The 72,089-nt window shown below is 43.5% G+C and overlaps 1 protein-coding gene across 1 annotated transcript; it reads left to right on the plus strand.

The window, feature by feature from the left end:
* Positions 1-10,888: 10,888 nt before the first annotated feature.
* On the plus strand, positions 10,889-55,080 carry MBIP (MAP3K12 binding inhibitory protein 1). Its single transcript, XM_033950689.1, has 9 exons — positions 10,889-10,923; positions 12,300-12,523; positions 20,826-20,922; positions 34,589-34,654; positions 37,452-37,604; positions 39,590-39,687; positions 48,968-49,006; positions 54,456-54,542; positions 54,732-55,080. Exons 2-9 carry the CDS (start codon positions 12,311-12,313, stop codon positions 54,750-54,752), a joined length of 774 nt encoding a protein of 257 aa, XP_033806580.1. The 5' UTR covers positions 10,889-10,923; positions 12,300-12,310; the 3' UTR covers positions 54,753-55,080.
* The last annotated feature ends 17,009 nt before the right edge of the window (positions 55,081-72,089 follow it).

Raw genomic sequence — 72,089 nt, forward strand, 5'->3', positions numbered from 1 at the left:
TTGATCCTGCAGCGTCTGCTGGACGAAATTTCCCATACGTGCGAAATCAGCGCCCCGGAAATTGAGTACCCTCGTTTTAGTTTGTGATTTAGGGAAACCTTTCCTGAGGTTGAACCATACCATGTTATGGTCACTGGTAGCTAGCTTTTCTCCCACTGAGACCTCCGAGACACTCTCGCCGTTTGTAAGTACAAGGTCTAGGATGGCCTCGGCCCTAGTGGGCTCTAGTACCATTTGTTTGAGCTGTACTCCCATCATGGACGTCAAAATCCTCCTGCTACCACAAGTTGTTGCTGAGAGTGTGTTCCAGTCTACATCGGGCATGTTGAAGTCCCCTAGCAGAACAGTGTCCCCCCGTAGAGTAATATTTTCAATGTCTTCAATCAATTCGTTATCCTTGTCTTCTGTTTGTCTTGGAGGTCTGTATACCACACCAAGGTACAGGCACTTTTCTCCACCTCTGGCCAGGTTAACCCAGATGGATTCCCCGGTGTACTTAACATCTGTGATCCTGGTTGTCTTGATGTTCTCTTTGATGTAAAGTGCTACCCCTCCTCCTAGCTTACCCTCCCTGTCTTGTCGAATCAGGTTGTATCCTGGTATAGTTGTATCCCACCCATGGGAGTCCGTGAACCATGTTTCTGATATAGCCACCACGTCTAAATCGGCATTCACAATTTCTGTTTCCAGTTCTAAAATTTTATTCCCTAAACTATGTGCGTTAACATACATAACTCTCCACTCTGTGCATTTGTTAAATCCCTGTAGAGAGATTCTTGTCTGACTCAAAGTGTCTCCTAGTGAACCTTTAGCAGTGAGGGTACTTACCTCGGACTTAGAAGCGCAGTTTTGGATCACCACATCAGGATTGTTTCTTACTGCACTGGTATATAAGTGGGTACCCTCCCCCGACTTACCTAGTTTAAAGCCCTCCGAAGTAGGCGGGCTAAACGGTGTCCGAAGACGTTCTTACCTCTGCTGGTCAGGTGAAGTCCGTCTGGTCCCTGGAGTCCCTGTAGTGCCTCTCCATGATTTAGGAATCCGAAGTTCAATTCTCGGCACCATCGTTGTAGCCATTCGTTTGTCTTCAGGATGCGTTCATCTCTATCCCTTCCCTTGCCCCTAACAGGAAAAATAGAAGAGAATACTACCTGTGCTCCTGTCTGTTTCAGCTTTTCTCCTAGAGCTCCGAAGTCTCTAGCTAAGTGCAGAATACTTAGAGAACTTAGCTTGTGATCAACCTCCTAAAGAACTTCCCGCTGTTCCTCTTTCTCAGCCTCTTCCTCAACTACTCGGACTCGGCTCCAACTGTATTATCCCCGTTGGACACAGATAATCACATCTGGATTCTTAAGGTCATTCGAGAGGGATACTCTCTTCATGAGAACTAAGAAACGCCCTTGCCATTAAGGGGGCTCCCAGAAACTTTGACTTTATCTATCTTTAAAACACTAGTTCTAGACTTGATTTAAAACAAAAAAACACGCAACTCAAAACAAAAAAACACCTCTGCCTCAGTGCTACCAGCGCATGGAAGACGCATTATGGGCAATTTGGGATGCCCCCTGTCTCAGTACTCCATGTTGATAGTCAGAGGGCCATATCGCAATTTCTATATCTCCTGCTATGCAAAATATCTTGTTTGGAAATTGCCGTATTTTGATGGATACCTTCCTTCTCAACATTTATAGAAATTTCATCATATCTCTATCCTTTTTCCATTGCCTAAAGAGGAATCTAACATAGATGTAGAGTCTGTAAAGTTAGAATCTTCCTCAACTTGACATGCATTAAATAACTTGTGACTGCTTCAGGATTCCTCCATGGGGCATAGAGCCTGTTAGGTGGCTCTTTCCTGTTCTTTCCATACAATTCTCCATGAAATGGTGGGATCTAACGGGTGTAGATTCCTGCCATATTTGAACCTTCCACTGTTTTATCCTTGAAGCAGGATCAACCATTTACGTTAAGTCTTTTTCCCTACATCTGTTTTTTTTAATGAACGTTTGCCATACTTTTCTCCATTGCCTTTTTGATTCCAAAAGCCCAGTGGTTTGGGAGTGGCTGTAGGGGAGGAGGAGGCCACTGCATTAAAAAAAATAATGATGATGATGATAATTTGTTTTGAGAATTACTATGTCTTCGTATCTCCAAATGTCTTTTTTTCAAGTCACCTCTTCTTCGGGAGATGATACTTCTTCTTCTCAAAGAAAAGCTTTCACATCTGCAGAGGAACCAATATTTTTATGTCTGGTATGTCTTCATTCCCAAAGGGAACGGAGGTCTAGGGCCAATTTTAGACCTCAGAAGCCTGAATGAATTTTCACTGGAGGGAGAAGTTTCAAATGTTGCCTCTGATAACTTCATATTCCCTCTTAGATCGCAACGAGTTTACTCCCTTGATCTGAAAAGACATTTCTTCTCGTATTCTAGTGCTTCTGAACTTCTACAAATTACTGAGATTTCAGATAGAGTCCTCCTTTTTGGCCTTACATCTTCTTCCAGTCATCAAGGGCCTGGTTGTAGTGGCAGCAGCGTTGCAGACAGCGTCTACGGGGTTTTTCCCTGTCTGGACGATTGACTCATCAGTGATCCAACTTCACAATGGGTCCTCACACTAGGGATTCAAAATCTTTTTTTCCCAAATCCCAACTTCAGTTTTCTTCAAATCTGCGATTTATCAGAGCTCTGCATCACACTTTTTTCTTTCAGACTGTTTCTTCCTTAGATTCAGTTTTGTCAGCAGACTTAGCTTCTCCCATCAATCTTGACCAGACATCTGATGGTTCTCCTGGGTCACATGACTTCCATGGTGTATGTTACTCTGTTAAGAGTCTTCATCTTGAGATGCCTCAATAGACTCTTTCATGTCAGTGATCTCCAACTTGTGACCCATTGTCTCAACACACTACAATTTGACAATGTTTGGAGTGGTAGATGAGCCCTTCCATCCTAGGAGGATTTTTAGGTTCTGACCACGCACTTGTTGTCCTACGTTTGTGAGGTTTATCTGGATGGTCTTTGCATTCGGTCTACTAGATCCAGTTTTTTATATCTATATCTTTTGAAACTCGGAGCAAGCTATGATGCTCTCGAGATATTTCAGCACATTGTGACTGACTGCATCTTCCTAATCTGCACGGACGTTCAGATTGCAATGTACTACATAAACAAGCAAGGGGGCATGGGTTCTCTTTTCTTTGTCAACAGGCCCAGAAGATTTTTAAGGCAAACAGTATTCTCTCGCAGACGGATTTTGTAGGTTTCTTCAGCCGCATGAGTGGACGCTCAGCTCTGCAGTTCTGCATCACATGTCCTCTCTTTGTGTAACCTGTTTTGAGCTCTTCTAGGAAGCCTGGATATAAATCCAAATAAATAAATAAATTGGCATATTTAAAGAAGGGCCAAACCTTATTGAGTAAGGCTTCTCAGATAAGTTCCAAAACAAAAAAATGGAGTGGTATGTTAGAGAACTGAGGGCCTTTTTTAACCAAACTACTCTACTCTAGTATTCAACCTTATCACATTGTAACATGAAACTTTCTCGTACGCTGAAGCCAGGCAAGTGTTTTGAGTATCAACTTTTTACTGGTACCGCAATTTAATGCTATCATTAGCACGTGACCAGTGCCATTCAGGAGGCAGTAAGGGCCAAATACTATTAACGGCATCCCAATTGTAGGCAGCCAACTGCTGCCTAACCAGTCAACAGGATGCACGTTTTCTAAAAAAAAAAAAAAACCTCTCGAAGCAGGCCGCCTACATTGGAGGTGCCTCCGGGAACCTAGGGAGGCGCACAAGCTCACCTTAGGCGGCCATATGTGCAGATGCAGCCGCTGAGCTTATTGCAGCAAGGGCGATAAGTGGCTGCCCGTCCCTCCCCCCTTTTTACATTGCCGGCAGGAGGGATGCCTATTCCTTCCTGCTGGAACACCTCCTATTGGGGGGGTGGGCTAATGCATCTGGTGAATCGGAATCTTAGGCCTTAATCGCCGGGGGGGGTTGAGGGTGGTTTCTGGCAGGAGGGATTGGGCATCACTCCTGCCGGTAGTCTTTGGGGAGGGGGGGGATAGGTTGCCACTAAACTTATCATGGCAGGGAGATCCCTTGCTGCGATAAGCTCAGCGGCAACCTGATTCTTTAACTGGCACTTGTGACATGAACATCGGTTAGAGAATCGGGTTCTTAGGCAGGTTTAAGCACGATTCTCTATAGGACAACTGTGTGCGATTCTCAAAAACCGCTTAGGCAGCTTCTGAGACTGGGCGTCCTATACAGAATCCGGGTCTAAGTGCTCCCGCTTTTACTCCATGTTAGCCAGTTTGTATCCCCTAAAGTGAACTTGCTAGTAGGATCACACTTCCATGCTTATGACACCCCCCCCCAACAACTTTTTAAAATGCATGATTAGCACATGCTGACAGGCAATTTTACTGCAAAACACTTAAAATGTTTTGTGGTAAAACCTTATTTTCCCGTATTAAGAGCACATTAGTGCTTTTAATGTAATTTAATAAAAGGGCTCTTGAGTTTCCAAAGGGAAAATTGCTATTATGGTTTTTGTAGGAAGCTGTTAAGAATATTGAACATAACTTACGGTATTTCTAAGGTGCTTCCCCTCACCAGCACCACTACTGCTGCTGCCTTAGCCACACAGGTAGTTAGAGATGGGGAAAAGTAACTGAAGCAATTAGTGAAAATGGTGCCAAGGATGAAATGTGTAGCTAAATCCTCCATGCTTTGGAAGCCCCACACTAGTGTTGCCCGATTTAGGGGGAAAAAAATTCGATTTCGATTCAGCCTATTGAATCAATTTTTTATTTTTTTATTATTTTTTTTATTTGATTTTCCTGCCCAATTGGGTGGGTTTTGGTTTTGGGAATTTTTTCAAAACATCCTGGTGGGTTTATTTTATAGCCTCTTCACCCCTTTTATAGCCTCTTCACCCCCTTTACCCTCTCCTACCCACACTGGTCCTGTGGTATAAACAAAATAAACAAACAAAAAATACTTTTCCTCTCTCTGTTAAATTCTAGTTTGCGGACTAACATCAGCTCTGGAAGGATACACATTTCAAATCTGACATATTGTAATCGCAAAACAGAAGAAAAAAAATATTTTTCTACCTTTTGTTGTCTGGTCATTTTTCAAATCATGTTGGTCCCAGGCTCTGATTGTCTTCTGATCAGGCTCTCCTTTCTCCGTGCTAACCATCCATCTCTGTCCTTCCATCTCTGTTTCCCTTTCCTCCCCCGGAGGTCTGGCATATTTCCTTTTTTTCATCTCCATCCCCCCGCAGCTGCAGCGATGGACCCCACCATCCACAGATCCACCATCTCTCCTTTTCTCAACTACCCTTTCATCTAGCATCTCTCTTCTGTTTCCCTGTCCCTGTTCTCCTCTCCAGTGGTTCTCCCTCCATGCCCAGCATTTTATCTCTGTTTCATGTCTCTCCCCATATCCAGCTTCTTCTTTCTGTCTTCCTTACCTCCTTTATCCACTTCCCCAGGTACAGGCTTTCTCCTATTATCTCTCCTGCCATCCTGCACCCTGCCCACCTACTTTGGAGTAGAATCTGTCCCTCTTGTACCCTTCCCCTTGTGGTCTTGCATTTTTCTCTCTCCCTCTCTCCATTAGTCCCTGGCTGGGTTCTAAAATGGAACATGGCCACGGATCACACACCAGAGCGGCAGGAATCACGCTTTTTTAAAAGCGCATGCGCCGTTAATGTTTTATTATATAGGATTATTTTCCAACCTTTTTTAAGGTTCAGCACTTGTGCCAGAATATTTTTATTAAATTTAAAAAGTATCCAATTCAGGATCCTGCAATCCTAACAAAAATTTAAAATAACAATTGTTATGACATAAACCAAGCACCACAAGTATTGTCGCTGTCAGGAAGAAAAGTGAAAACAATGAAAAAAAAATATGGGAAACGTAATGAAGAAAAAGAAAAAAATATTCCTCGTCATCAACAGCAGATGAATCCAGAAACTAGTAGGATTACATCCATCAAGTTTCAGCTTTGAAGGTACACCTGGGCCCTCCCAGCGTCCCTACCTTACCCTCTTCAAGTTAACACCTGGAAACCTCCCAGGTCCCTTACTCTACTAGATGTGGTGCCTTCTGGACTACAGGGGTTCCTCACAGCTCCTGGATTCTACGGTGGATTTTCTATAGCGTTCTCAGATGTACGCAGCTCTGCACAGAGTCACAAAGAGGGAAAAGCACAGCCAAGTCTGGCCCTGGTCTCTTTTTTCCCCCTTTCTGTAGGACCTACTGCTATTAAATATTTCTATAATAATAATAATTTTATTTCTTATATAAGAACATAAGAACATAAGCAGTGCCTCTGCTGGGTCAGACCACAGGTCCATCTTGCCCAGCAGTCCGCTCCCGCGGCGGCCCGAACAGGTCACGGCCTGTCTGAGACACCAGTAGGGGCCCCCTTGCCACCTTGGTTTCCCATTGAGTTTTATCTTCCCATCGAAGTCCTAACCCTCTGGTCTTGCACATGCACGACCTGGTTGGTTTTCTATACTTATTACTTGGTTTGCTTTCTATACCTGTGTTACATCCCAGCACCTCTCTCAGTATCCCACGATCCCCCTATCTCTCAGGAATCCGTCCAATCCCTGTTTGAATCCCTGTACCGTACTCTGCCTGATCACTTCCTCCGGTAGCGCATTCCAAGTGTCCACGACCCTTTGGGTGAAGAAAAACTTCCTTGCATTTGTTCTGAACCTATCTCCCTTCAGTTTCTCCGAATGCCCCCTCGTGCCTGTTGACCCCTTCAGCCTGAAGAATCTGTTCCTATCCACCCTGAAGGGGTCAACAGGCACGAGGGGGCATTCGGAGAAACTGAAGGGAGATAGGTTCAGAACAAATGCAAGGAAGTTTTTCTTCACCCAAAGGGTCGTGGACACTTGGAATGCGCTACCGGAGGAAGTGATCAGGCAGAGTACGGTACAGGGATTCAAACAGGGATTGGACGGATTCCTGAGAGATAGGGGGATCGTGGGATACTGAGAGAGGTGCTGGGATGTAACACAGGTATAGAAAGCAAACCAAGCTATACCTTAAGTTCAAAGCGGTTTACAATGAGAGTCGTGCCGAGAGAGAGTGCAGAGTTTACAGCAGGAGACAGGTGTTTACAACAAGGTACATATGTTTAGAACAAGATATAAGATACAAGCTTTGGGACCAGGAATCTGAGATACATTAGCTTTAGAACAGGATATCTAAGATACATTGGATTGAAACAGGGTAAATCTGAATGGGGCAGTTTGCAAGAAGATATGGCTGTAAAAATACAACAGGTTGGAGTAGCTTGCAAGAATATACAGGCAATTAGAATACAGGAGTTAGCAATATGAGGCGAGGAGATTTGGGTCAAGTTACAGAACGAAGGGTTCAGACCAAGGTACAAGAGATCAAAGCTGCTTACAGGAAGATAATTGCAATAAGAATAAGATACAGGATATTACAATGTGAGTAAGAAGTGGAAGATATTTACAATAAGATACAGGGTGTTACAATGTGAACAAGATACAGGAGATCAGCGCTGTTTATAGGCGGATATTTACAATGAGAATATGAGAGGATTACAGCAATATATGTCGAAAGGGAAAGGGGAAAGGTAGCGGATGGGCTTTCGGGGGGTTACAATTGGTAGAAGAAAAACTAGATGGTGTTGAAGAGACGGGTCTTCAGTGATTTTCTGAAGTCTGCGTATGATGCGGCCTCGAGAATTGGTTTTGCTAGCCATGTGTTCAGTTTAGCTGCCTGGAATGATAGCATTCTGTCTAGGTACTTCTTGTAGTGACATGATTTCAGTGATGGTTAGATAAAGAGGTTTGCTCTGCGAGATGACTTATTCTATAGCGTTCTCAGATGTACGCAGCGCTACAGAGTCACAAAGAGGGAAAAGCACAGCCAAGTCTGGCCCTGGACTCTTTTTCCCCCCTTTCTGGAGGACCTACTGCTATTAAATATTTCTATAGGTCTACCAGACAACGCAGGCTGCACAGAGTTAAAAGTAAGAAAATAGTCTCTGCTTGAAATAGCTTACAACTTTTTTTCTCTCCAAAAATACCCTGCTGAAAGCACAGAGGGAAGTTAGAACTAGAGAGTTGCGCGGGGACAGAAATCCCACCCGTCCCCGCCAAAGTCCCACCCGTCCTCGTGAGGAATCCCTCCGTCCCACCCGTCCCCGTGAGGAATCCCCTCTGTCCCCACCCGTCCCCGTGAGAAATCACCTCCGTCCCCGCCCGTCCCTATAAACTTCAGAAATAGTTATTTCATTTAATTATGCTACTGAATTAAAGGCTCTGGTAGAAACCCATTTACAAATAAGCAAAAAGACTTTATTAATTTGGAAATATTAATTGGGAAGAATACATACTTTGTAAACGGGTTTCTACCAGAGCCTCTAATGTTTATAAATTTTTATCGGCAAACAACTAGTAAAGGAACAAGCTACTTTAGATACCTTTTTAAACGAGTAAAGGTGCTCAGAATCCAAGATGGAGTGAAAAAACTTCAATTTGGGGTACAAACCCCTAAAAGGCGTTTTTTATAGAATCAATCATTGCACCATTTTGAGTAAAAAGGTAATAGAGAGTGCTTGTTGAAAAACACTCTGGGAATTAAATGTCCTTTAAATGTCCGATAGAGTGAATATTCTCCAACTTCTATATAAATTCAAAGAGTTTGAGTTCAAAAAAATAATAAGAACTTATCTAAGTGAGTTCATATAGCGTTGACCCGGCGAGGTTCTGACGCGTTTCGCCAATCCTGGCTGCTTCAGAGAACCTGCTGCGCTGTTAGTGAACTGTTGCTTAAATAGTCCAAAGTTAAAGGTGCTTCTTATATCTGGTTCAGAGGAACTTCTTTTGCATTTCCTGTGCATTTGCAGTTCCTCTGAACCAGATATAAGAAGCACCTTTAACTTTGGACTATTTAAGCAACAGTTCACTAACAGCGCAGCAGGTTCTCTGAAGCAGCCAGGATTGGCGAAACGCGTCAGAACCTCGCCGGGTCAACGCTATATGAACTCACTTAGATAAGTTCTTATTATTTTTTTGAACTCAAACTCTTTGAATTTATATAGAAGTTGGAGAATATTCACTTTATCGGACATTTAAAGGACATTTAATTCCCAGAGTGTTTTTCAACAAACACTCTCTATTACCTTTTTACTCAAAATGGTGCAATGATTGATTCTATAAAAAACGCCTTTTAGGGGTTTGTACCCCAAATTGAAGTTTTTTCACTCCATCTTGGATTCTGAGCACCTTTACTCGTTTAAAAAGGTATCTAAAGTAGCTTGTTCCTTTACTAGTTGTTTGCCTATCCAGAGTTTTTGGGAACAACCCTCTTTCTGAAACTCTCCCCAGTTGTGTATATTATAAATTTTTATCAACACAACTAATATACTACTTTATCCTGAAGCAAAAAAAAAATAATAATAATAATTTTTTTCCTACCTTTGTTGCCTGGTTTCTGCTTTCCTCATGTTCTCATTCAATTCCTTCCATCCACTGTCTCTCTTCCCTCTGCGTCTTCCATTTGCTCTGTTACTGTGCCTCTCCCTTTCTCCCCCCTTCCAAATTGGTCTGGCACCCATCTTCTTCCCTCCGCTCCCCCCATAGTCTGGCATCTCTGTCTTCTTCCCTGCCAGCGTCTTCTCCCCACTCTCTCTTCCCCATTTCCTTACAACATCCTTCTCCCCCCCATCTTCCCCATATCCTGTCAGCGTCATTCTCCCCCCTCTGTCTTACCCATGGCCTTTCAGCGTCCTTCACCACCCCCTCCCCCCCCGTCTTCCCCATGTCCTTTCAGCGTCCTTCTCCACCCCTTTGTCTTCCCCATATGCTTTCAGCGTCCTTCTCCACCCTTTTGTCTTCCCCACGTGCTTTCAGCGTCCTTCTCCCCTCCCCTTCCCCATGTCCTGTCAGCGTCCTTCTCCCCCCTCTGTCTTCCCCAAGTCCTTTCAGCGTCCTTCTCCACCCCTTTGTCTTCCCCATGTCCTGTCAGCGTCCTTCTCCCCCCTCTGTCTTCCACATGTGCTTTCAGTGTCCTTCTCCCCCCTCTGTCTTCCCCATGTCCTTTCAGCGTCCTTCTCCCCCCTCTGTCTTCCCCATGTCCTTTCAGCGTCCTTCTCCCCCTCTGTCTTCCCCATGTCCTTTCAGCGTCCTTCTCCACCACTTTGTCTTCCCCATATGCTTTCAGCATCCTTCTCCTCCCCTGTCTTCCCCATGTCCTGTCAGCGTCCTTCTCCCCCCTCTGTCTTCCACATGTGCTTTCAGTGTCCTTCTCCACCCCCGTCTTCCCCATGTCCTTTCAGCGTCCTTCTCCACCCCTTTGTCTTCCCCAGTGCTTTCAGCGTCCTTCTCCCCCCTCAGTTTTACCCATTTCCCTTAAGCGTCTTTTTCTCTCCACTCCACTTTTCCTCCCTTTCTCTCTCCCTGCCCCCTTACCTTCGTGGCGCTTCCCTGCCCGACCGACAACAGAACAGGCCCGGTCCACAAACCTCCCTGCCCTTAACCGCAAATCTAAATTACCTTCTTACAGCTGCTGTAAGAAGGTAATTTAGATTCGCGGCTAGAGGGCAGGGAGGTTTGTCGGACCGGGGCTGTTGTCGATCGGTCGGACGGGGAAGTGCCACAAAAGTAAGGGGACCTGGCCGGCTGTGCTGCACCTGGGGCGGATCTCCCCCCTCCCTTGGTATGCCACTTGAGCCGCGAGGCTACCCTCCTTCTCCTTACCTGCCCTGCCTGCAGCACAGAGCCAAACGGAAGTCTTCCCGACATCAGCACTGACGTCGGAGGGAGGGCTTTGTTTAAGCCCTCCCTCCCCTACGACTTCAGTACTGACGTCGGGAAGACTTCCGTTTGGCTCTGTGCTGCAAGCAGAGCAGGTAGGGAGAAGAGCCTCGCGGCTGAGTACATCCAGCCCCGCAGGAACCCCGCGACCCTCGGAGGAGTCCCCACGGGATTCCCACGACCCTAGGGGGCGTCCCCACGGGATTCCCGCGACCCTCAGAGGCGTCCCCACGGGATTCCCGCGACCCTAGGGGGTGCCCCACGGGATTTCCGCGACCCTAGGGGGCGTCCCCACGGGATCCCCGTGACTCGAAGGGGGAACCCGCGGGATGACCGCGGGTCCCGCGGGATTCCCGTCATCCCCGTTCCCGTGCAGCTCTCTAGTTAGAACCATCAACCTAACCCGCCCAAAACTTTCTGTCTGGTCACTCAGCACAGCAGGAAACAAAAGTTCCTTCGTTAAAGGGGCGGACCTTTTGGAGCTTGGGCGAAAATGTTTTAATAGGTCGATGTTAAAACACTATGCAAATTTACCCTTCCCTGCTCATGGTGAAGGAGTAGGGGCGGGGAAGGGGTAATTTGCATAGCGTGCTAAGGGGTTGGACCAATCGAAATACAACCCCTTGGCGCGCTATGCAAATTACCCCTTCCCCGCCCGTACTCCACCGTGAGCAGTGGCGTGATTCATGGAAAATCCTTTGGTCGCTAATGCTGGTTCTTCTGCTCATGCTCAGTTAGACCTGATCTGAGCATGTGCGGAAGAACAGGCATTATCCGAAGTTTGCGCTGAATTAAATGCTGTTGAAGTTGTGGTTCAGGCAGGTAAGCTCTGTTCACGTTCAAGTACGGGGTGCAGGCAATCCGGAAGAAGCAGGCGCTTGGCAATTCATGCGCGAACCACCGCCGAGTCGCGAGTCCAATGTCAGATTCCGGAACCGGTCCGGCGCGGTCTCTGCAGCTGCAAAATGGCAGCCAAGCGCTCACTTAAAGTAGCTGGGCGATGCGCCCGGCTGGAACACGCTAGGGAGAAAGAACACTGCAGATTGTATTTGGATATTTTTTTAGCTCTTAAAATATGGGACCTAATGAAAACTAGTAGAAAAAGACACTAAGTACAATATCTTAGGTTACTTGATTTTAATTGCTGTTGTGTATGAAAATATTTTATTGTGATTAAAATATTTAGCCTAATTTTTTTAAATAAATAAAACTTAACTTTAAATGTTTTAAAATCATGTTAACCAGATAACAGTAGTTTGAAATACAGTTAAGATTTTTTTTTTTTGCATAGAATTAGACCATTCTGTGAAAATGGCAAAATATTCAGATATTTGTAGATTTTTTATTATTTGTAGTTAGTTGTTTATATCAGGAAATGAATATGATCCTAACTTCTTTTTGCTTATACCTAAGAGACATAGCCTTCACACTTACATTTTTGTGCATTCTTTTTTTGGTCAATTATTTTTAGACAAGTTCCAGATGCTGATTAAGGGAGAAAATGCAGCACCAATTGAAAGTGCAGAAGAGCAAGAAACAGGCGAGAAGGATAATAAAAATGCAAACTTATCCAATGATGTAGGTGGCAAGTCAACATTGGAAGAAGTGTGCACAGGTTCTGACTCTGGGAATTCAAAAGAGACAAATGACCATTTTGATCCTGAAATGGTTCAGATAAAGGCAAAAAAAGCAGAAGTAAGTGACTTTGCAATGATTTGAGCCATAAGCTCTGTCCTTGTTCAGCTCCAACTTCAGACTAGCAAGATTAGCCTTGGTGTCATTTGAAAGCTCCAACTTCCAAGCTCAAACATACAGAGTAATTAAGACTAGTTTTTGGGTTGTTTTTTTTCTTTTTCCTGGCAATTGTCCCACCACCTGAGCAAAGACTAGTTTTAAGTACTTGCTGAAATGACAGCAAGTATATTCCTTAGTCTTTCTCATTCAACAGGGATTCTAAAAGTATGAAAAATAGTAAAAGCCCAGTGTGAGGAGAAAATCTTCCCTTAGATCCAGGTTTGACTTGGCTCTTCTTTCTTTAAAGCTGCTTTAAGCCCACAAATGAAGGGGGGGGGGAAAGGCCTGAGCTCAACATGAGACAAAAAAGACTCAAATGATGGTATAGAAGTTTTGGAAAGGTGTGTGTGTGTGTGTAAGTGATTTGGCTTTTTCAGTGGTAGCTTGGACTCGGCTCCAACTGCATTATCCCTGTTGGACACAGATAACCACATCTGGATTCTATATGTCCTTTTAGGTGTTTCCCTATCCTTGAAAGGCTTATACTTGAATCAATGAAGTTTGTTGCCCAGCATCAATAGAATTTTAACCTTCTCGTCCTGGTTTTCAACCCATTGATCTAAACCAGGGTTTCTCAACCTGCGGTACGCATGTCCTAGGGCAGGGGTCTGCAACCTTTAAGACATAAAGAGCCACTTGGACCCGTTTTCGAAAAGAAAAAAAAAACTTGGAGCCGCAAAACCATTATAAAACAAATCTAACACTGCATATATTGTTTCTTATCTTAATGCTATATACAGGATCACTAAATTGAAAATAAAATCATTTTTCCTACCTTTGCTATTTGGTGATTTCATGAGTCTCTGGTTGCACTTTCTTCTTCTGACTGTGCATCCAATCTTTCTTCCTTTCTTCCAGCCTCCTGTATGTTTCCTCTCCTCCAGACCTCATTCTCTCCCCCAACTTTTTCTTTGTCTCCCTGTTCCCCCTTCTTTCTGTCTCCGTGCCGTCCCCCAAGCCACTCGGTTTGCTGCCACCGCAATCGGGTAACAGCCCCCAAGCCACCACCGTCCCAAGCTTTCCCTGCAGAAGTGTTGCGCTGACCAGCATTCCGCTCCCTGACGTCAATTCTGACGTAGGAGAGGAAGTTCCGGGCCAACAAGGCATTTCTCCTCATTCCATCCAGCCTGAGCCCCATCTCTCCTTGATCCAGCATTTCCCTTCTGTGTCTGTCAGAATTACCATTCCACCTATTTTCCAGCATCACCCTTCTTTGTGTCCATCTCACCTATATCCCTATCTCATCATTTTTTCAGAATCTTCATTTGTCTCTGTCCTTGTCTTTACCCCATGTTCACCATTTGCCCTTTCAATGTCTTTATCTCCCCCCCCCCCCACTTTTTCAGCATTACTTCTATGTCTCTATTTCACCTCCTCTTCATGTCCCCTCTGTATCTCTATCCTTATTCAGTAGGTCCTGCTTACTCTTTCTCTTCTTTGTGTCACTATCTCCATTTTCAGCTTTCCCCCCTTTTCCTTTGTTACTGCACCCTGTAGCCAGAATCTTTCCACCCTCCCTCCACTCCGGCCCAGCCCAGTATGAAATATTTCATTTTGTTTCCTCCCCTCTCTCTTTCTCTCTCTCTTCTCCTCCCTCACCCACGAGTCCTGCATCTGGCCCTCTCCCTTCTACCTGCACCTGGCAACACCCCCCTGCTCCGCGGCTCTCTTCAGCAACTCGTCAGCAGCGGTGATCAAGACAAGCTGCTGACATCGAGGCCTTCCCTCTACGAGTCCCGCCTTTGTGGAAAAAGGAAGTTGAAACAAGCGGGACTCGCAGAGGGTAGGCCCCGACGTCAGAAGCTGCTGCTGAGTTGCCGAAGAGAGCCGCGGAGCAGGGGATGTGGCCGGAAGCAGGTAGAAGGGAGAGGGAGATAGGAAGGCTGTAGATCTCCGGAGCATGACACCGACCCCGGCCAGGATGATTTCTTTTTCAGGCGTCGCGGCGGGAAATAGCCATGCTGAGCAGTGAGCTCAGCACTACACAGATGAAAGCCTTGCTTGCTGATTGGTCCGGCGGCACGGCGGGGCGGGGCCGCCGGACCAATCAGCAAGCAAGGCTTTCATCTGTGTAGTGCTGAGCTCACTGCTCAGCATGGCTATTTCCCGCCGCGACGCCGGACTTGTAACTGCATGCCTGCGTGACACACTACCGGAGCCGCAGCAAAGGTGGAAAAGAGCCGCATGCGGCTCTGGAGCCGCAGGTTGCCGACCCCCGTCCTAGGGGGTACGCAGACCGCCTGTTAGGGGTACATGGGCTGACTTCTGCCTTTCCACTGCCTACCGTTGCTGCTTGCCCACTGCATTTAATTACACACACACACCCTGCTGCCGCAACGCCAAAAGCCAGGCGCGTGCAGCGATTGCATGCCACAGGCCCATAAACCTCCCCCTCCCCCCCCCCCCCCCGACGTCAATTTTGATGTTGGAGAGAAGGTCCAGTCCAGGAAAGCAGCGCCTGGCTCTTTTGGAGTTGCGGAAGCAGCGGGGGAGTAATTAAATGCAACAGGCAGGGGGAGGAGAAATCGGTGGCAGGTTATTATTATTATTATTATTATTATTCTTTATTCTTATATACCGCCATACCCAGTGAGTTCTAGGCGGTTTACATCAATTAGCAAATGATCTGCATTGAATAGCAGATTTACAACAAAATTAGAGGTAGATTTACAAAATTAGAAGCAGATTGGCATGGGGGCATAAGAACATAAGAATTGCCACTGCTGAGTCAGACCAGTGGTCCATCATGCCCAGCAGTCCGCTCACGCGGCGGCCCTCTGGTCTAAGACCAGCACCCTAACTGAGACTAGCCCTACCAGCGCACGTTCTTGTTAAACAGAAACTTGTCTAACTTTGTCTTGAATCCTTGGAGGGTGTTTTCCCCTATAACAGCCTCTGGAAGGGCGTTCCAGCTTTCTACCACTCTCTGGGTGAAGAAGAACTTCCTTATGTTTGTACGGAATCTATCCCCTTTCAACTTTAGAGAGTGCCCTCTTGTTCTCCCTACCTTGGAGAGGGTGAACAACCTGTCCTTATCTACTAAGTCTATCCCCTTCAGTACCTTGAATGTTTCGATCATGTCCCCTCTCAATCTCCTCTGGACCCTTTCGAGTAGTACCGTGTCCGTCTTCATGTACCGTGACCAGTGCTGGACGCAGTATTCCAGGTGAGGGCGTACCATGGCCCAGTACAGCAACATCTCTTCTCTTCTACACCTTCTCTGTCTCTTCAGTCCAGCATCTGCCCCTTCCATTCACTGTCTGTCTTTCCCTGCCATCTCTCCTCCTGCTCCCCCCCCCCAATTTGGTCTGGCATCCATCATTTTCCTTCTGTTCCCCTCATTGTCTGGCATCTCTGTCCTTCCCTCCCCCCTGTGTGGTTTTTAGCATCTCTCTCTTCTCATTTCCTCCACTAAGATCTGATATCGTTCTCTGCTCTCTCTTCCCTTTTCTTCTGTGGTCTTCCTTCTCTATTTTCTGCCTCCATCTAAATTAAATTCTTTCTTACTATTTAGTCCTGTTTCCCTCTTTTCACCGTGTCTACCCACAGCTTGTCACCCCTTTCCCTCACCCCTCCATTATCTTACTATTTTCTTCCCCCTTTATTTATCTCCTCCTTCCATCCAGTATGTGTTCTTTCCCCACTTCCATTCAGCATCTGCTCTCCCCTCTCAACTGACATCCATCTGCCTTCTGCTCTCTCTCCCTTCTTCTCACTTCCATCATCTGTCCCCTTCTCTCCCCCCCCCCCAACTTCCATCATCTGCCCCCCTTCCCCTCACCTTTGCGGGTCACTTTCTTTCCCCTGAGGGTGGCTCATGTCAGAGGGGAAGTTTTGGCTCAGCAGAACCGCTTGCAAGGAACAGTGGAACTTACTTGATTGATGTCGATGCTGGGGCCCGTTGCCGTTTAAAGGAAAAAAAAAAGGGACCTGCAAAGGCGAGAGGAAGGGAAACCTCCAGGACAGCTGCTCTTTGCCCTCCTTCAGCGGTCCAAGAGTCCAGACCACCAGCAGCAGCTCTGTGTGCTTTTAACTTCGGCACAGAGCTGCCCCTAAGCAGTAGATTAGCGCGGTTTCATGAGGCAGCCTCGGGGCCTTTGCTAGGCCGGCCCGCTTCGATGATGCGATGTGGGCCGGCCTAGCAAAGGCCTCAAGGCTGCCTCATGAAACCGCGCTAAACTACTGTTTAGGGGCAGCTCTGTGCCGAAGTTAAAAGCACACAGAGCTGCCGCTGGTGGTCTGGAGGTGCGGAGACAAGGCAGGAGGCAAACGCGGTGGAAGGCAGGAGTCCCGGCACAGCGACTGCAACAGGAAGTTGCAAGTCAGCTGACACCGGCCTTTCGTTGCGGCGGGGACCGAATCCTTTGCGGACCGGCAAGATTTTGTTGCGGACTAGCACCGGTTTGCGGACCGGCGGTTGAAGAACTGTGGCTTAGGCCATGATGAAGGTTTAGCTGATGGATGTTGCTATTCATCAGCTGTTCTGCTAAAGGTGGATTCCCTGGTGGCACAGGTTACCAAGTGTACTTTCCTCCCCCGTGAACAGGGAGTAGCTTGTCAAAAAAATGCACAGGACCACAGGCTTTATTTTGTCCTTAAGAAGCAATTTGAGGCCATGGCATTGTACGTCGCATGTGCTTGCCGCTCAAGGTTATGTCAGGCTCTGAGAGTGTATGCCGATGCGGATCCCCAGTTTATTATGCTGGGAGTGAATTATGTGGCAGATACTCTGTATGATCTGTTCAGGGTCCTGAGCAAGGTTACTGCAAATGCTATTCCCGCCTGTAGGATGCTTTAGGTCAGACAGTAGGCTGGAGATTCATCCTCTAAGGCAGGGGTGGGTAATCACGGGCCACAACTCAGTCAAGTTTTTGAGATTTCCACAATGAATATGCATGAGATTGATTTGTATACAATGGAAGCAGACCATGAAAATTAATTTCGTGCATATTCATTGTGGAAATATTGAAAACCTGACTGGGTTGTGACCCTCGAGGACTGTGATTGCTCACCCCTACTCTAAGGCTTCTCTGAGAAAATTGTCTTTTAAAGGTCATTTGCTCTTTGATAAGGAGCTTGACGATCTTATGGCCAGCACACAGGATCGAAAACCAAAGTCTTTTACCAGACAGTAGGCCAAGGACCCCCTAGGAGGTCGGGTTGAGATAATTTTCTAGGCGCTTTGGCTAATACTCAAGAGGACCTCTGGCTCAGAGATCATTTCAAGGCTTGAGACGGAGATTTGTGGGGTGCTAAGTGTTCCCAGTCCTCAGGATAACAATAATCAATTTCTATACCGCATAACCGGTCAGTTCTATACGGTTAACAAAATGACTAAAAAAACAGTTTGGGAAGTGTGTCTCGCTCCATAGCAGCCACCAAGAAGCAGTTAAAATGCCAAGTCAGGAGCTGTACCTCCAAGGATAGGAGGGAGGTTGTCGGCTTATTGGGAATCATGGGCAAGGATCACATCGGACCGTTGGTACTGGAAATTATTCAGGATTGGTACAAGCTTGAGTTCTTGCATCCCTTTCTTGAACTCTTTGAATTCTCCAGCAGGGAAGCCAGAGAAAGCAGTCTTAGTCTGAGTGACAGTAAAGAAGCTACTAGATCTAGCAGCCATAGAAGTCATCCCAGATACTCCATATACTTTATCATGCCCAAAAGAGGCTCAGAGGACTGGAGGCAGATTCTGGATCTGAAGTTGGTCAGTGCTGCTCTCAAGATCCTGCGCTTCCGCATGGAAATGGTAAGGTCGGTATTTGCCTTGGTGGCATCGGGGAATTTCTTACCTCACTGGATTTGACACAGCCTATCTGTTTAACATTTTTCAGGATCACAGGAAGTTCTTGAGATTTTAAGTTTTGAAGCAGCACTTCCAGTTCTCGGCCCTTCCATTTGGACTGGCTATGGCATCACGCAACTTTACTAAGGTGATGATTGGCTGATATGAAGGAAAGCAGTGGAGTGTGTGATCCAGTTTCTGCAGAGCCTGGCTGGGTTATAAACTTCCAAAATAGCTACCTGGGCCAACGCAGTTCCTGGAGCATCTGGGCATAAGTTTCAACACGAAGAAATACAGTTTTTCGATTTCCAGATGAATCAAGATGGCCATTTCCTCCATGTTTGTGGGCTGCAGTAAGCATCCACCAATCGATTGAAAGCTCACTCCATGAGAGGAGTTGCTACCTCTTGGGCAGAGACTAGCAGCTACATGGTCTACTCTCCATACCTTTACCAGGTTCTACAGGGTGGACATAGCAGCCAGTAAAGATGCCACTTTTGGATCCTCTATCCTAAAGGCGGGCTCAGTGGACCCTGCCCTAGATTCTGGGAACTGCTTTGCTACATCCTATGGTTCAGGGTCACAAGGCGCATTGCACTAGAAAGAAAGATTAGGTTAGTACCTTGATAATCTTCCTTGTAGATGTGTCTAGTGGCTCTGAAGCTCCGCCCTGTATGTGGACTTCGACTACCTTCTGCCTTGGAATCATTTCGGTGCTGGAGAAATCCTTTCCTTTCAAGAGAATTAAAAATAAAAAAAAATAAGGAAGAGAATGCTCTAGTGTATAGTCTGATTTAAGTCTCCACTAGATAGCGGAACATGTGAGTAGCTATGAGCTCTATTTAAACTTAGTGCTGGTTGCCCACATTTTTGTGTATCTTTTTATAACAGCTGTTTATTGGTAATATTTGTTACAAAGCAGAACAGAAATATACTGTTGGGGATTCCTCCCCGTTTCCTTCTTTCCAATTACAGTAGTACCTTGGATTACGAGTATAATCCGTTCCAGGAGCATGCTCGTAATCCAAAATGCTCGTTTATCAAAGCGAATTTCCCCATAGGAAATAATGGAAACTCGCTTTGATGCGTTCCCCTCCCCCCCCCCCGAGAACCGGCATTGCTCCCCTCGAAGGCCCCCCCTGTGATCAGGCACCCCCCTGTGATCAGGCACCCCCCCTGTGATCCAACACCCCCCCTGCCTTGATCCGAACCCCCCCCCCCCGCCACGATTGGGCATCCCCCCGCCACGATTGGGCATCCCCCCGACACGATCCGACATCCCCCCCCCCCGACACAATTGGGCACCACCCCGCCGCTTCTTACCCTCATCTGGGCACTCTAGAAGATCGGACTCCTCGTCTGCTGGGCCTTGAGCATGCTCAAGGCCTGCGAGTTCACGTTCATGTTCAGAACGTGAACTCGCAGACCTTGAGCATGCTCAGATGCTCAAGGCCCAGTAGACGAGGGCCGATCTTCAAGAGTGCCCAGATGAGGGTAAGAAGCGGCGGGGGGGTGCCCAATTGTGTCCCGGGGGTGTTCGGATCGTGTCAGGGGGGTGCCCAATCGTGGCGGGGGGGTTGGATCGTGGCGGGGGGTGCCCAATTGTGGCAGGGGGGGTCGGATCGTGGCGGGGGGGGTGCCGGTTCGAGGCAGGGGGGGTGCCGGATCGCAGGGGGGGTGCCGGATTGCTGGGAGGGGTGCTCGTAAATCGAGCCATGCTCGGTTTCCGAGGCACCGATTTTGCAAATGTTTTGCTCGTCTTGCAAAACACTCGCAAACCGGTGCACTCGTAAACCGAGGTACCACTTTATGTCTTTCATTACGGTGCTGCATGATTTTGCTTTTGTATGAACTGAGATGGGTAGGAACAGCTCCCTGAGAAGGAGGTGGAGTTGAAAACATGATTGACAGTTTCCTGCAAGTAACTTGCAGGTTTGGATACAAGACCCTACAGTTCAGGACCACTAGACACATCTACAAGAAATTATTGAGGTAAGAACCTAATTTTTCTTTAAATATAAAATCATAACTGAGGCTTATGCAGAGGGAATCGGACTGAGCTCTCTGGGGCAGGGACAAATTTTGTCCAGTGTCATTCTCTAGTAATGGATCCTATCACAGCTCTTCAGGTAAAGGTGTTTTCAAAGTTGGATGTACCAGAGCTTTCGGTTTGTGGGCTTTATTTTATTTATTTATCAGTTTTGCATTATAAACACTGCTGAGGTTTTGATTGTACCTGCTTGTCTTTTTTTTTTTCTTGTCTAGTTTACATATTGACTGTGAAATGACAAACTTGGTAAAAATAAAATTGAGTATTCCTTAATATGTGCTACAAGCCATCAGCAACTTTGAAGCTCAGTTGAGTAATTCTTTTTCATTCTGAGCTATCACAGGAAAATATATTGTTGCTCTCTGCAGATTGACAGAAGAATTTCGGCATTCATTGAGAGAAAACGGGCTGAGATCAATGAAAACAATGTCAGAGAATTCTGCAATGTTATCGATTGTAATCAAGGTAACTACCGAGGCTAGTAATTTAGTGCCATGGATGTTTTTAAATTTGTTGTTTTTCAGAACTTGTATAAATAGGTATTTAGATAGATATATTGCTTCACTTTTTTAAAACAAAGTTAGTTTAGCGTTGCTGGGAAAAAAATGTTAAACTGTTAAAATTCCTGCGTAACTGCTAGCTAGTGCTGAACACATTTTCTAAAGCGGGAGGAGAAGCTGTTAAAAAAATAAAAAAATTGACAAACATCTAATGAAAATTGGCTTTGCTCCAACAGTGTCTTCCTAAGCAGCTTCTGGGTTACCTGTAGGTTATAATCGGAAGTCTGCACATTTAAGTTTCTTGTCTCTCTCTGTGTCTGTGGTCCTAGAGGTGCCTTTATGGGAAGGAATGCAGAAACAAGTGATTTTTGTGTGTGTGTGGTGTTTTCTGTGTTCTCTTTTCTTTAAATATAATTTTTTCACTGATTGGAAAACGGTGTTGCAGAAATGGTAGGTAATGCTTTCATAGCCTAAATGTTTAACTGAATCTTGATAACTTTCACTGTGTATCTGTTATTTTTGTTTGCCTTGCACAAGAAAGTATGATATGTTTTTTGTAATTTAAATTTTGAAATTCCATAACATTTAATTACATTTTGTATCTTTGCTTGCTGTGAACCATCTTGTTTATCTGCTCTCTCAGGTAAGCAGCATTGCTTTCATGGACCACTTATTAAGAGAAATGTTTGTACAGCCTATAGACATGTTTTAGGTTATACTGTAAATGTAATTTCTTGTGCAGCAGGACTGGTAGTCTTGACTATCGAGTTAAATCCCCATTACTTGCGAGGATTGTAGTGAAGCCCACTGTTTATTTTCATGCTCTTATCTCCCATCACTCAGGGATGAGCTCCACCCCCCTCAGTCTTACTCTCTACAAGCGAGGAATTAGGGAGCCTGTCTGTTCTGCTCGACTTTAATCTTTATTATTTGGGGGTTTCATATTATCCAGGCGGAGGCTTTCAGTCCTGCAGAGGATCACAGTCACCCCAGATCATATCTTGCTGAAGGAAGATACTGACTAGAGAACAACACGGTGAGCGAACCCCGCGGGAAACCGCGGCGGGCCGCGGTTTGCCTGCAGGCCATGGAGAATCATTAGTGAAATCGCCGCAGACACGGGAACAAAACTTTTCACTGCCCGCAAGAACAGTGAAAAGATTTGTCCCCGCAGGTAAACGCACCCACTTTTTCGTGACCGCAATTTACCGTGATTTGTCTGTTCCTTTCAGCAGCCATGCTGTCTCTCTCCATCGCCAACTTGTTCCGAATCCGTATGCCATTGTCGCATTGACTCCTGCCCCCTTTAATGGCTCCTTATTGGTCACTTCTTCCTGCTCAAGCAGTGAGGGGACCAATCGCTGTCTCTCCATCGCCGACTTGTTCCATCCGAATCCGTATGCCGTTGTCGAATTGACTCCTGCCCCCTTTAATGGCTCCTTATTGGTCACGAGCACATTATCTGTCTGCTGTAATACTGTATATCGTGCCGGATTCCTCCTCTGCAGCAAGTTCAGCAGTCTTGCAGCAGCTCATAGAGGACAGATATGGCTGCTTTGGAACACGTGGTGGATCTCTGATCCTGTGCGATCTGTTCCTTCCAGGGATAATAAGAGGCGCTGCTGGGTGTCGTGTCGTGCTGAGTGAGTTCCCATCCCAGTTTTCCCTGCATCTGAAGGGCACTGAGGCACAATATGAGTATTTTAAGTGGCCGAAACTGCTTTCTTGATTTCATTTTTGGTTTCGGATGAGAAATCTCTAATACATGCTCATCTCAGCGCGCTTGGTGGGGGGTGGGGGGGTTCTTTCTTTGCTCCAGTGTCCTGTTGAGCTGATTGCAAGGGAAATAGGGAATCCAAGATCAGCTGATCTTGGATTCCCTTGTGATCAGCTCAATTGGACTCGGGAGCAAGGAAAGAACACCCCCCCAATCTAAATCCAACTCCCCTTTTTGATCTTGTGGCTGCGCCTGCTATCTTTTTTTTTTCCTCTCCTTCCCTCCATTCTCTATTTATGGTACAGCCTACAGTACAATTGAGAGATTTCTTTATAATAATTATGAGGATCAGATATGGCTAAGGAAGACTAATGGACTGGTCACAGCTAGAGCTGTGCCAATGATAAAGCTTGTTGTATGGCTGAAAAACTGTGCTGGTATTTGCTTTCTCTCTATCATAAGTGGACTAAGTACTGTGATTCTGAATTTCTTGTGTTTTTGCTCTGGCTGGTATTTGCTCTCTCTCTAATAAGTGGACTAACCCCCTCTTCTATTAAATGGCACTAGCAGTTTCTAGCGCGGAGAGACCCACTGAATGACCCGCTCTGCTCCCGACGCTCATAGGAAACCTATGAGCATTAGGAGCAGCGTGGGCCATTCAGCACGGCTCCCCGCGCTAGAAACTGCTTACGCAGTTTAATAGAAGAAGCTCTAATTGATTCTTGTGTATTTGCTGTACTGGTATCTTTTCTGTCTTGCTGAATTGAATCATTCAAAAAAATAAAAATCTGACTCCAATTCAGGCTTGCTCGTGGGCTTTTCCTCTGTCGCAGACGGGGAGACCGAGGAGAATGGCAGGAAGAGAATAAAGATGCATTGCCAGGCCCTGGGGTGGAGAGAGACAGACCCTTCCTGGACAAAAAGGGAGACAGAAGAGTGGATGGCAGATGTTAAACTTGGGGGTGTCTACTGTCTAGAGAGAGAATGCAGAGAGGTGGAAAGATTCTGGACCAAGGAGGGAGGAAGGAAGGAGAGAGAGGCAGAAAAAGACCTGGAAGGAGAACAAATGCTGATCATAATGGAGGGGGTGGTTGCAGGACTATGGGAGGAGCAGACAGAGGGGGAGAGACCCTGACGAAGATGATAATAGAGGAGGGAGACTAGGAAGGATCCCTGGAACAAAGGTGGTGGTAGTTGGTTACAGTAGTGGTACCACTACCTACAAGCCTAGGTACAAAGGGGAAAAGGGAAATGACACTGGATATGGGGAAAATTTTTTTATGAAAAATGACTTTATATCAGTTGTCTATATTTTGCACTATATTTGTCTATTTTTCTATAGTTGTTTCTGTGGTGACATTGCATATTTTAAAGTCATCTGCCTTGACCTCTTTGAAAAATAAAACAAATATTAATGATTAATATTTTCTTTGCATACAGTGTATATTGTGTGTAGTGTAAATGAAAAATGAATGGAAGAAATTGCATTACAATTAGTACAATTATGATGGGGATAGGGTCAGGGGTGGAGATTGGCCTGGGATACTCGGTTGGTACTTGGCTCGAAGTTGAGAAACACCGGTCTAGGGGACTATGGAGTTTACTCAGTAAGGGACCCTTTTACAAAGCCACAGTAGCTATTTTCTCTTGGCAAATGCACCAAAGTCCATTTGTGTGACAGAATTGCACGAATGCATGTCCTTAAACAGATTTCATGTTAGCAGGTCTGCGTTTTACCCCCTTGTGCAGATGAGAACAGAAAAGAACTTGCGGGGATTTAAGACAATGACTGCTCTACCTACTTGATTTTATGCTTAATCTTGCTCTAAAAGATAATAAATCTTCAGTTTGCTTATAAATGTTCTGAGTCTTAGTTCTTGAATAAATATTCACATATATTATATTTAACTAGTCTTTAAGCCCGTTAGATTAACGGGTGCTAGAACATATGTGTGTGTGTCTGTCTTTTTTTCTCTCTCTCTCCTTAGCCGCTTTCTTTCTTTCTGCCTTTCTTTTTCCTTGGCTGTCCATCACCACCCCTTGCCTGCTCCCCCTGTCCATTTTCCCTTCCTTTTACCTCCACTGTGTCCACCACCACCCCTTCATTGCTCTCCTTATGCAGCAGCAGCCCTTCTCCCTTTGTTTTACCTCCCCCCTGTCCAGCAGCACCTCTTTAATTATTATTACAGAGCTAAATTTTAAACAAGCAAGCTAATTTTCCCCATATTACTATTTTGTTATAAATTATATTCCTCTTTGAGAGGGTGTATAGTTTATTGGTGGAGTTCCATCCATATATTAATAATTTTGTAACAGCTCTAGGAGCCATAGAGTTTGTAATGCAAGGAGAATGGGACTTGGGTAGATACTCCAAATACTTCATCGTACCCAAAAGAGACTCAGAAAACTAGAAACCAGTTCTGGATTTAAAGTCAGTCAATGCAGCCCTCAAGATTTATTTGCTTCCGCACAGAAACAGTATGGTCAATCATTGCCTTGGTTACACTGGGGGGAATACCTTGCCTCTCTGGATCTAACAGAGGTGTGCTTGCATATTCCCATCTTTCTATCTCATGGAAAGTTCTTGAGGTTCCTTATTCTGTACAAGCATTTCCAATTCTCTGCTCTTCCCTATGGCATAGCAATGAATACCACAAACCTTTACCAAGGTGATGGATTTTGTGGCAGTGCATCTCCGCAAGGCAGGAATTGGCCTATAAAAGCACCCTCGAGGGATGAGAGAGCAGCAATGGTAGAGCAAGTGATCCAGTTCCTACAGATGTTGGGCTGGGTAGTCAACTTCAGGAAGAGTCAGTTGATCCTAACTCAGTCTTTTTTGAGATGGCACAGAATAGTGTCTTCTTCCCAGAAACACACAAAACAAAACTTGTGAGGCAAATTCAGGAGTTTTGCAACCAGCCAATCCCTACAACTTACATGCTAGTGTAATTGCTGTAACTTCTTAAAAGTCCTCTTGAAACTCCATATTCCTTATACTTTAATCAGTGGATAGATTGTGCTCAGAGACATGGCTTCCTGAAGAAATTTTGAAACGTGGCACGTCGAGGCCAGAGAACTATACATAAAAGATAAGTGCTTTTTACACAATCTTTCAAGTCATGCACATATAAAAGTGTGTTAAGATGGAAGTTTTGCAATGATTGGGTGGTGAGGTTTTTGGGGGACTTTCTGTCCCCTTTTTTCTCCATGTCTATGAGCAAAATCTATCCACTGATTAAAGTATAAGGAATATGGAGTTTCAAGAGGACTTTTAAGAAGTTACAACAATTACACTAGCGTGTTTTTGTTTATTTTCTTGAATTTTTTCACGCTGTTTGATTTTTGAAGTTATTTTCCTACTGTGTAGTTTTGACTTAATCCCTACAACTTGGCAGTATCTTCAACTGCTGGTATCCATGGTAGCCACAATAGATGTGGTTTCCTGGACAAGAGTCCACTTGTGCCTATTTCAGGTGGTCTCTGCAATCGGAGACCCTGAACCTCCCACTGTCATGGTCATACAAGGCATGGAGCAACCTGGACTGATGGCTGATGCCACAGTCCTTGAACAGAAGAATGCCACTATGCATCTCCCAGTGGACAGTCCTGACGATGGATGCCAGTCCATTCGGCTAGGTAGCTCATTGTCTGGGACATCTGGTGCAAGGGCGGTGGTCCCCATCTCGGAGGAAGTGGTCAATCAGCCACTTTGAACTGAGAGCAATTCGATTAACTCTTCAAGCCCAGGACAGTGCTCTAGAAGGAAGGGCATTCCCAGTTTTCTAAGACAATGCGACCACAGTAGCCTATGTAAACAGACAAGGAAGCACTGGGAGTGCATCACTGAGCATGAAAGCTCACCTGCTCTTTCGGTGGGCAGAAGCCCATCTTTTAGCCATCTCAGTGGTTCACTTAGCTGGGGTAGAAAATGTATAGGTGGACTTGCAAAGTCGGCAGACCTTGGATCCCGGGGAGTAGTCTCTTGGAGGACCTTAGACTGCGTATTCAGGCACTGGGGCATCCGATGTTTGACTTCATAGGCTCAGCATCCAGCAAAAAAGGCATCTTATTTCTTCAGCTGAAAGTATGAGCCCAGAAGTGCCAGTCTGAAAGCTGTAGTCCAAGTCTGGCCAATGATAGGCAGAGTACTTTGGCAGGTCAGCATTCACCCAGGTTGAGTGATCTTGGTAGATCTAGACTGGCCGAGGCATGCAGAGGGACAAGGCTTTCAGGCTTCTCTCACAGGGTCCAATTGCCCTGGAGCACTTTAGGCTTATGGCAAGGCTATTCACCTGATGTCATTGCCACACTCCTAAGAAGCAGTCCATGTTAGCAGGCTATGTGAAAGCCTGGAAGTGTTTCAGGAAATGGTGTGAGTGATGATACTTGGACCCAATGTACCAATTTCAATGGTGCTCGATTTCTGCAGGACAGTCTGAAGAAGGATCTGGCATTTGGCTCTCTCAAGGTACACAGAGCCAGATTTTCCTGCTTCAAACAAGTGTTTATTGGCTCCCATCAGATGTTTCTAGATTTTTGAAAGGAACCTTACATCTTCATTTTCCAGGGTGACGAAGTCCGCATATGAGCCTTTGATAAATCTGACAGTTTTCTTAAACTTCTCGCGGATGTCGCAGCCATTGACAGCTGCAGGCGCTGTCCTGCAGGGAACTTTTTCTTTGCATCTCAGAGGCTAGCCTCTCTATTCAGATAAAGGTCATATCCAGTTTTCACATGAACCAGGAAGTGCACCTATAGGAGTGAAGAAAGCAGATAGTGTGTTGAAAGTAAAGTTCTGGATTTGTGACAAATTTTGATTGTTACTTGGAGGTGACCAGTGAGTTCCAGCTGTCTGATCACCTCTTCGTGCTTACAAATGGATCAGGATGGTCATATCTTCCGCCTATATTGGAAGAGGAAAGCAGTCTCCAGTGGTAGTGAAGACATATTTCACTCATGGCATTGAGTTATCTTGGGCAAAGTCTAGAGCAGTCTCGCTTGCAGAGATTTACAGGGTGGCAACTTGGTCCAATCTCCACATGTTCACTAAGCTTTACAGGGTGAATGTAGCAGTTGGGCTCGACACTTCTTTTGGGTACTCGGTGCTGGCAGCAGGCTCATCAGTCCCACCCTAGGAACCAGGGACTGCTCTGATACACCCCAGTGGTCAAGACTGCTAGTCCTATTGCACAAGAAGGAAAGGTTAGGTCCTTACCTTGCTAATTTTCTTTATCCCAGGACAAGCAGGCAGCCTATTCTCACATATGGGTGACGTCATCGACGGAGCCCGGATGCGGAAGCCTCGCAAGCAGACTTTCTTGTAGAAACTAGAAGTTTCGAGTCAGTCGCACCCCGCATGCATGAGTGCCTTCCTGCCCAGCGCAGGGCACGTCTCCTCAGTTCTCAGTTTTCCGCGGAGCCAAGAAGTCCGTTTTTGAGACTCTGCGTTTAACTTTGTTACTTCGTGCCTTCTCTTTCTGCGATTTGTGTTTATTTTCTTCACAAATCGCTGTTTTCTTTTATTTCTAGTTAAAAAAAAAAAAATTATTTCTTCCGTTCGACCGCCGGGGCAGGACGCTCGGCCCCAGCCTGTGGGCTTCGACTTTGCGGTGGCTATTTTTCCTCCTATGTCCCGACTAGCAATGGGCTTCAAGAAGTGTAGCCAGTACCAGCGTGCAATTTCCCTCACGGACCCACACGGTGCCTCAAGTGCCTTGGGCCGGAATATCAACCAAAGTCTTGCGAGCGCTGTGCTACTCTTCAACCTCGAGCCCTTAGATGTCGTCGGATTTTAGTGGAGAAGCTTTTCAGGATGGATTTTTCGACTACTTCCCCAACTTCGAAAGCGGCCTCTGTCCCACTTTCGACCGAGGGTCCTTCTGCCTCTACTACTCCGACCTCGAGCCTCATCAGACCTTCGTTTGCAGCGGCTCTTACCTCGACTACACTTGCTCTATCTTCCCCTGCATCCTCAGGTCAGATAGCTCAGCAGAAAGTTCCAGCGGTGGTAATCAAGGTGGCTAAGACCTCCAAGTCGAAGCACATTTCCACTGCCTCTGTGGAACCTCCAGCCAAAGCAGGTGGTCCGGTTTCAGACACGGATCCATGCTTGCCGGCTTCTTTCCAGACCATGACAGAGAAGCAATTCATTCAGTTCCTCACTAATATGGGACTGAAGCTTGCTACTCTAATCCAGCCTGGGCATTCTGCAGACTCCCGCAACGTCGAGCCTCTAACTATGTCTCTGGCTGAGACTACACACTCTGCAGGGAGCAGAGTCTCTGCGAGTTTCTGGTCTGGCATCTGTGCATGTGAAGCAGTGAGCAGATTCTTTGCAAGTGCCTCGACAGGAATCCTCATACTCCATACAAGGAGCAGAGTCTTTGGGAGTGCCTCGGTTCCTCCATCAAGCCTTTTGAGCTTCGATTCACATCTTCTAGCCCTATCCATTCATTGGTAGCAACATCTGCTTCCATCTCCGGGGCGAAGTCTCCTCGATCTTCGAGATCTGCTTCCAAGCACCACTCTCACCGAGGATCGAGGCCTTCCTCGAGGCATACTTCTAGACATACTTCTTCTTCCAAAGAGCGTCCTTCTTCCACTAAGCTTCGATCTACACCTTCCAGCTCTACTAGACCACTGACTCCTCGATGGAGGTCCCCGCTTCCAGCCCTCGAGGACTCAGCAGTTTCTATTGCTTTGTTCAGGTCTCCTTTCTCTTTTGATGCTTATTTTCCTGCCGAAGCTTCATCTTCGACTCAGGCTGCCTCGATGTCCTTGAGTCCTTCTCGAGGCAAGGTATTAGCAGACCAGCTATCTTTCTCTTCTTTTCTTCGTCAGATGGCTGCTGACCTTGACCTTCAATTGTATGCTGGTTCTAAATACTCTGGAGAACCTCGAAGTCATGCATCTTCCTTAACCTCCTGCAGAGTCACTTAAGCTTCTTCTTCACAAGCTTTTGTCTCAGACTTTTACACGATGCCTGGAGACTCCTTATGCAATTCCTGCTGTTTCAGGCAAGTTGGACTCAAGGTATAAAAATTTACATTGCAAAGGATTTGAGAATTCACAGTTGTCTCACCAATCCTTACTTGTGGAGTCCTCCTTGAAAAGGTCCCATCCTTCCAAGGTTTATGCTACCGTTCCTCCTGGAAGGGAAAACTATGGATAAGTTTGGACGTAGCCTCTACCAAAATGCCATGATGTTCTCGAAAGTCCTCAATTACAATTTCCATTTTGTTACTTATTTCAAGTTCCTCATTGATCTTCTTCCTAAATTTCTGTTTTCTAGATACTCAAAAGCACTTTGAATTTCAAGAGGTCATAGCTACTCTGTCACAACTCAGATTACATCTACTTCAGTCTTCTTATGATGCCTTTGAGTTGTCCGCCAGGGCGACTGCTTGTTCTGTAGCAATGTGCCGCCTAGCTTGGCTTCGTACCATTGACATGGACCCTAATCTTCAGGACCGCTTGGCTAATGTTCCTTTTGCAGACAATGACCTCTTCAATGAATCTATCGAGGCAGCCACCAAGAAATTGCCTGAACATGAAAAATCCTTTGCTTCTGTTGTCAGACCTAAGCCCAAGCCAGCTCCTGCCAAGCCTGCATGCCCTCCTCCAATTTTCCAGGGGCGTTTTGCTCCGAGAGCAGCTCCTTACACTTGCCCTTCTCTCAAGAAACAGCAGACTCAGAAGCAACAAAAATCTCAACCTTCTGCTGCACCTAAGGCTACGGAGCCTTTTTGACTGTTTAAAACGGAGCATAACCTCCACCATACTGTCTCTGATCTCTCTTCCCCCTATTGGAGGTCGTCTCCATCATTTGTACCACCGATGGGAGACCATCACTTCTGGGTGCTGTCAATCATCAGAAAAGGAGACTCTCTCTTCATTTCACTCAGGTTCCACCAGATCTTCCTCCAAGAGAGTATCCTTCCAGTCCATCCCAGACCGCCCTTCTTCTTCAGGAAGCTCAAGTTCTGCTTTGTCTCCGTGCCATCGAACCAGTTCCTTTGGAACAGCAGAACAAGGGGTTTTACTCCCATTACTTTCTTGTTCCGAAGAAGATGGGTGATCTGCGACCCATTCTGGATCTCAGGGCTCTCAACAAATTTTTAATCAAGGAAAAATTTTGAATGTTGTCCCTGGCATCCCTTTATCCCCTTCTCGATCAGAATGACTGGTTATGCTCTCTGGATCTCAAGGAGGCCTATACTCATATTCCCATTTATCCGGCCTCTCGGCAATATCTCAGATTTCGGGTGGGGAATCTGCGTTATCAATACTGAGTGCTGCCCTTTGGCCTGGCTTCCTCTCCCAGAGTATTCACCAAGTGCCTGGTGCTAGTAGCAGCAGCTCTAAGGAACCATGGTCTTCAGGTATTTCCCTACCTAGACCACTGGCTCATCAAAGATTCAACATCTCAGGGGGTTATTGTAGCGACCCAACGGACTACGTGGTTCCTACAAAGTTTGGGATTCGAAATCAACTTTCCCAAATCACAACTTCAACCCTCTCAGAATCTAAAATTCATAGGAACTGTTCTGGACACTATCCAACTCAGAGCATTCCTTCCACAACCACGGTTGGAAGCTCTCTTTCAACTCTGTCATACAGTGTCTTCCCACTCTTCCATCTCAGCGAGACACACGATGGTGCTACTGGGTCACATGGCCTCCACAGTACACGTGACTCCTTTTGCCAGACTTCACCTCAAAATTACTCAGTGGACCCTGACATCTCAGTGGACGCAGGTTTGCGACCCGCTTTCTCGACACATTGCAGTCACTCCTTCATTGAGACAGTCTCTCCATTGGCGGATGCTCTCTTCCAATCTCTCCAGAGGCTTGCTGTTTCAAACGCGCCCCCCCCCCCATCAGAAGGTCCTCACAACAAATTACTTGACCTATGCTTGGGCACTCATCTCGATGGACTCCGTACTCAAGGCCACTGGACCAGTTCGGATTGTCAATGTCACATCAATCTGTTGGAACTCAGAGCGATCTTCAAGGCTCTCAATGCTTTTCAACATCTGCTTCACGACCAAGTAGTCCTCATTCGGACGGATAACTAAGTCGCCATGTACTATGTCAACAAACAGGGAGGGACGGGATTGTCCTCCCTTTGTCAAGAAGCTCTGAAGGTTTGGGACTGGGCAATTCGCCACAACACCTTCCTCAAAACTGTCTACATCCAAGGGGCAAAAAATTGCTTGGTGGACAACTTGAATCGTCTTCTGCAACCTCATAAGAACATAAGCAGTGCCTCTGCCGGGTCAGACCAGAGGTCCATCCCGCCCAGCAGTCCGCCCCCGCGTTCTGCTCCAGGATATATTCCTCATCACCTCAAGGCAGATGCTTTTCTTCTGGAATGGACGAATCTCTTCCTGTACGCATTCTCTCCATTCCCTCTCATTCTCAAGACTCTTGTCAAGTTGAACGATCATGCTACCATGATTCTGATTGCTCCTCGGTGGCCGAGACAACCTTGCTACTCCCTTCTACTTCAACTCAGCAGCAGGGAGCCATTTCTTCTACCAGTTTTTCCATTTCTGCTTACACAGAGTCAGGAATCTCTGCTTCATCCCAACCTGCAGTCTCTACACCTGACAGCTTGGTACCTCTCAACATAACTCCTCAGTTTTCTCAACCTGTAAGAGACATTTTAGAGGCTTCTAGAAAGCATACCACTAGACAATGTTATCGCCAAAAATGGACAAGGTTTTCTATGTGGTGTTTTTCTCACAATAAGGAGCCTCAACATTCCTCCTTATCTTTTGTTTTAGAATATCTTTTGCACTTATCCGCCTCTACATTGATCCAAGTCCATCTCAGTGCAATTGCTGTTTTCCATCAGCCTATTGAAGGGAAACCCCTCTCTGCTCATCCGGTGGTTTCCAGATTCATGAAAGGACTTTTCAATGTCAAACCTCCTCTCAAACCGCCTCCAGTAGTTTGAGACCTCAATGTTGTTCTTGCTCAATTGATGAAGCCTCCATTTGAACCAATATGGCTCTTCTGAAGTATCTCACTTGGAAAGTGGTGTTTCTCATTGCCCTCACTTCTGCTCGAAGAATCAGTGAGCTGCAAGCTTTAGTTGCTGATCCACCTTTCACTGTGTTCCATCATGACAAGGTGGTCCTCCGTACTCATCCTAAATTCCTCCCTAAAGTGGTTTCAGAATTTCATCTCGACCAATCTATTGTTTTTCCAGTGTTCTTTCCAAAGCCTCATTCTCATCCTGGAGAATCAGCTCTTCATACTCTGGACTATAAACGTGCTTTGGCCTTCTATTTGGAACGCACCAAACCACACAGAATTGCTCCTCAACTTTTTGTCTCCTTTGATCCAAACAAGTTGGGACATCCAATCTCTAAGCATACCATCTCCAACTGGATGGCTGCTTATATCTCATTCTGCTATGCCCAGGCTGGATTACATCTACAGAGTAGAGTCACAGCCCATAAAGTCAGAGCAATGGCAGCTTCAGTAGCTTTCCTCAATTCTACACCTATTGAAGAAATTTACAAAGCTGCTACTTGGTCCTCCGTTCATACTTTCACTTCTCACTATTGTCTGGATGTTTTCTCCAGACGCGATGGCCATTTTGGCCAGAGAGTATTACAAAATCTGTTCTCCTAATTTGCCAACGCTCCTACCATCCCATTCTGGTTAGCTTGGAGGTCACCCATATGTGAGAATAGGCTGCCTGCTTGTCCTGGGATAAAGCACAGTTATTTACCGTAACAGGTGTTATCCAGAGACAGCAGGCAGCTAATCTCACAATCCACCCACCTCCCCTGATTGGCTTCTCTGCTAGCTATCTGAACTAAGGAGACGTGCCCTGCGCTGGGCGGGAAGGCACTCGCGCATGCACGGTGCGGCTGACTCGAAACTTCTAGTTTCTACAAGCAAGTCTGCTTGCGAGGCTTCCGCATCCGGGCTCTGTCGATGATGTCACCCATATGTGAGAATAGCTGCCTGCTGTCCCTGGATAACACCTGTTACAGTAAGTAACTTTGCTTTCCTGTAAATAGGAATGGTAGTCTTGACGTTCACCCTGTCGGATGTATACTAACCTGCTTTTTGTTTCAGACATGCCTGCTTAGTCAGATGTCTTGTTTCTTATCGCCTACCCGATAGGTTCAGAAATGACGAATTAACTCATAAGAGCTACATAAATATTGGTACTGATGTCATACAGGTAGATGGTTCCTTTCTATTACATCTTTGTTTGTTTCATTTAGGTTTGGTTAATTAGCATTGTTCTTTAATGTTGCAGTTAGCAGCAGACGCCATCCATTAGAGTTGCAGCTCACCAAAGTATGTGTTGGAAAGTTTATGGGAATTGCATAACTTGATTTACAACAAGATTCCTGAGGCAGGCCCTTCACGGGCCGAAACACAATCATGTTGAGTCCACTACAATAAAAGAGACTGAACACCAATTGGTTACCTTTGTTGTTGTGTTCATTTAGAGCAGAATAGACATGTAGTTTTGGGGAATTTCCCTGCACCCCTCTCTTATGTTTGCACTCTAGGAATTGCTAGAAGCTTTGGTACCAACTGATGGGGTGGAGCTCATCCCAGAGTGATGGGAGGTAGAACATGAAAACAGAACAGTGGGCTCTCAACAACCCTCGCAACTAATGGGGTTTAACTTGATAGTCGAGACTGCCTACCATTCCTGTTTACAAGAAAGAAGATTAGCAAGGTAAATACCTAATCTATCCTTTAACCAAATTGGCACTCCATCATGCCCTAATATTGCCCTATTTATTACAGGTATTAAGTAACTTAAGTTGACAACACTCTCTGCTGTTCAGTATTTCCTGATTGCCTTATGTGTCTGTATCTTTTGCATTCATAATGAGATGCTTACCTTAGTTTCTTTTTATTTTCACTTTTTGCAGAAAATAGCTGTGCCAGAACAGATGCAGTTTTCACACCATATCCTGGGTTTAAGAGCCATGTGAAGGGTAAGCTTGCTTTTCTGAAGGAATCAAGGGTTGGCTTTCTGGCATCCGTCTACTAATCTTGGGTGTTACTAAATTCACTGAGCCAAACCATTGGTGCTTTATTTAAAATGTTTGCAGTTTTGGCATTTAGGTAGTAGTGGTGTACTGGGGGTTGCCTTACCATGATTTAGGAATTTCACTGAAGGTACTTTGAAATAGAAGGCATGACGAGACCAAAAGATGATTATTCTTTCTGGGGCAGACAGACAAATATGGAATAGAGGATGCAGAAGTATTCAAAAGTTTGTGCAAGTGTATATTTGCCGGCGTATAAGACGACTGGGCGTATAAGACGACCCCCCAACTTTTACAGTTAAAATATAGAGTTTGTTATATACTCGCCATATAAGACTACCCCTTCTTCCGCACACCTTCTGCACAACAAATAAAACTTAAAAGAACATCAGAATTTATTTCAACAATTTTAATTAATTCACTAAAGCTGAATAGAACAATAAACCCATGGGAGCTGCCATGCTATTTGTTTTCTAAACTGTTAACCAAACTGAAACTGTCAATGATAGAAGGAAGATAACACATAGAGGGAGAGAGCAAGTGCCGGGCAAGTCCCTAGCAAGTTTGCTGGCATGACAGTTTCCCTTTAAAAGCCTTCAAAAGCCTCCTGTTCGCCCCCGCAACTTCCTTAAGGGCTAGACTCCACACACGGCCGCATGTGCGAGAGACGTAGTAAAGAGAAAAGGGGTGGGGCCAGAGCGCCGCTGCTTCCCGCTGCGCAGGATGAAGGAGATGGCACCCTTGTCACACTGATGTCCCGCCATGGCCCCGCTGATGTCCCGGCAGGTTTACTAGTACCGTAAGCACCGTAAGGAGGTAAGGAAGGAGATGTTAGGGCATGTAAAGTAAGGGCATGTAAACAGTAGAGAGTTGCGCGGGGACAGAAATCCCACCCGTCCCCGCCAAAGTCCCACCCGTCCCCGTGAGGATTCCCTCCGTCCCCACCCGTCCCCGCGAGGAATCCCCTCCGTCCCCACCCGTCCCCGCGAGGAATCCCCTCCGTCCCCGCCCGTCCCTATAAACTTCAGAAATAGTTATTTCATTTAATTATGCTACTGAATTAAAGGCTCTGGTAGAAACCCATTTACAAATAAGCAAAAAGACTTTATTAATTTGAAAATATTAATTGGGAAGAATACATACTTTGCAAATGGGTTTCTACCAGAGCCTCTAATGTTTATAAATTTTTATCAACACAACTAATATACTACTTTATCCTGAAGCAAAATAAAAAAAATGAAATATAATTCTTTTCCTACCTTTGTTGCCTGGTTTCTGCTTTCCTCATGTTCTCATTCAATTCCTTCCATCCACTGTCTCTCTTCCTTCTGCATCTTCCATTTGCTCTGTTACTGTGCCTCTCCCTTTCTTCCCCCTTCCAAATTGGTCTGGCACCCATTTTCTTCTCACCGCTCCCCCCATAGTCTGGCATCTGTCTTCTTCCCTGCCAGCGTCTTCTCCCTACTCTCTCTTCCCCATTTCCTTTCAGCGTCCTTCTCCCCCCATCTTCCCCATGTCCTGTCAGCGTCCTTCTCCCCCCTCTGCTTCCCCATGTCCTTTCAGCGTCCTTCTCCCTCTCTGTCTTCCCCATGGCCTTTCAGCGTCCTTCTCCACACACCCCCCCCCCGTCTTCCCCATGTCCTTTCAGCGTCCTTCTCCACCCCTTTGTCTTCCCCATGTGCTTTCAGCATCCTTCTCCCCCCTCTGTCTTCCACAAGTGCTTTCAGAGTCCTTCCCCCCCGCCCTTCCCATGGCCTTTCAGCATCCTTCTCCCCCCTTTGTCTTCCACATGTGCTTTCAGTGTCCTTCTCCCCCCTCTGCTTCCCCATGTCCTTTCAGCGTCCTTCTCCCCACTCCTTCTCTACCGCCCCAGGTGCAGCACAGCCGGCCAGGTCCCCTTACTTTTGTGGCACTTCCCCGACCGACTGACAACAGCCCCGGTCCGACAAACCTCCCTGCCCTTAACTGCGAATCTAAATTACCTTATTACAGCTGCTGTAAGAAGATAATTTAGATTCGCGGCTACAGGGCAGGGAGGATTGTCGAACCGGGGCTGTTGTCGGTCGGTCGGGGAAGTGCCACAAAAGTAAGGGGACCTGGCCGGCTGTGCTGCAACCGGGGTGGGGTGGGGCGGGGCGGACCGCCCCCTCCCTTGGTAGCCACTCGAACCGCGAGGCTACTCTCCTCCTTACCTGCACTGCCTGCAGCACAGAGCCAAACGGAAGTCTTCCTGACGTCAGCGCTGACGTCGGAAGGAGGGAGGGCTTTGTTTAAGCCCTCCCTCCCCTCCGACGTCAGCGCTGATGTCGGGAAGACTTCCGTTCGGCTCTGTGCTGCAAGCAGAGAAGGTAGGGAGAAGAGCCGCGCGACTGAGTACATCCAGCCCCGCAGGAACCCCGTGACCCTCGGAGGCGTCCCCACGGGATCCCCGTGACCCTAGGGGGCGTCCCCACGGGATCCCCGTGACCCAAAGGGGGAACCCGCGGGATGCCCGTCGTCCCCATTCCCGTGCAGCTCTCTAGTAAACAGTACCCGGCGTATAAGACGACCCCCGACTTTGGGGAGGATTTTAAGGTACTGAAAAGTCGTCTTATACGCCGGCAAATACGGTAATTAAATATTCTCAAAGTAATTTAATTTTACTATCATATAAACTTAGAATGCTTAACCCAACAAAAGGTACCAATAACTTTGATCTTCTAGGTAATTTAAATCCAGGAGCAACTAATTTTTATTAAATCAGTTTCTAGAGTTTTGAACATGTATGGTCCTCAGACGCAATCTGAAGCGGCACAAGATTCCAACTCTAAATCTCCAGCTCTGAATGGTGGCTGTGGTAATCCAGCTGTTGAAGAAAGACTGCAGAATATTGAAGCTCATTTACGTTTGCAAACAGGTTAGTAAAATTTTTACATGCTTCATAATAGAAATTAATTTCATACTTATTAATTTCCACTTGTACCAATATAATATGGGTCCAGGTTCCTTGTTTGCTTGTGGATAACAGATATTCCATGTATCAGTAATATAGAAACTTCAGATCCATTTATATTATTTTGCTTGTACAGGTAGAAATATTGCTATAGCACTTGATTTAACAAACTGGGTTAAATCAGTTAATTTAAATATGAAACCATGTAAAAAATCTCATGAGGAAATTAATACAAATATAGTAATAAACAGAATATCATAAATTCATGAACTTTTGAATCTTGCATTGATAAGGGCCAAATGTACCAAAGAGTTTTTCTCATTTTGTGTCTACAAAGAAAATTTATAGTGATAAAATGAAGAACTGTACAAGAAATCATGTTAGAAGTAAATACACAATACATTTTCTCCATAGACACAAAATGAGAAATTATTTACACCCTGATCAGAGTTTATAGTCCTGCATTAACTTGGGCCTTTGTACAATAGTAATGCCGAATCATTGCCTTTATCCACATCAGTTTCTACTTCTTCCTCCACCCACCCCCCTCCGAGCTGTGAGCTTATGTTTATGCTGTTTAACAAATGTTTTATGTGCTAAAGTTCTCCCAATATGTGCCTACAGGAAGAATACTGTATATACTCAAATATAAGTTGAGACCACTGTTCCCTCTAAGCTGAGCAGGAGTCCTCCACCCACAGTCTCACCAATAGAGGGTGCTGTTTTACTGTCACATTTTTCAATTGTGAGGGACAGGCAAGTTCTGCAGGACTCCAGGGAACATACCTGTCCTTAGCGACTGAAAATATTCCACCCCCTAGTGGTAGCAATGCAGCTGGAGGACACCTGCTCAGCTTAGGGGGAAAATGGTTGATTCTAATATCAGATGGGGGCTTAATACTCAAGTGCCATGCCCTGCCAGGATCTGTACCCAGTGTCCTCTCCCTCACGCCCGCCCCTGCCAGGCTCTGCACTCAGCCCCCTGCCCTGCCAATTTCTGCACCCAGCCCCCTTCCCTCCCTGCCCTGCAAGGCTCTGCACCCAGCCCCCTTCACTACTTTCCAGGCTCTGCACTGCACCCTGTCCCACCTGCTCTTCCACCTCTGGTGGTCTAGTGGTAGGCCGGGACAGGAGAGATCCCTCCCATGTCCCAGCCCACCCCCCTGCTTACCATTTCTGCTATACACACACACACCCCTCTGCATACCTTTTCAGTTATCCCTGGTGGTCCAGCGGTGTATGGGCAGAACCGCACTCCTGCCTTGCGCTTCTCCTTCTGGGCTCGGGACTCGCGACGCACAAGCACACAGTAACGAGCTTCTCGATCTCCCGCGTGGCCCTGCGCTATTAGCAGAATGGCTGCCACCAGGTCCCACAAGTTTTGCAAGAACTGGCGGCAGCCATTCTGCTAGTGGCACAAGGCCATGCAGGAGCTCAAGAAGCTCGCTCCTGCTTGTGCACTGAGAGTCTCGAGCCCGGAAGGAGGTGCGCAGGGCAGGAGCGCGGTCCTGCCCATACACCGCTGGATCACCAGGGATAACTGAAAAGGTACAGGGGAAGGAGGGGGGTAAAAAAAAAAAAAGATTTGTATTGGAAGGGAGACGGGAGGGATCTCTCCTGTCCCTGCCCATCAAGTTGGGGAGGGGGTCGGGTGATGACCCAAATATAGGATGAGAGCCCCATTTTGGGGCCTTTTTTTGGCCCAAAAATCTCATCCTATATTCAAGTATATACGGTACTTGATTTATAGAACCCATAGAGTTGCCAGAAATTTTGTAGCTGTTATTTATGAGTAGGAAAGTGCTTATACTGACCCCATATTTTAAATAACAAACGCCAAAGATTTTACACTAGAATTTAATTCTAGCTCCTATTAATGAGGTACTAAGTAATCTAAATGTTGGATGCAACATTTCTTTTTAAAAAATTTTATTTGAACTGTTAAAAAGGTGGTCCTGTACCTAAGGACATTTATCAAAGAATTAAAAAGCTTGAAGACAGAATTCTTGAATTGGAAGGGCTTTCACCTGAGTATTTTCAGACTATGGTGAGTAACTCATATTTTCTACTATATTTTTAGCTAGTCTAGAATTGCTGTATTTCTTCCAAGAAGAGGCTGACATCATTTGTGCTTTTATGTACTTGCTGTACAGGGATATAATCGGTACAAAATAGCAAATCTCTCAAGCATATAAAACATTGTGTGTACACATAAACCAGAAAAAGAGACCAAAGTATCCCACAAAAAAAGTCACAAGGCAAACACAAATCAGGTGGAACACTGAATGTTGACAATCAGCAGTTTAACAAAGATGATGCTGACAATCCCAAATAATGTATGGTAACAATAAGTGAGACAAACGGTGTTGATTTTCATGTCAATGTTGCACCACAAATTTTTTTTTTAAGAGCCAAAGTGCAATGTTACTCGCTGTTACAGTTGACAATATAAGAGAATTGTGTTTAAGAATATCATAAAGTTCCATCTCTAATATAAGAAGAAGACTCCCACTGTAGCCATACTAATGGCACCCAACATAGATAGACATTGGCAAGACTTTATCTTCTGTCTCTAAGTATGATCAGTTTGGAGAATTGACTAAGCCTGCAGTAGTCAATATGGATGCAATGTGGAAAGCTATTGAAAACTATGGACTCTAACCTCAAAAAAGCTGTTTCAAATGGTACGTTCAGATATTTGCACAATCAGCTCTCAAGTGAATGGTCACAGAGTAATGTTAAAAGAGCAAAGTGAGATAATTGAGAAGCATGACGGACAGATTAATTCACTTAAAGATCTTCTATCCAAAGAAAATTAGAATTTATGGAACATAAACAGAAAAGGAATAATCTGAGGCTGTTGAATTTTCATAAGTTTCCATTGATTCCTGGGGTGGAAATGGCCAGGCGATACTTGAAAGAGACTGTTAATTCAAGAGGCAAGTCTACCACCTATAGTTAGAGCTCAATATATTTCCTTGGAGAAGAAGCGAGATAGTTTTGGGACCAGCAGAAATTGAAAAAAGTGGAATAAATTTAACAAACTTTCTGGAAAACTCACTGAAAGTGATAACTGAGAAATCTAGAGCATTAGTTTGATAGAGATTTAATATTTCGAACCTACTTTAGACATATGAAGAATAATTTTTTTGGTTCAATAATCCAAATATTTCCTGATATCTCAAGTGACGCAAAAAAGAAGAAAAAACAGACTTCTTGGTCTACAGACCAAGGGTTTTGGCTTTGGGTGCATCCTTTATTTTGAAATTTCCTGCCAAATGCTATGTTTCAGGGGAAAATTTTTCTTTTTGAACTGAAACAACTAGAATTAATTGTGGCTAAAGAAGGGGAAGGAGTGACTATTGGTTCAATAATTGTTCCTGCAGTTTAACGAACCGGCTGCTTAAGGTTGTTTTTCTTCCTAATGATATAAGTATAATTTTTCTTCTCTCTTTGTTATTCTTTGTTCTTGTTTTTAATATATATAAAAACAACTTGGTGGACTAAATAATTAATATTCATTTCCTAGTATGACTGGCCATGTGTAGACCGACCAATTTTTTTTTTCTTTTTCCCTGCATTATTTTATTACATTTTTAATCTGTATTCAAGTAGATTTACTTGTTTATATTTTGAAAATTTGAATTAAAAAAAAATGATTTCAATATAAAATAGCTATTCAAGACTTGTGCAGATGGGATCAGATAGTCGTCCGTGGGAGGAGGGAACAAATTTTTTCCACATGTCATTCTCCGAGAAACAAATTTAAGTATTCAAATTCAGATAAAAGGAAGAAAGAACTGCCACTACAAATATGAAAAACGCAGAACATTTTTTATTTCAAAAAATATTATACTTTGTAATAATGCCACACCCCTCCACTTATGCATTCTAGTAAAATCAACTTTTTATTAACTTATATGGAAAGTCTGATTTGGTGTATACAATACCTTTATACATCTGAAATCTAAAAACCATTTTCAATGTAGTTTTTACTTTGGTACATTGATTTATCATCATTTTTGCTGAACTAAAATTACAGCTGCTGCCCAACCTCTTTCTGTTGAAACAAAGATCTCTTTAAAAGACCACTGTTTAATGCATATGGTCACATGAAAACTGCCTCTAACACTACAAGGGTTACTCATAATTATATAGTTTTTAATGTTATCACAGGTTTTTTATGGTATATTTACATGTTTACTTATTTACCACCTTTTACATAGTATTTTTTGTGTGTGATCTTTGCCACTCAGCATCCAGCTGTAATTGGTTGTTATAGAATTTTGTACACCTAACATTTTCATACTCGTATGTTTTTCTTAATGAGGTATTTGTTTTATTTATATTCTAATTTTTTGCACTTTTGGACTTATATTCCCTTATGTTGTCTGCTTTTACTACTATGTGGCTTTTTTTCTCTCACCTTTTATTTTACTTTATCACACTTCACTACCCCACATATTTTCAGTTTTATTTTACCTGTTACTTACTCCTCCCCCCTCCCATGCAGTCACCTGCTGCTGCTGTTTGCGGGGTGGAAGGGGAACCTTCTTCCAGGAGGTTGTGGAGGGGTCTTCCAGTAGGGTTGCCACTATGCTGCTGTTTCTTTGGGAGAGGGGGGAGTTGAGGGGCATTGACTCCATTCCACCAAGCTGCTGCTTGTGGAGGGGTAAGCTGCTTCCAGGGGGTTGGGGGGGGTCTTCCAGAATGGTTGCCACCAAGCTGTTATTTGGGTTGTTTGTTTGTTTTGTGGTTGGGGGGCAAGGATCAGCTTCCTATTTCTGACAATTGGTAGATGTAAAAGGTAGGACAACAGTTGGTAGGATTTTCCTACAAATTGTCTTCCTAACAATTGTTGTAGACCCATGTCATGCATATCCTGAAAACCAAACTGGTTTACTGCCTTCTAGGATTGCAGTTTTAACACCCTTGTAATCAGCAGGAAAAAAAAAAGTTTTAGTTCATCCCTGAAAGTGATTTCTGTGATCATATTTTTCAACCACAAACAAAAATGAATGGGATACTATCTTGGCAAACAATAATTTAAAAAAAAACTTAAAACAAACAAAAAAAAGCCATGCCTATATATAATTATCAGAACTACAGAAATATTTCCCTCTGCAACAAGAATTCTCAGATTATTGGAAAAGCTATGCAACAATCTTTGTGATGGGGAGGTTCGGGTATTTACATGCTACAATAAAATTACACTACATCTAAATACAGCCTTCCGGAAAGCTCCTAATCAAACAGCTAGCATAAAAAACTAGCTTTTATTTTGTTGTTTGTTGATTAATAGCCTCAGCCCCAACACTCCACAACGTCAATAAATTTTCATACCGGTTAGCTTTACGTGGTCACATCATCACTGGCTCATAATGATTTTTATCTTTCATATATTAATTTTAAATGTTGAATTCAAGTTAATAAATAGTATACTTTAAAGTGCTCAATAAATTAACTTTCATAATATATGAATATATTTCATCTGTATCATATCAAATATTTTATATTGATTAAATCATACTTATCTTTATGAAATTTTTCACTATTATTCCTGCTTAGTTTAAAGCGCAGTCTGATCCTCCAAAACTGCGCTTTAAACTAAGCCGTAATAATAATGAAAAACTTCATAAAAATAAGTCTATAATTTTTTATTTTTTTTATCTTTATTCATTTTCAAACATACAATAAGTGTGACAATATATTCAAACAAATTAACAACAAATATATCACTTATTAATCATCAAAGGTACAAATAATGTGCTTATATCTCCCGCTTTCCCCACCCTTTCTTATCATATATTCAAATACCTTGTACAATTTGTAATAATAAATTACCCTCCCGCCCTCACAATTGAACTTGTAAATTCAAGGGAAAAGATGTCCTCTAATTAGTACAATATTTTGTTAATGGCTCCCACACATCTTGAAATTTCTTAAAACACCCTTTCTGTATTGCAATAGATCTTTCCATTTTATATATATGACATAGAGAATTCCACCAAAAATTATAATTTAATCTACTCCAGTTCTTCCAGTTATAAGTAATTTGTTGAATGGCAACCCCAGTCATAAGTAATAATTTGTTATTATTTGAAGAAATCTGACTTTTTGCTTTCATTGCCATACCGAACAGCACAGTATCATATGACAATGCCACTGGATTATCTAATAAACAATTAATTTGGTCCCAAATTAATTTCCAAAATGCTATAACATATGGACAATAGAATAACAAATGATCTAAAGTCCCTGCTTCAAGATGACAGAGCCAACATTTATTAGACTTAGAGCTATCCAATTTTTGTAACCGAACAGGGGTCCATAATGCTCTATGTAACAGAAAAAACCATGTCTCATAGATGCTGACATTGTACATCTCATCCTCCAAGTCCAAATTTGTGTCCCATTTAGACACAGAAATTTGATGTTTAATCTCTATGCTCCAAATGTCTCTCAGACCAGTGTTTGGTTTCTTTTTAATAAGTTCAGTTACCAATTTATACCATTGGGCCGCCTGGTGACCCAGGAAGTCCACCTGAAAGCATAAGAACTTCATACTATATTGATCATTAAGGTTTTTCCATTCAGGGAACCCCACCTGAATGGCCTGCTTCAATTGCAACCATCTAAAACTTTCTGATTTATTGATGCCAAATTTATGTTGCAATTGTGAAAACTCAAGCATTTTACCATTAAAGATAACATCATCCAATAAACGTATTCCTGCTTTCATCCAATGCTTCCAGGCAACCTTTTCTCTGCCTATTTGAATCTTGGAGTTTAGCCATAACGATTGATTTGTAGATTTATAAACTGGAATAGTTGTTAAATTACTTACATAACACAATGTTTTCCATGTATCAGCTAATATTTTATTATCTTAACTATACCAAGGTATTTTGATACTGAGCACATCGCATTGGAGACATGAGTTGCCATTCTAACCACATCCAGTCTGGGAATTTTTCCATGAGCTCTGGGAGGACCCAATACATACCATGGCGCAAAATATAGGATTGATGATACCTATAAAAATTGGGAAAATTTATCCCTCCCTCTGAAATTGGCCTTTGTAAAGATACCAAAGCAATTCTAGGAGTTTTACCCAGCCAAACAAATTTTATAAGAATGCTATTTAATTTTTTTATAAAAGGACCCTTGAAAATAAACCGACAACATACCCATCTGATAACAAACTATAGGCAAAATCATCATTTTAATAGTTTGGACTCTCCCCCACCACGAAAGATGTAAAGGATTCCAATGCTCACACATTTCTGTTACCTTGTGTAATAAAGGTTTTTCATTTATTTTCATTGTTTCTTCTAGCGTATTTTTAATCCAAATGCCTAAATATTTTATTCCGTCCTTCCAAAGAAAGGAAAATGAATCAAATAAACCTTTTGTACAGTGGACATTAAGTGGAAGAATTTCTGATTTACTCCAATTTACCTTATAACCTGAAAATTTTCTAAATTTTTCTATCAGTTCAAGTAAGCAAAGAATGGTTGTCTCAGGATTTTTCAAATAGAGCAAAATATCATCCGCATAAGCAGAGACCTTATATACACGATTACTATAAGGAATACCCTATATCTCCTTCTCTTGCTGAATCACTAATAACAAGGGTTCCAATACAATATCAAAAAGCAAAGGAGATAAGGGACAGCCTCATCTAACCCTCCTCTGTAATCTAAAAACTTCTGAAAAATGATTAAAGTACAGTTTAGCAACATTTGTATAAATCCTGAACCAATACCAAAGCATTCCAACGCTTGATACATTCAACTCGATCAAAGGCCTTCTCTGCATCCAAGGATACAGAAAAAGCCAGATCATCTAAGGCAGGGGTGCCCACACTTTATGGGCTTGCGAGCTACTTTTATAATGACTAAGTCAAAATGATCTACCAACAATAAAATTAAAAAAAAACACAAAGCACACTGAAAGGCAGAGAAAATGTTAATTATTCATATTCCGGGTTTTTTCAAAGAGGTCACGGCAGATGACTCTATGCAATGTCACCTCAGTAACAAAATACAAAAATAGACAAATACACCCCCTCCCTTTTTACTAAACCACAATAGTAGGTTTTAGCACAGGGAGTTACGCTAAATGCCTCGTGCTGCTCTCAATGCTCATAGGCTCCCTGCGCTAAAAAACGCTATTGCGGTTTAGTAAAAGGGAGCCATAGTGCAAAATATAGACAGCAGATATAAATTCTCAAAACCGACACATTTTGATCACTAAATTGAAAATAAAATCATTTTTCCTACCTTTGCTGTTTGGTGATTTCATGAGTCTCTGGTTGCACTTTCTTCTTACTGTGCATCCAATCTTTCTTCCTTTCTTTCAGCCTCTTGTATGTTTCCTCTCCTCCAGACATCATTCTCTCCCCCAACTTTTTCTTTCTGTCTCCCTGTTCCCCCTTCTTTCTGTCTCCCTGTCTGCCCCCTTTCTTTCTTTCTCTGTGCCCTCCCCCAAGCCACTCGGTTTGCTGCCACCGCCATCGGGGAACAGCCCCCAAGCCACCGCCGTCCCAAGCTTTCCCTGCAGAAGCGTCGCGCTGACCAGCATTCCGCTCCCTGACGTCAATTCTGACGTAGGAGAGGAAGTTCCGGGCCAACAAGGCATTTCTCCCCATTCCATCCAGCCTGAGCCCCATCTCTCCTTGATCCAGCATTTCCCTTCTGTATCTGTCAGAATTACCATTCCACCTATTTTCCAGCATCACCCTTCTTTGTGTCCATCTGACCTATATCCCTATCTCACCACTTTTTCAGAATCTTCATTTGTCTCTGTCCTTGTCTTTACCCCATGTTCACCATTTGCCCTTTCAATATCTTTATCTCCCCCCCCCACACACACACACTTTTTCAGCATTACTTCTATGTCTCTATTTCACCTCCTCTTCATGTCCCCTCTGTATCTCTATCCTTATTCAGTAGGTCCTGCTTACTCTTTCTCTTCTTTGTGTCACTATCTCCATTTTCAGCTTTCCCCCCTTTTCCTTTGTTAATGCACCCTGTAGCCTGAATCTTTCCACCCTCCCTCCACTCCGGCCCAGTATGAAATATTTCCTTTTGTTTCCCTCCCCTCTCTCTTTCTCTCTCTCTTCTGCTCCCTCGCCCACGAGTCCTGCATCTGGCCCTCTCCCTTCTACCTGCAACTGGCAAAACCCCCCTGCTCCGCGGCTCTCTTAAGCAACGCGTCAGCAGCAGTGATCAAGACAAGCTGCCGACATCGAGGCCTTCCCTCTACCAGTCCCGCCTTTGTGGAAAAAGGAAGTTGAAACAAGCGGAACTCGCAGAGGGTAGGCCCCGACGTCAGAAGCTTGTGTCGATCGCTGCTGCTGAGTTGCCGAAGAGAGCCGCGGAGCAGGGGGTGTGGCCGGAAGCAGGTAGAAGGGAGAGGGCTGCTGGAAGAGGTAGAAGTTCCGGAGTATGACACCGACCCGGGCCAGGATGATTTCTTTTTCAGGCTGTTGCTGCTGCCACCGCCACGCCACCATGCCCCCCCGCCCCCCTCCTCCCGAAATGACAAAAAACAGCCTAATGCCTGGCGTCGGCGTCTTTGACATCGGGGAGAGGAAGGCTGATAGGCCCGGTAGATCGGGACAGCAACACGAGTCTATCACAGAGCCCGGGATGGGCTCTGCGATCGACTCACGTTGCCTTCCTGAGCTACCGGTCGATCGACGCGTTGGGCACCCCTGATCTAAGGCTTTTGATAAATTCAACATATGCTAGGTCAGACTAGTGTTGTTAGAAGAATGTCTTTGAACAACAAATCCTGATTGATGCATTCCAATAATAAAAGGGAGAGCTTTAGCCAATGTTTTAGCTAAAAGTTTTCCATCAATATTAATTAAATAAATAGGCCTGTAGTTTGAAACCAATGTGGGATCTTTATTTGGCTTTGGCAAGACTATAGTTACTGATTCCGCCATAGTACCCGTAATACAACCTTTAGATAGTTGAGTCTGATATAAATTTAACAAATATGGTAATAGGGTAATTTGGAATGATTGTAGAACTCTACTGTAAAACCATCTCCACCTGGAGCGGATCCAACTCTAAGGGACTTCAATGCTGCTTATAATTCTTTTATTGATATTGGCTTTTATATGCTCAGGAATTTTTGGCCCCTTTATTAAATTTAAAAATTCCAATCCATCCTTTTCTTTATCTAAATAAGGCTCAGAAGAATACAGATCTTTATAAAAATTATTTTAAAATAGAACCATTTTGTGTAAAAGAATTCCCTTTTTCATCTTTTATCGCCACTACTTTTGTTTTTTGTTTTCTTGCTTTTAAATAATTTGCCAGTAATCTTCCTGCCTTATTTGAATTTGCATAATACAGTGCCTGTTGAGAAAATAAATCTTTTCTTATCATTTTAGAAGAAATCTCATTATACTTCCCTTTAGCTTTCAAGAGATCTTGTAATGTAGAATATTCCCATTTGTCAATCAATTTTGATTCTAATACCTTTATATCTTGTTCCAAACTATAAAATTGTTTTTTAATGTATGCCGAAAAAGAAATAATTTGACCTCTCATGGTTGCCTTAAAAGTATCCCACAACGTTTCCATAGAGATATCTTCCACATTATTAATTTGAAAATAATCATTTATTTTCAACTGTATTTCCTCTATAAAATTTAGTTCCGCCAGCAATGTATTATCAAATCTCCATATAGGTCTACTATCTTCTTGGTCAGTTATTTTAATTTTAATCCACACCCCACCATGATCAGATAAAATAATTGGATCAATGGAGGCTTGTGTTACCTGCTGAATTAATGCATTAGAAGCAAATATATAGTCTATTCTTGAAAATGATTTGTGAACATGGGAGCAAAACGAAAATTCTTGTTCATTAAAATGAAATATTTGCCATATCTTTCAAGTCACAATTTTGTACCAAATTATCCAATCCTAATGATTTCATAATTCTGCTAGGTATTTTATCCATTAAAGAATGGAGTGATGGGGCTGAGGCTTTTAAACAACAAATAACAAAAAATAAAAGCTAGTTTTTTATGCTAGGTGTTTGATTAGGAACTTTCCGGAAGGTTGTATTTGGATATAGTGAACTTATTACCTCTGGAAAAGAAACATTTAAAAGCATCGTTTTTGGATTGTAGAACTAAACATTAAAATTACAGTCATAAGGGGTGGGCAGACTAGATGGGCCGTGGCCCTTATCTGCCGTCTATTTCTATGTTTCTCTCTATGACTATGCTTGTGTGTGTGTATATATATATTAGTGACTTGGTACTTCAAAAAGGTAGTAAATATTTGTCTTTATTTTAGAATTTACCCAGCAAGCGCAGGAAGACACAGACACCTCAGGTAATTAATATTCTCTGTGTGTTTTAGAAGTTAGTGTGAAAGTGAAACTTTTTCATTATAGTACATAAATTCAGGTTGTAATTCCTGTCTTAACTGCTGTACGCTTGTTGAATTATGTTTTTCTTGAATATACACTGTATAATGAAACTGCATCACCAGTCTCAAATATTCAGAAGTAATGTGCTATACTGATTGTGCAGCCAATAAGTTACTACAAGCAGTGGCATAATAAGAGGGGGGGTGGACAGCCCCAGGTGCCCTCTTGATGGAGACGCTGGCACCTCTCCACCCTCCCATGCCGCACTCATGCCGTCCCTTCCCCATCCCTCCTCTTTAAATCTTTGTCATTGCAAGCAACTCTTCTGGCTTGCTGTTTGCACAAGCCTGGCTCCTTCTGAAATCACTTTGGGTCACGGGGCCAGGAAATAATATCAGGGAAAGCTGGCATAAGCAGCAGGCTGGAGAAGCTGCTCGCACTGACGAAGATTTAAAGAGGTGCGGGGTGGGAAGGGAGGGTGTGAATGTGGCATGGGGGGCAGAGAGGAGAGCACGAAGGGGCACCACCACTCCTCCGGGCACTTCAAGCCACTGACTGCGAGTCCAATATTATTCCTGAATAGTGAAAAGTATTCACAGAAGTGATCATATTTCCAAACAATGAAACAGGTTCTTGTGGTTTGGGGAGAGTGCCTGTTAGCCAACAGGCTACCTTTGTCCTTGTTTAAAACCAGTCTATTTTAGAACAGCAATTCAGCAACCAACTCAAGACAATCTGAAGTGGGACTAGATGGGGTGCAAAAAAATTGGTAGGATAAATCAAGAGAATGTCATCGTCGTAAAAATAAGAACATAAGAATTGCCATACTGGGACAGACCAAAGGTCCATCAAGCCTAGCATCCTGTTTCCAATAGGCCTAGATACCTTTAGTTTGAATTAGTGAAGCTAATGGTCTCAAGAGTAGGTTAAATCATGGGTGGGGAACGTGGGCCATAATGCAGTCAGATTTTCAGGATTTTTTCAATTAATATGCATGAGATCTATTTGCGTACAATGGAGGCAGTGCATGCAAATAGATCTCATGCATATTTATTGGGGAAATCCTGAAAACCTGACCTTCGTTCCCCACCCCTGGGTTAAAAAATAACGATGATAAAATGGAGCCCTACGGTACTCCACAGTCAATTTCATGTTGATAGGATAAAGAATTAGTTTGAACCTGAAAAACTCTTATAAATAACGACCATTGATGAGGGAGGAGTGGCCTGATGAGATGCATAGATCAGACAGATTGGTCAGTACTGCTTGACTGACTGTACTCTTATCTCTTTCTTTAACTGAGAACTGGTCTAGGCAGTAAAGTGAACCAAAGGTATAAAGAAAAAAACAAGTAGCTGCTTTGCAGATGACTTATAGCGAAGCAAATGTCAAGAGAGCTACAGTAATAGCAATTGCTCTCACTTTGAGGCTTTACCCAATTAGAAGAATATCAATTTGCTCATAACAGAATTGGATACAGGATTCCAGGCAGTTGTAGGTCCATTTTCTTATTAGAATGCCTAGTCTCTTGGAGTCAAACAACACTAAAAGCTGTTTAATATAAAAGCAATGGCCCATAACAGTCTAGAATGTAGAGGAACTTCTCGTATCAGTGTGTGTTCAGTCAGTATAAAACACCACTATTCACATGAAATAATCAAGTTTCAAATTTTATTAAAATTTGATATACAGTGCTCCCCCGCAAATTCACGATCCCAGTCATTCACGGTATTTTCTGACCGTCAATGTGTGTCAAAGCAACTCCTGATTAGTGAGGGCCGACTTTAGTACAGGAAGAGGCGGTCGGAGCATACCGCGAGTGATTTCCTTCACTCGCCGGCGCTCCGGCTGCCCTCTCCTGTATCCCCTGCTAAAAATCGTATTCGCGGTTTTTCAACATTCGGGGGGGTTCCTGGAATGGAACCCCCGCGAATATTGGGAGAGTACTGTACTGCCAAATCAAATTTTAAGGCAGTGCACATCCGAAAGGGGCAGGAATTATAAGATAAATTTGTGATGAAAATGAGTGTAAGATTTATATTTGACTGGGGCTTTGAAATTTTCTAATTCTTCTAGCTGAAATAACTGCTAATAGAAATAGTATTTCCCAGCTTAGATTCTTGTGGGCTTAAATGGTATTTCAAGGGAAATGTAAGGGACAACGTTCAGTTCCTATGGCATTTGAGACTTCCCTATCGGCAGTTATAACATAAAGAAGTCCTTTCATTAATCTCAAATTGATTGGACAGAAGCTGGGACTCTCTAAGGGCATGATTGGCTGAGAGTAAACTGAGATGCATTCATCTCTGGGGTTCATCTTTGCTATTTTGTTGCCAACAAAAAGGTTTGTTTGAGTAGTTCTTGGAGGAGAGTGTAGTGGTTAAAGCATAGAGTGGAATTGTCCTAATCAGACTGATGTCCACAACCTATTATAAAAATGTCCTTCTACTCATCCAGCATTCAATTCCTTCCCCGGCTGTTCTGTTAGGTATTCTTGTACAAACCCTCTGGAGCCTGAACTAGCAGATAATGCATCCATTCCAGCCTTGGCTGCAGAACTTAAAAATAACACCAACCCCCTCTGCGAGGTCATCTGTGTGGCCACTCCCCTTGAAGTTCAGTTTGATTCTGCAGCCTTGCTGAGAACTTCTAGTTTTCTTCTGCTCGTGATTTTATTTCTCAATTCTTAGTCTTGCCTTTTCTTCGGTACCGCGGATTTGCCCTCATGCTGCAGATCAACTCTGTGCGAGTGATCCTTCAGCGGGAGATCGCAGACATGTTAACGTTTGTCTGCTTCTGGAGGGTGCTCTGTAAGCCTGAAACTGCAGTAAGCCCTCTGGTCAGCCTGCAGATTGAATCAGGTCTCCAGGTTCGGGAGCCATCTCTCCCCTGGTTCGTCCGCAAAGGGGTAGAGCGCAGGCTGCTGCGGTTCCGAGGAGGTATGCCGGGATCGGAACCGCGCCGCTTGTCTTCCCTGATTTCTCTGAGGGGTCCTGGTGGTCGTGACCTGAGGTGACAGGGAAGTTGAGCTAGAGACTCTGCAGCTGAAGGTACCTGGGAATGTGCCAGATGCCTCGTACGTGAGCAGCTCACTCTCTCTCGATCTCGCTGGCTGGGCTTCGTGCAGGCTCTGCTTCTCCATGTCGCAATGAGAGAGGCGGGGACCTGCGTGAAGGACGCGTCAGTTTTCAAAGCGCCCGGCACTTGCGTTTTCTGCACTGTCTTCTGGGTTTTTAAGTCGCCCTGTGAATTGTGTGGGGCTGTTCTCCTCAGAGCTTTGTAGATTCACCATCACACAGGTGTTTGTCAGGTGAGCCCTCCAAAAGGCACTGTTTTTACTTTAATTGCTCTCTGTGATGTAACTCAGATTTTGCATGCAAATATTCAGTGGTTGAGGAAACAAATTGCAGTGGCCCAAGGCAAAAGCACTCCTCGTTTGTTTTCATTTTTATTTGAATCAGGAGTAGCAAGGCAAAATGTATTATACAGGATGATTCTTTTACTTGAAGGTTGATCACCTGCATCTCGGTTTCAAACGTAGTTTGGGTTCAGAGTTGATTGATTTTTTTTTTGGGGGGGGGGCGGAGTCTGTATGCGAAAAATCGCGAATAAGCAAAACCGCGAGTGCAGAATAGGCGAATACTCCTACAATCACTTGCTCTCCCTAAGAGATCCTCTGTGTTCCGTGCTTTCTTAAATTCAGATATAGTGCTTACATCTACCACCTTAACTGAAAAACTATTCCAAGTATCTATCAACTTTTCTATAAAGAAATATTTTCTTAGAATACGCCTCTGAATCTAACCCTCATCCTAAGACCATATGTTTCAGAGCTTTCTTTCCATTAAGCTTGCCTCCTGTGAATTTATAAGGAGGTACTTAAATGTATCTTTTATAAATTCTCTCCCATTTCTTCCAAAGTATACATAGATCTTTCAGCCTCACCTTTATTTATATACACATGCTTGATATACTGCCCTTACACCTTCCCCGCCCCCCAACACCACACACACATACACGCTTTTACAAAGCCACGGGGCAAAAGGACCGAAGCCCTTTAAATTTCTATGGGTTTCCGGGCTTTGTAGAAGGGGGAGGGTTAGTAACGTAACAGCAGGGGGTGGTTTACAAATAAGACTCGAGCAGAATTCAAGGGGGAAGAAATGGAAGAGAGATATGACTGTGGAACATTTAAGTAGCTGCTCTCTGAAGTTTACTGTACAGTATATTCTTACGAGGGTACTGTTTTCAGAATTGTATACAGTATTCCAGAACTCACCACAGACTTAGATGCTGTCACTTTTTGTTTTTCAAGTCAAATTAAAATTTGCAGTTTTTCTTCTTTTTCTACCCTCTCCTGAAGGTCCGTAAACCTTGCAGTTTGCTTCTTAGGAGTACCGCAATAAATATTCACTGGATCTCCAATGTATGAAAATCCTGTCTTACATATTCATTGTAGCACTCCTAAAAACTTGGGTGGCTAAGTATTCCTCCAAGAAAGTTCCAGAAAACACCACTATACACTAAAATCTAGAACTGAAATCCCTAGAAATAGTTTTAAGGTAGTTCATATCACTGTGGGATGTAAGTTTCTGAATGTTATCCTTGCCATTGACTCAAAAGTATATGAATGCAATGACAAAACTAGTGGCAGGGGAACATGAAGGATTTTGGAGACAGGTTTGTGATTCCTATCAGCAAACTGTGAAGCATAGGGACTTTCTGAATTGTTTAATTAGTACTGCCAATTATGCCATGGCCAGTCTCCCAAGGAGCGTACAGTCTTAAATTTGAGGAAAGGGAGATCCAGTGGCTTAAAATACTCGTATAGAAAGCAGAGTTCAGACCTCATCTGGTGTAACAATGCAAATCAACAAGCATGGAGAAGGCAATAATTAGGATAGTCATTGATGATATAACTGAGTACTACTGTAGTTTTAGCAACATGTTAGCAGTTAGAAGGGGGTTGCAAGCAGTGGCATAGCCAGATAGCAAATTTTGGGCAAGCCTGATCCCAAAGTGGGCAGGCATTTCTTTTCACCCCCCACCCCCACCTCTCCTGCTTATGCAGCAGCCTCTCTCTTTCCCTCCTTTTCTACCCCAAGCCCTTGCCACATTTCTGTTTTTCTTCAGGTTGCTGGCAGTGGTTTCTACATGCTACTGGTAGCTGACCTAGAAGCCTTTTCTCTGACACAAACACATCAGAGGGAAGGCTTTCGGATTAGCCACGTGTGGCTGCTGGGTGGACAGGCCTGAGCCCAAACTGGTCAGGTTAGGCCCCTGGTTGCAAGGATTTCATTGATCTATGAAGGAACCAAAAAAAGGTTAAGAACCTTTATATTATAACTTCTGAGAAATTTTGACATACATCATTTTCAAATGATTTAGGAGGAATATTTTTTTTTGTTTCAGAGTTATTCCTTGGCTGAAATTGATGAAAAGATTGATGCACTTAAACAGACATTGTTAAGAAAAGCAAGTGGATCAGAGACCATGAAGGTGAACAAACTATTTTTATGACAACTGTCCAATACTTTTCCTGCCTAATTGAATGTTCAGTGACTTTGTAATACATATTACATGACTAGTAAAGTTTTTGTTGGTAAACATTAAGTTGATGCTAACAGAATATTAGTAAATTTTGTGCTTATAACTAAGGTGTTACTTCTTTGTGGAAATGTTTTTCAGGCCAGACAACTGCAAAGGTGACCCTCATGTTGAGAATGCCAAAGAGGAACTTCAGAATTTATAATTTGAAAAGAAAATGATCAAACACTTGTGAAACAGTCCAGAAAGGGCTCTACCTACAGTATTACCAGAGAGAGTGCACCTATAGCTGTAAATTCTTCTGTCTTTTGAACCCAGTTTTTCCTCTCCTTCCACAAAAACTTAACCTCAAAAACAAACATCACGATAGTACATTATTTGATATTCTTGTATATTTGAGCAGCAGTATCCTTAACTCATTTTGCACTGAGGTCTTCAAAGCTAGTTCCAAATGATTTATATTAACCTAGTAAAAAAGTATCGCATCCTGTTTGAATTTTTGTTCCATTTATATATTCAAAATAACTTCTATACCAGTGATTCCCAAACATGTCCTGGGGGAACTCTGGCCAGTAAGCTTTTCAGGATATCTGCAGTGAATATTAATGAGATTGATTTGCGTGTATTTCCTTTTTGTATGCAAATCTATCTCTTGCATAATCATTACGGGTTTCCTGAAAACCTCAGTGGCTAGGGTTCTCTCAGGACAAGTTTGAGGATCCCTGTTTTGTCTGCTGAACTCAAGAAACATAAAAACAGATACATGGAAAGTGGCAGCTATCCAGTCTGCCTATCTATATCTACCACTAATACTCAGCATCCTTTTCTTTCCCTCAGAGATCTTGTCCTGTGGTTTCTGAAATCAGATCCCATCCTCATGTCCTCCACTTTCAATAGTAAGCTGTTCATGCATCTACAACCCTTTCTTTAGATTACTTTTGAGTCTACTCTGCTCTTATCCTGTGATCCTTATTCCAAAACTTGTTTTCAGTTGAAAGAGGCCTGCCTCCTGTGTATTTAGACCATTGATGTTTTTAAATGTCTATTGTATTCCCCTCATCCGCTTTTCCTCAAGAGTATATACAGTGGTACCTTGGATTACGAGCATAATCCATTCCAGGAGCATGCTTGTAATCCAAAATTCTTGTTTATCAAAGCGAGTTTCCCCATAGGAAATAATGGAAACTCGCTTTGATAGGTTCCCACCCTCCCCCCCCCGAGGCCAGCAGCGCTGCTCCCCCCCCCCCCCCACACGAGAACTGGCATTGCTCCCCCCGAAGGCCCCCCCCATGAACCGGCACCATCCCCCCCCCCCCCCCCCCCCGGCCGCCATCGGGCACTCCTCCGCCGCGACCTGAGGTCCCCCAACCCACCCGAACCCTCTTCTTACTTCAGTGTAGCCTCCGCACCAGCATGTCCTGCCGGTGCCCGAAGATTTGCCTCCTGTGCTGGGCCTTGAGCCTTGAGCATGCCCAGCACAGGAGGCAGATCTTCGGGCACCGGCAGGACATGCTGGTGCGGAGGCTACACTGAAGTAAGAAGAGGGTTCGGATGGGTTGGGGGACCTCAGGTCAAGGGGGGGGTGCCCGATGGTGGCGAAGGGGTGCCGGATCGCGGGGGGGAGGGTGCCGGTTAGCAGGGGGGACGCTCGCAAATTGAGGCACGCTCGGTTTCCGAGGCGCCGATTTTGCGAATGTTTTGCTTGTCTTGCAAAACTCGTAAACCGGTGCACTCGTAAACCGAGGTACCATTGTATATTTAATCTTAAGTCTGCCCCTATATGCTTTAATGAAGATCCCTGGTTATTTAAGTAACTTCCCTCTGACCTAATGTCATCCTATTTAAATCCCTCTGAGAGTGTGGACTTCAGTATTGCAAATAGAACTCCAAATGGTGTCTCCTCTTACTCATATACAGAGGCACTATCACTTCTTTTTTTTTCCTGCTTAACCATACCATGCTCTCTAAACACTTAAGCATTCTTCTGACTGTGCAGTACTATTTTCTACCTGTTTGTAACTGATAATTTTATGATGGCCAAGCATCTTTATATCCCACACTCTTATACAGAAGTAGTTCACCCCATATACAGTATTATATAGCTTTCTTGATTTGTTTTGTTTTCAGCCTAAATGCATGGCTACCTGGATTTATTTTTAAGCATTAAGGCCTTGATTCTATAAATGGAGCCGAATTTCTGGGCACCATTGACCGCAATTGTCAGTCATCTGCTAGGTGCCGTTTATAGGAATTGTACCTAGCAGCATAAGTGGCCTTAGGTACTGGTAAGCATTGAAACTTTAGGTAAACTCCCATTTAGGCCAGGGTTTTTTTTAGGCTAAATGACTGAGCCTACTGGTGCCTAAGTCAAACCATGCCCAAAATCCACCCAGAATCTTCCCCTAACCATGCCTACTTGCTTGTAGGTGCCTCGGAGTAGACATCTACCTCAAAGTGGTACACACCTATAACATTTTTTTGTTTATTTTTTAATTAATGGCACTAATTTAAAAGATTAAGTTAGGCACCTAGTTCAGCTAGGCATGCCAATCTAGGCACCTAAGTTCATGCACCATTTATAGAATTTGAGTCTAAATCTCTTGACTTTCAGTTCTGCCATACTTTAATATGGCTGCCTGAGACAAATCTCCCATGCTTGATTCTGATAGCTTGCCCTCCTGATCCTCAATGAATCCTGTTCTGGAGTTATTTGGATCCTGTTCCTGATCTTGATAGTCTCCAAACAAAAGAAAATTAAGTGCCCCAACCAGGAAAATTAAAGCTGTGTGTGGTGGAAAGTGTCCCAACCAATTCCTGTTAGAATAGTGATTCTGCAAGAAATGCTGGATCTAATTGAGCTGATTATGATGGAGCTTGGGCATCTTAAGTTCCTTATGCAGGAAAATGTGGCAAACATGTTGGGCCTTCAAGCTGAGATGGTAAATACTAGTGCACAATTAAAGGTTTGTACAGATAGCATTGCACATTTAGAGGGTAAATTAGTGCTCAAGGGTGTAGAAAGATTGCAAACTTATCACTCAAATTCAAAGGGACTAGGAAAATGCTAACAGTCTTAGTAGATGCAATAATGTACGCATTTGTTGATTTTTCCTGAAGGATCAGGTGTGAAGCCCATTGAATTCATCAAAACTATGCTCTTCAGGCTGCTTGAGCTCTACTTTGTTCAGGCCATCGAGATTGAATGGCACATCAGATCAACATATGCTCGCAGAAAGTTGAGCAGGGCCCAAGGCCTTTTATTTTTAAAGTGCTCCATTATACACAAACACTAGAAATTTTAACCAAGTCATAGAGTAAGCCTGATCTAAAATAACAAGGAGCGAAAATACTCATTCTTCCCGACATGTCTCTGACGATGGCCTAGTAATGTAAAAAAACTGCTTGCTTGCAGCCCACAGCTGAAAAGCCTGGGAGCCCAGTGTGGGCTGCTTTTAAGAAAGGTTTGGACAATTTCCTGGAGGAAAAGTACAGTCTTATTGAGAGAGACAAGGGGGAAGCCACTGCTTGCCCTGGAGCGATAGCATGGAATGTTGTTACTCCTTGGGTTTTGGCCAGGTAGTAGGGACCTGGATTGACCACTGTAAAAATGGACTACTGTGCTTGATGGACCATTGGTCTGACCCAGTAAGGCTATTCTTATGATATGTTTTACCCAGCTAGACTTAGGTCATCTATCAGAATCACATGCATAATTTTTAAGACCCAGAGGACTTGAGCAGATTCATCACTGATTATGAAGGGTGTACCTGATATGGGTAGTGTGGACTACAGATTCTGTTTTAATTGTCTGTAGGGAAGTCTTAATAACTACTGGTCTTTGTACTGTTCATTCTATTAAGTATATCTCTATTACTTACATTTAGTGGTGTTTGTTTTCCTGTACATTGGTTGGAATCAGTAGGAGGGGGCTTCTATCTTTTCTTTTAGAAACAGAAACATTACCACAGATAAGGCCAAATGGCCCATCCAGTCTGCCCGGGGGCAAGTGTGTGTGAGGAGCGGATAACTTAGTTTTTTTGGTTACTTGTGTGTAGACAGTTTGCTAATAAGCAGGTGTGGAAGGGGAAATTCCAAGGAAAAAGACCACAGCAATGGAAATTGTGCTTATAGTTGAGGTCTAAGTTTTTATGACAGTTGGTTCATTCTGATGTGTAGAGGTTCTTATGTATTTCTTGTAATCATGTATACCATTAAATATGGGTGGGCTTAGATTGTATTAAAGGGCCACAGACAGGTCAGGTTTTCAGGATATCTACAATGAATATGCATGAGATGGATTTTCATGCACCGACTCCTTGAAATGCAAATTCATCTCATGCATATTCATTGTGGATATCCTGAAAAACTGACCTGCCTGTGGCTCTTGAGGACCGGAATTGCCTACTCCTGGCCTAAACCATAGTGGTGTTAATGCAGGGGTGTCCAATGTCAGTCCTCGAGGGCCGCATTCCAGTCGGGTTTTCAGGATTTCCCCAATGAATATGCATGAGATCTATTTGCATGCACTGCTTTCATTGTATGCTAATAGATCTCATGCATATTCATTGGGGAAACCCTGAAAACCCGACTGGATTGCGGCCCTCGAGGACCGACATTGGACACCCCTGTGTTAATGTTTTAAAGAAAACTCTTGCTGACATATGTCTCCTTCAAAAGTCTCATCCCATACAGAATCATTACAGTTGGAGGGTGGTTGAATCGGCCAATGCATTTTTGCCTCTGCTTATCACAAGAAATGTGGAGTGGACATTCTAATCATCCAGTCAGCTAATATCCAGATCTTGCAACTTGATCCTCATGGGCATTAGATATTAGTTGCCTTTTTATTACAGGGTAGGGGTTTTTACTTTAATAAATATTTATGATCCTAATAGTAATGCTTCTATAGCTACTTAGATCACTGAAATATCCTACATGTGCCTGATTTTAGCAAGGGACTTTAATCACATCCAGATCCATGGTTAGATTGCAAACCAAAGGTGTTTGGCATCCTCTTACTCTTCCCCACCCCAACCCTGCCTGACCTTAACTCCATTATGGTGTATAGACTTGTGAAGAATTTTGTATCCTGATAATCAAGAATATACATTTCAATTGCCTGTAGACTAATCATTTTTTCCCCTAACATCTAAGTCCATATTCAGTTAGTATATGCCATTCACATGGTTAGTTCAATAGTGTCAGACCATGATGGAATTACCATTAATATTATGGGGCTGGTTTCAGATAATTTTCATCCGTTATAGTGATTTAATAATGGTTTATCACAGGAGACTGTTTCAGAAATAGGTACAGACCACATGTTTGGAATATTTTGGAATGAGCCATACAACACCTGTTTCTAAGGTGATCCACAACACCTTTAAGGCAACCATTGCTGGAGAGATTATAGCCTATAGTGCTCATCAAAACAAGCAGAGAAATAAAGAAATGTTGACAGTGTAATGAGATCTGCTGCTTATAGAAAGATCTTCAAGATAAATGGAATAATCTTACACTTCTCAAAAGTTGAGAGCTGAATTTTAGTATAATGCATTGCTGTTGCAATTGGTGGTAAGAAGCCTGTTGAGTATAGAGTTCCTTATTAGGCTTATGTTTGCCACATAACTAAAAAGGGGGAAAAAAGCCCAGAGAGCTGATTAATCCTTCAAGGATGCTTCAGGTCACATTTTGACATACCCTCACATTTTAAACCATCTCTCTTGAGTTTATACTCGTGTGTCGGCAAATAGGCTATGATCCATTTTGTGCCTCCATAGTAGGGCACATCCTTTCACCAGTCATTGGTTTTGTTTTGTGGTTTGTTTGGGTTTTTTTGTCTTGTTCTGTGGAGTACTTTTTCCTGCTCTGATATGGATGGATGGGATAGGTTTGGGAAAGGTGGAAACTGCACTGTCCTGTGTTCTTAATTAGATTCTGTATTGGATTGTTGGGTTGTATGTATGTTGTTTTTTATATGTGTTTGGAAACAATAAAAAGATTTGAACTAAATCTCAACTGTAATTATTTGTACCATTCCACAGCCTTAAGTTTCTCATGTTATCCGCACCTTCCAGGATGTCTCCTCTGCTGCAGATTGGTAACCGATAACAAATCTTTACCAGCAGACCTTTCACAATATTGGTTTCCAAAATGTTGAAAAGAATTGGACCAAAGAGGACCAATCCCTGTGGCGCATCACTGTTAAAAGCCCTCATCTTCAGAGTGAGCTCCATTCTGTTACCCTTTGTTGGCTTCCTGGCAGTCATTTTAGGGTTCTTACAAAGGGTGTTCCATTTTTAAGAGCTGTCATACTGGTTTAGACCAAAGCTTGATCAAGCCCAGTATCTTATTTCCAACCTTGTCTGATCAAGGCATGATCCCAACAAAAGTAGATTACTGTGTATACTCAAATATAGTTTGATCCAAATACAATTTGTGACCACCATTTTCCCCCCCCCCCCCCCCAAAAAAAAAAAAGAAGGAAAAATGGTAGATTCGAATATAAGACAGGGGTTTAATATTCAAGTGCCATGCCCTGCAAGGATCTACACCCAGTGACCCCTCACTTGCAAGGTTCTGCACTCAGCCCCCCTCCCTGCCAAGTTCAGCCCCCTTTCCTCCCTATTCTGCAAGGCTCTGCACTCAGTCCCATTCACTAAATTTATGAACCAAGCCCCCTTCCCTGTTAGGCTCTGAACACTCCCCTCACTACCAGGCTCTATATCCTCTCCCCCCTCTGCCAGGCTCTGCACCATGTCCCACCTTCCCTGTACCCTCTTCCCACTAAAAAGAGCCAACCTCATCAGTGATGTCACAATGGCTTGATTGTCCCATACTGCCCTCCAACCCAGCCAGGAGATTAACCTAACCTTTCTCCTTAACTGAAACCACCTAGTGGTAGTCACCTGTCCCGGTCAACACTAACAATTACCACCCTCCCTCGTGTAACTTTTCCCTGGTGGTCCAGCATGTATCCTGTGCAGAACCCCTCCTGATGAAGCTAGCGGCGCACCCAGGCCGGCATGCAGGAGCGAACTTTTTGTGCTCCCGGCTGGCCCTGCACCGCTCCTTGATAGGCTGCCTCGAGTCCTGTGAGAACTGGCGGTATCAAGGAGCAGGGCCGGCCGAGAGCACAAAAAGCTTGCTGGCCCAGGTACGCCGCTTTGAAATTGGCAGGAGGAGTTCCGCATGGTATACACGCTGGACCACCAGGGAAAAGGTACACGAGGAAGGGAGGGTGGTAATTGTTAGTGTCAGCTGGGACAGGAGATGGGAGGGATCACTCTTGTCCCAGCCTAAAGGCAGACCTGCAGGAAGTCTGGGAGGGTGTCAGGTGGTCACTGGGGGATAACCCAAATATAAGATTAGACCCCATTTTCGGGCCATTTTTTTGGCCCCAAAATCTCATCCTATATTTGAGGATATACGGTAAGTTTATTGACTTGGAGGAGCTTCTGCAAGCCTTTCTGAAACCCAGCTTTACTAACTTTAGTTTACTACATTCTCTATTAATAAATGCCAGAGCTTAATTGTGCAAGGAGTAAAAAAAGTATTTTCTCCAATTGGTTTTAAATGTACTAGATAATAACTTCATGCCATGTTACTTAGTCTTTGTACTTTTGAGAGTAAACTACCAGTTTGAGTTTACCCAGTCACTCCACTCATAATTTAAAAAAAATATCCATCCTCAACCATCTCTTCAAGCTGAAGAATTCTGCCATCTTTAGCCATTCCATCTCCTTTATTTTGGTCATCCTTTTTTTATGTTTTCTAATTTTGCTATATCTTTTTTTTTTTCCACCCGATATTCAGCCCAATGCGATATGTGACATTTGAGCTATTCATAGCTACAGGTTGAACTGATCCCAGATATTCAGTGCCAGGGCATGTGCAGTTCCTAGCATTGAATATCTGGGTCTCACCAGAAGTTAACCAGGCGGTGCCTGATTAATTTCAATGCATCAGGAGAACAACCTTTTTCCTGTCCTAACTTTGTCGTTACCTAGCTGGTTAGTGGACTGAAAATTGCCACTAACCAGCTTAGAGGCCTACTCCAGCTGTCCCCACACCTAACCAATTAGGAGATAACTGATTAGTAACAATATCCAGTGGCAGTGACCATTTTGAGTCCCACTGAGCAAGGTGTTCAGCGGGATTTAACCTGGCAGGAGCCCCTCCTGCCTGATTAAATCCTTTAGAATATCAGGCAGTTTATTAGGATTTATTTACTGCATTTTAAAAAATGTACCCAAGTTGCTGTACAGTAAGAATTAAGTTGAACATAGGATAAAAATATTTAAATAACAGTACATTGTAGAGCAACCAGAATTGTGCACAATACTCAAGCTGTGAGTGCAGAGTGAAATGCTACAGGTGAATTATGATTCTTATCTTTAGGCAAGGGATTGGGACTTATAAGTTTTTATAACCACACTCAAAACAGTTTACATATAGGTACTTCAAGCATTTTCCCTATCTGTCCCGGTGAGCTCACTATCTATCTAAAGTACCTGGGGCAATGGGAGAATTAAGGGACTTGCCCAGGATCACAAGGGTGCTGAGGCTGTAACTCTAACCACTAGGCCACACTTTCATCTAAGTGGAACAATTTTCCTAAAGGGATTGGGACTTTGTATACTTCAACCATGGTGGGCTCACAGTCTATTCTTTTCCTAATAATTTCAACTTATTGTCCACAGAGATACCTAGATCTGTTTTTCAGGATAGTGATTTCTAACATGGATCCTATGTTTATTTTGATTTGCTATACCACTTGGTTTCTGCAGGTCACAGTGATTTAGAGCAAAATAAAATTACATAAATCATGTGAAAGGAGCTACAATAAAAACATGAAAGCCTTCACAGTCATTCCAAAGATAAGAAAAGACAAAAGACTATCAATAATCTAAATAACTAACTAATTACAGGCAGAACACAAATAGCATTGTTTCCCCCTGAATGCTTCACTTTGCATGTGTCCACATTTCATCTGCTATGAATTTCTCACGATCCTCTCATCATTTAGCAATGTTGAATAATTTGTGTTATCTGCAAATATTGCCTCACTCATTTTTCAGATCATTAATATATTAAAAGCAGTGGTACAAGTTTCCATTCCCTTATTCATCTTTCTCCATTGAGAAAGTTGACTAACCATACTCTGTTTTCTATCTTTAAATCAGCTTCTGATCCACAGTAGGGTATTGCCTTCTATCCTGTGACTTTTTCTTTTCCTCACTATTTGGCTCATGTTTTTTCATGGCTTCAACAAAATTGGCTGTCAACTGGAACATTCTTCCGGAGTCTGTCGTAGGGGAGAACACCCTCTAGGGATTCAAGACAAAGTTGGACAAGTTCTTGGTGAACAAGAGCGTACGCTGGTAGGGCTGGTCTCAGGACACTGGTCTTTGACTATAGGGCCACCGCATGAGCGGCCTGCTGGGCATGATGGACCACTGGTTTGACCCAGCAGCGGCAATTCTTATGTTCTCCTTTGCTTTGTCAATGCTGGTCCTTCCTGATTTTTTTTTTTAATTTTTTTTTTTAAAGCAGATTGGTGAGTTAAGATTTTTTAGCTAAATCTGCTTACTCTGCCCCAATAAACCATATCTCTCTATATTTTTAGCAGTAGAAGAAAGCAGATCATAAGATATGGGCTATTTCATGTAATATGATAAGTTCATGTGATATGATAAGTATTGAATGATCCCTCAATTGTTAAGTGGGATTGAGCGTTCTTTATTGTTCTATTTTAATAAAACTATTTTAAAGTTCAGCATGGCCACTTTTCACTTATAGAGATTGCTTCTGGGGACAGTGACTGTCAACTACAGACATAATGCATAATAAGATATAATTAAAAATAATATTCATAAAACATTTCATTCATTCATAAAACTATTGAATATGAAACAAAACATAAACCAAGTCTATACTTTGTTGATTCCACTCAATCTGTAACATCTTTAATCATTGTAAACCACATAGAACTTCACAGTCCTGCGGTATATAAAAACATTGTTATTATTATTATTATTATTATTATAAAAAGACATAGACTTAGGTCCTCTACTAAGCCGCAGTAAAGATTTCTACCATGGCCCAGGGCTCCAACACATTTAGTGCTCTGGGCCACAGTAGAATCCTCTACTTAGTAGAGGGGTGGGGTGGTAGTTATTTTGCATATCTATCCAATTAACAAACTCAATATAAGGGTAAGCAGTAGTTGTACATTGTGTATTTTAAATATGCCTTAGACTTTAAGCTGCCTTGAAGGTTTTCCCGAGGGTGGGATAGAAAATTTTAAATAAACTTGGAAACTTATATAGTATAGAGTGAAATGTAAATAATCTCATGCTAGTGAATAAAATTGCATGAAATGACTAACAAGAAATCACCCATTGGTTCATGAAAGATGGAATATTGTGTTTGGTTAAGCTCCATAATAGCAGAGTGTGGGTTTCTTTTGTGTGTGGATGGTGTGCTTGAGGTCTGCAATGTGTCTAACGCAGTAACTGAAACAAGGCTGTTGTCAGACTTTATGAGAAGCCAACAGCCAGATAAGTTTTTCTATTTTATCAACTTGCGTAATATATGCATTTATGAAGTGAATTTAAAGAACGCTGAATATATTTGTTGGTGTGTTTAAAGTGCACATTTCATATTTTAGCGCTCTGAATTGAAGTAAGGTGAATAAAATTTGCAGCTTTGTACATGGGAAGAAGGTTATTTAAAATAAAAAAGTATGCATGAGAAGAGTGGTGATGTAACAAGTGAATGAGCTAAACAGCTTGTCTCTGAAGTGTAGCCTTCATTGAGCGGCTTGGATCGTCAAAGTTACTGAAATGCTCTCTCATTACATAGTAATTGAGATATAATGTGTGTCTTTCTACTCAATTTCTTTTTCAGCATTAGTATGTAAAAAAAAAAAAATTAAGCCATTTTTACGGGAGCAGAAAAATGGCCTTCGTTTGTGGGAAAGACCTATTTTTTACTGCAGCTTAATAAAAGGGCTCCTTTGTTCTCTTTAATAATTTCTACTGCTTTATCAAGCATTGATGTCGGATTCATCATTCTGTGGTTTTCCAGATCACATGGAGCCTATAAATATATATATTCCGTATATGGAACAACAGTATGAAAGGCCTTGCATAACTGTATTACAGCTAGGACTCTCTCTAAATCCAATCTAAATCTGGTCACCCAATCAAATTTAAGTCAATCAGATACTTCTGATAGTGATGTGAAAAAATGTTTGCCCCTCCTGCTCCTTACCATTTCCCTTATTGTATATATGTTATATGAATGGTTTGTGTTCTTTAAATAAAATGTAATATTATACAAAGGGACCCTGAATAAACACCTTTTAAAAATTATTACATCATTTAAGGAACAAAGTTATTCAGCACCCGTATCACCCATGTGTAAAAGTGCCACCTTAGTTAATCAACCAAATGACCAAATTTAATTGATTAATTAAGTTCAGCTGTTTGAGTACAGACAGGCTTGATTTCAGCCAGCCTTGTTCAATCTAAACCTTACTCTATAGTAACCTTACTCTATAACACAAAACTTCTATAAGAATGCTATGCCTTGATCAAAAGAAATTCCAGAGGAGATGAGAAAAAAATAAGTTGTTGAAATATTTCCATATGGAGAAAACTTGGACCAGTGGTGAATCTTCCCAGGAATGGCCCAGCCTGCTAAAATTAATCCAAAGGCAAGAAACAACTCATCTGAAATCCCAGAATAATATCCAAATAATTTTTCTTTCTTCGTTTATGAAACAGTTAAACACATACATTTTGCAAAAGGCATTTTATTGAAAGAACTGTTTTTTTTTTGGCAGATAAATGAACTGTCCTCATAGTATGGTTTGATTGATTTTTTTTTTTGGGGGGGGGGGAAGGCAATTAGAAAAAGTTTTGATTTTAAATATTTTGTGTATTTTTTTCTTGAGTTAAAATGTTATATATTTTATTCTTTTATTTTTGTATTTTAATTTTAAAAAATGTAAATAACAAAATACATACAATTTTAACTCATGCTATAAGAAAAATACATAAAATATTTAAAATCAAAACATCTTCTAATTGCGTTCACAAAAAGAATATCAAACCATGCAACGAGGACAGTACATGTATCTGCTCAGATAAATTAAAATGGCTCTTTCAATAAAATGTCTTTTGTAATATATGTGTGTGTAAAACTTAAAGAAAATTTTTTTTTAATTAAAAAAACCAAACATAGCTGGCAATATGGCTAACTTAAAACGGATACCAGTGAGTTCTAGGGCAACGTGTCTAGTGGTCCTGAACACTAGGATCTTGTATCTGAGCCATTAAGTTGCTTGCAGAAAACTTAATCATGTTTTCCAACTCCACCTCATTCCCAGGGTACTGCTCCTGCTCCCTCAGTTTGTTTTCTGAAAGCAAGTTCAGCAGTGTTTTTGATCTGCTTTGTGTTTTTATTATTTTGGGGGTATTTTTGCTCAGTGATCTTTGGAGGCTCGGTGCCCGGGACCTCTGCCTGGGAGAAGACGCAGACTCACATGGCGGAAGTCTGTTGCTATCAGTCCATTGGGGCCACATAGCCAGTCTATTGGTATTTTGTAGAGTTCAGAGGCTGTCACCTGCATAGCTGCTCACATCCCTGATTCAGTCAGTTTGAATGCAGGCAGTGTGGGTCCTTCCCCGCTCGGCGAGGACCAACAGTGGGCTGGCTACATGGTTCTCCTCCCTTTCGTGGCACAGATTTCCAGGGGTTGAGGTTCATTCCGACCTCAGTCTGACTAGCAGCCAGAAGACCAGGTTCACCCAGTGAATGAAGCAAATTTCTTCTCCCTTTTATTCCAGCAGAAATCCTGTGCTAAAGCAGGCAGGCACCACATGGCATAGTGAGTAAGGTTATTGAAGCCTATGAGAGGGGGGTCTAAAAGTTGATTTTGAGAGTTTCTGACACCAGAGCCCAGGTCCCCTTCTTCCAAAACCCCTTTCCCTGCAATTTTGTTTCCTTCAGGGAGGTCTCTATGGGCTGTTTTCGGTGCAATTTTTCTGGTGGTGTCCAGCTAGGATTTTAAACAATCTGTATGAATTTTGACACCCCCCCCCCCAACATCTTGAAAAACATGATTTTTAGTAACAATCCACACATCACACAAGAGTGTACCTAGGAAAAGGCAGCATCTTACATACTGCAGTGAGCAGTACAACATCAATACACTCATTGTAAAACTAAACAAGCCAGACTAGTACAGATCAATCCTGCACAGTTAATCCTGCAACAGAAAACCATGTCTTTCGAACACACAGATCACAGAAAACACCTTCGCCTAGTATGGAATATGTAATCACAAACTAACCCCGCCCCCTTTTACAAAACTGTAGTGTGGTTTTTATCCACAGTGGTAACAGCTCAGATGCTCATAGAATTCTGAGCATCAGAGCTATTACCACCATGGCCGGCTCTAAAAAAATGTTCAACAGTTTTGTAAAAGGGGGGATAAAATAGAAATACGTAGACAAAGGTTAAACTGAACCAGCAAGAAGCTGGACTTTGCATACAATGCAAAACCACAGAAACAGTGATGCATGTTCCCTAAAGCAAAAAATAAATAAATAGAAATTTTTTTTCTACCTTTCTCTTCTCTGGTTTCTGCTTTCCTCATCTTCTTGTTACTCTCTTATTTCCATCCACTGTCTGTATGCCTCCCTCTTCCATCTCTCCATTCACCCCCATTGGTCTGGCATCCATCTTCTTCCCTTTCCTCCTCCAGTGGTCTGGCATCTCTCTCCTCTCCTCTCCTTCCCTTCCCTCTACCACACTCCCATGGTCTGGCATTTTACTCCTCTCCTTCCCTTCCCTCTCTCACACCCCCATGGTCTGGCATTTCACTCTCTCCTCTCCCTCCTCCCCCCCCCCCCACACACACACACACTTCCATCAGCATCTGAACATAAGAACATAAGCAATGCCTCTGCTGGGTCAGACCTGAGGTCCATCGTGCCCAGCAGCCCGCTCACGTGGCAGCCCCAACAGGTCCAGGACCTGTGCAGTGATCCTCTATTTATACCCTTCTATCCCCCTTTCCAGCAGGAAATTGTCCAATCCTTTCTTAAACCCCAATACCGTACTCTGCCCTATTACATCCTCTGGAAGCGCATTCCAGGTGTCCACCACACGCTGGATAAAGAAGAACTTCCTAGCATTTGTTTTGAATCTGTTTGTTTCAGTTTTTCCGAATGCCCTCTTATTCTTATATTTTTTGAAAGTTTGAAGAATCTGTCCTTCTCTAATCTCTCTATGCCCCTCATGATCTTATAAGTCTCTATCATATCCCCTATAAGTCTCCTCTTCTCCAGGGAAAAGAGACCCAGTTTCTCCAATCTCTCAGTGTATGAAAGGTTTTCCATCCCTTTTATCAGACGTGTCGCTCTCTTCTGAACCCTCTCGAGTAACGCCATATCCTTCTTAAGGTACGGCGACCAATATTGGATGCAGTATTCCAGATGCAGGCGCACCATCGCCTGATACAGCGGCAGGATAACTTTTTTCGTCCTGGTTGTAATACCCTTCTTGATTATACCTAGCATTCTATTTGCTCTCTTAGCGGCCGCTGCGCACTGTGCCGTTGGCTTCATTGTCATGTCCACCATTACCCCCAAGTCCCTTTCTTGGGTACTCTCATTCACTAATATCCCTCCCATTGTATAGTTGTACCTCGGGTTTCTGCTTCCCAGATGCAATACTTTACATTTCTCAACGTTGAACTTCATCTGCCATCTCGTTGCCCATTCTCCTAGTTTGCTGAAGTCCCTTTGCAATTCTTCGCAGTCCTCTTTAGTCCGAGCTCCACTAAATAGTTTGGTGTCGTCCGCAAATTTTATTATCTCACACTTCGTCCCTGTTTCTAGATCATTTATGAATATATTAAATAGCAGCGGCCCGAGCACCGAGCCCTCCTCCATTCCGAGTAGTGGCCCTTCACCCCTACCCTCTGTTTCCTACCCGCCAACCAGTTTCTGATTCATCTATGTACGTCTCCGTCCATCCCATGGTTCTTCAGTTTCTGGAGTAGACGCTCGTGTGGAACCTTGTCAAAGGCTTTTGGAAATCCAGGTATATGATGTCTATGGGGTCTCCTCTGTCCATCTTTTTGTTAATTCCTTCGAAGAAGTGCAATAAGTTAGTTAGGCACGATCTCCCCCTGCAGAAACCATGTTGGGCTTGTTTTCAGAAGTTTGTTTCTTTCCAAATGTTCATCGATGTTTTCTTTTATCAGTGCTTCCGCCATTTTCCCCGGAACCGAGGTGAGACTCACCGGTCTGTAGTTTGCCGGGTCACCACTTGATCCCTTTTTAAAGATGGGCATGACGTTGGCTATCTTCCAATCCTCCGGAATCACTCCTGTTTTCAGGGATAGGTTGCAAATTTGCTGCAGTAGTTCTGCTATCTCCTCCTTTAATTCTTTCAGAACCCTTGGATGGATTCCGTCCTGAGGCGTAGTGGCTCGTGGCCAGCAGGGGATGATGGTTATGGGACGGTAATGGGAATGGATGTCAGGACATGATAAGTGCAGTATTTTTTGTGGAGTTTTTCTACAAAAGCGCCTGTTTTTCGTATGATTCTGGGTAATTCTAGTTAGATAATTCTGTGTTAGTTAAGGACCGTGCCCAAATAGAAGCGTACGAAAAAAGGGTGAATAAAAAATCTAAATATAATGTAGCTAAGGCCAGAAGAAAAAATACACTAAAGATTAAAATAAGGGAAAGAATGGTGTTTTCTTAGGTATTTTGCTGTTGTGTCAGATCAGAAAGGAAACCAAAGGAATTCATTTTGAGTTCTCTGTCTTTGCCATATTTTCTGTCCTTCGGAATCCATTTTGTGTGTCCAGGTCTTTGTTCTCAGCATCGTGGTGTTAATTAACACCAGCTGTGCTTGCTTTAGATGGTAAAGAAGGATAACGTGTCCTAAACTAAGATATAAAATGCATTAAGTATCAATGGTCGAGCTATGAATGGAATGCTTGGGCCCAAGCAAGTACTGGAGTGATTTATGTATGACTGGGTAGTTTGAACAAAAGGAATAAGTTTTGAAAAACATATTTATATATTTTTGCAGCCTAAAGAAATCCTACAGCAGCATCTGGAAGTAATTAGAGTCAGTCTCAAGCATAGGAAGGGGGGCATTGGAAGCCCACGCTTAGCACTGTGTCAGTGTAACATGAAGCTGTCCGTTCAGGGAGAGGAGAGGGGGACCTGCCCCCCTCCTCCTCCAGACTAAAGTTACTGTGTAAGACTATAACCTGTCAATTTAGGGAGAGGTTGAGGACTTTTCAGCATCATGTTAATAATTGTAGATTCTTTTGAATAATGTTATAATGTTAATTTAGAAATCAAAAGTAAGTTTCTAAAACTGCCTAACTTTTAAACGTGGAGGATTTTTCCTTTGTCTAAACTTTTAAGACCACCTCTTTGGTGAATTGTTATTGGTTGTTATACTGATGATGTCACTGAGCTAAAAGTATATGATAGAAAATCCGGAGTTAGTAAGATCGAGACCGTTATGAGAAGGCCAGCATTTGGCCACTATGACGATCTCCCATTAGCACAACTGTTAAGCAATTATGCTGATGCTTTTGATCTCATAATGGAAAAATAGAAACAATAATTCAATAAATCTTGGTTATAATTTTTAAAATCTTGCGCTGGTGTCATTTTGCATGTGTTATTATTTTCAAACCTGAAGCTTTCACAAAGGCATCGATGTCCCTTGCTCAGTCCAGACCCTTTGTTTCCCTCCAACCCAATTCTTTCCAGTATCCTTTCCTCTTATGTCTCTCTCCCCTTTCCCTGCATACCAATGCCATCAGCATCTGCCCCTTTCTCTCCATTCACCCTTCCATACCATCCTGCCCCCTTTCTCCCCCCTCCACCACCCTTCCATGCTTCTTTCTCTCTCCCTCCAAACCACCAAGGTCCCATGATGACTGCAGCTGCTAGGGTGCCGCTCTCTCTTCTTCCTCTCAGTGGGCCCTCGGAGCCCTAAATTACCCGGACAACCATTCAATTAATGCAGTGTTCATCAGCTCGATCGTCTTGTCTTCGATGATCGAGTCCGGCTCCAAATCGCTCCGTGTGCCCAACACTGAGCATTGTCCCTGTCTGCCTCATGCTCACCGACACTGAAGAGCCACAGCGGTGCTCCTCCTCCTCCCGCTCACAAGTGCCACTGTAATCTGCCCGCCCCGCTAGCTAAACGAATTCGAGAGGAGACTGAGGGAGTTCTGCTGGAAGAAGTAAGTGTCGTAAGGGGTGGACCGGCACACGCAAGGAGCTGCGGCAAGGTCCTGCGATGACTGTGGCTGCCGGTCCACCCCCTCCAACATCACTTCTTCCGGAGTAGAGGTGACAGAAGTAGTTACTGCGGCACCTGCCTGCACTTCAGCGTGGCTGCCAACTCTGCTCCAGAATAAGTACGGGGAGTCGGCAGCCGCGC

This window comes from Geotrypetes seraphini, chromosome 7 (assembly GCF_902459505.1).
Source record: "Geotrypetes seraphini chromosome 7, aGeoSer1.1, whole genome shotgun sequence".
Taxonomy (NCBI): domain Eukaryota; kingdom Metazoa; phylum Chordata; class Amphibia; order Gymnophiona; family Dermophiidae; genus Geotrypetes; species Geotrypetes seraphini.

Coding starts and splice junctions, on each gene's coding strand:
- MBIP (XM_033950689.1), top strand. CDS start 12,311: ATGCTGATTAAGGGAGAAAATGCAGCACCAATTGAAAGTGCAGAAGAG. Junction 39,688..48,967: donor CTGAGTATTTTCAGACTATG/GTGAGTAACTCA, acceptor TCTTTATTTTAG/AATTTACCCAGCAAGCGCAG. Junction 54,543..54,731: donor GTGGATCAGAGACCATGAAG/GTGAACAAACTA, acceptor AATGTTTTTCAG/GCCAGACAACTGCAAAGGTG.